At 35.6% G+C, this 72,089-nt stretch overlaps 1 protein-coding gene across 1 annotated transcript; it reads right to left on the reverse strand.

Annotated features, from left to right (window-relative positions):
* Positions 1 to 16,235: 16,235 nt before the first annotated feature.
* Positions 16,236 to 38,351, reverse strand: LOC136037831 (uncharacterized). The gene is made up of 3 exons (XM_065720673.1): positions 38,280 to 38,351; positions 20,747 to 21,072; positions 16,236 to 18,508 (listed from the first exon to the last, which is right to left on the reverse strand). Exons 2-3 carry the CDS (start codon positions 20,978 to 20,980, stop codon positions 18,425 to 18,427), a joined length of 318 nt encoding a protein of 105 aa, XP_065576745.1. The 5' UTR covers positions 20,981 to 21,072; positions 38,280 to 38,351; the 3' UTR covers positions 16,236 to 18,424.
* Between the last annotated feature and the right edge of the window lie 33,738 nt (positions 38,352 to 72,089).

Here is a 72,089-nt window from a genome sequence, read left to right on the forward strand (position 1 = left end):
CACTGTAAAAACTTTAGCGTAAAGAGCGGGGCGTTGAGGAGGGAACAGCCCCTTTCATATACTGGGTAATTTCTGTTCGTTTTAAGTTTTAATGTTACTCCTTCCTTTCATTTAAAAAAAATCGTTTTTTATTTAATTTCTGAACGTTTTTTAAGTTAATCCATGTTTTGATTTCGGCTCTGCGCAGATGAATAATTAAAACGAAATTTGAATTTTATTTTTTTGGCTAAACGGCTTTCTCATAATTTTGATCGAACGATTTTGAGAAAAATGAGCGGGGAAGGAGGCCCAGCTGCTCTCCAATTTTTTGCTACTTAAAAAGGCAACTAGAGCTTTTAGTTTTTTACGATGGTTTTCATTAGTAAAAATATACGTAACTTACGAATTAGCTTACCTAACGAACTTCTATATTCGCAGGTATCTATTACGTATATAAGGGGGGCTCACCCACTTGTCAATACCTCGCTCATTACACTAAAGCTTAAATTTTGTCCTAAATCCTTAAGAATGACCCCTGAATCACAAAGGCCGTAGAATAAATAATTGAAATTACTAAAAAATACTTTAGCGTAAAGAGTGAGAGATTAGGAGGAAATGAACCCCTTATATGTGTAATATTTTTTGTTCTTTTTAAGTTTTATCGCTGGTCCTTACTTTCAGTTGAAAACACTTTTTCATGTTTATTTTTTCATTGTTTTTTTAAATCATGCTAGAAAATCCTGCCCCCTCCCATTCATGGAAAATTTTCCTCCCCATGACAAATTCCTCCATGGAAAGTTACCCCTCCTTCCAACCAAAAAATCCCACTGAAAACGTCTGTACACTTCCCAATAATCATTACTATGTGCAAACACTGGTCAAAGTTTTTAACTTGCAGCTTCTCCCATGGGGACTTTGGGGGAGTAAGTCGTCCTGAAAGACATAGTTATAAGGTTTTTCAACTATGCTGAATAAAATGGCTATATCAGGATTTTGATGGCGCTAGAACTTTTCATTTCCATTTTAATGAGCCCTCTCGCAAAATTTTAAGACCACTGGGTCGGTACAATCACCCTTGGAAAAAAGAATTAAATAAATAAACACGCATCTGGGATTTGTGTTTTGGCAAAATATACAAAATTCTACATTCTTGTAGATAGGAGCTTGAAACTTGTACAATAAGGTTCTGTGATACGCTGAATCTGATGGTGTTACTTTCTTTAAGATTAAATGACTTTTAGGGGGGTTCCCTCATTTTCGAAAATAAGGTAAATTTTCTCAGGCTCGTAACTTTTGATGGGTAAGACTAAACTTGATGATGAAACTCACATATTTAAAATCGGCATAACACTGCGATTCTTGAGATGTAACTCTTGATATCAAAATTCTGTTTTTTAGAGCTTTGGTTACTATTGAGCCGGGTCGCTCCTTACTACAGTTCGCTTTATGTTGGAAAAAAAATGATAAAAAGAAGTTTTTTAACTGAAAGTAAGGAGCAAAATTAACGAACAGTAATTACTCCGTATATCAAAGGGGCTTTTCCTCCCTCAACACCTTGCTCTTTACGCTAAAGTTTGACTCTTTTTCTTAAGTTTACTTTTTAAAACAGTAAAAAAACTTTAGCGTAAGGAGCAGAGAGTTGAGAAGGGAGAAAACCTTTTAATATACAGAGTAATTTCTGCTTGTTTTAAGTTTTAATGTCGCTCCTTACTGTCAGTTCAAAAACTTGTTTTTTTTTCATTTTATTTCTGAACGTTTTTGGATTAATACATTTTTTTTGTGTTTTTTTTTCTGTTTCTCTGTTTGCCATTCTGGCATGTCCAATGAATTGTGGGACAGAATAGAGGCAGTTCAAAAAACGTGTCTAAGAATTATTTTCAAACAGGGTAAAGGGCCTTACATTTCCCTTCTTCGGAGAGCAAATCTAGTCACCCTTAAGGAAATGAGAGTACAAATTTCCTTATTATTTTGCCAACAATATCGTGCATAACCCTTGTACTACTTCTCCTTTCCCTAGTGAATATTTACCCACCCGCCGCGTCAGGGGCGGATCTAGGATTTTTTTTTGGGGGGGGGGGTGTACAAGAAAGGTTACTCCGATAAACTTGTGGACAAGGAAATACCAACAATTTAAAGGGAACTGCAACAATTTCTAAGTCGTGGGTAGGTAGTGGACATGGACTTTAATTTAATATAAAATCTGATGAGTTCTATTGAAATTAAAGTCAATTAGAAATATTGATACAAAAAAAGTAAGTTTATAAGAACCACCTCGCCATAAAACACAATTAAAAGGTTGTTCACCCTCTACAAAAAAATAATATATTAAATCTTTTCTGCATAATTTTTAGCATTTGCACTTCTGGCGACTATAGCGAGTTACTTAAACTTTGTATTGTCAAAAAAAAAATTAGTACCATATTTTGGTATCATACATTCTTTGGAACTAATTGTTGATTAAACATTAAGTAATAGTTCGTTTGATGGTGTAGCAGGAAAAATAGAACAAAGAAATAGAAATATAATGCTTTCTTATTGTTGCTATTAGCAGCGGATTAAGTCAGAATTTTAAATCTCCCCTTCTTACGAATGAAAATTTTCGCCTCCCAGTTGGCATTTGTGGTAATACGGACAGATTCCCTTGATAAACTTGAATTTAATTAAATACTTTTTGGGGACATGTGTCATTAATAAAAATCTAATAGAGACTGCAAAAAGTAACTGAAACCTTGTTTCAAACTTGTTTGCAAATGAAACAGCCTTAATAACTAAAAACTTACTAAAAACTCGACTATTAAAAACCAAATATAAGAAAATTCGTCCCTAAAAGAACCAGAGCAAGCGGTCCCAACCACAAATCTACTACTATGTCAGGGGGAGGGTGCCCCCTGCATTCGCCACTGCCCCACGTTCTAATTCAACAAAAATCCCGCTTCTTGCCCAAATAAGAGTTTCCACTGAAAGATATAGAAGAACGTTCATCCTTCACATATTTGAAATTTTAAATTACTAACCCTTCGCTCTTATCGCTCCACTTTTAACTTATAGTTTTAATGCTTATTTTGCAACTGCAAACTTTACAATTCTTGCAAGGTAAACTAAATTGTCATTTTGTTTAAATTTGTTTTCCCGGTTTTAATTTACGACTTTTTATGGTTTGACTTTTTTACTGATTGCATTTTTATGAGTTTAAACTGGTTCGATATTTAATACTGATTGGCATTCACCATTTTTTAAAATTTTTTATTGAGACTAAAATGTGAATTTGGCCCTTTTGGGCTTGTGATAGCCGTTTTGTAGAAATAAATCTTGTCTAGTCTAAACCGTAATTTGAAAATAATGTGATAGATAACCCGTGAAATATGACAAGAGAAGAGCCAGAACTTGAGTACGAAGATGAGATTGCTAAAGAAATAGCGAAACAACTGGCGACTATTCTATATAAGCTTTAAATTGTTGGTAAAACCAACAATAGTGAAATTAAACTAACCTAAGTAGATACCGTCTGAGCGTTCTGTTGTTTTGGGATGAAAATATCTTTAAAAGAATCGAACATTCTTTCTCTATAGCAGAAAAGACAATTATCAAGAATTAATAAGGTACAAGTTGTATTAATTGCAACCCAGAATAATTCCCCATCCTAATAATTTTGATAGCAGTAAATCAATGACGTAAAATGAAAGACAAAGAAAAAACTTACATGTGGCGAATCACGAGCTTTTCATAATTCTCAAAAAGGTAAGGCAGATCCACAATCCAGCGTGAGCCTTTTAGACGGTCTGACCCCAAATTTCTTCCAGAAGTGATAACTTTCAACACAAAAGGGGAATTTGTTCCAATTCCTTCGGAACTTGATTCGTCGTGAACCGAAGCATCCGTTAAGTCTTCTAACATATATTTTGGTAAACGCGGTCTGCCTCTAGCCCGATAATTTAATTTCAACTTTTCACGATGGGCCTGCACATTTGGCAAATGGAGCCCTCGTATATTTCTTTTTTTTCCCATGTTACTGTGGTCAATAACAAGAACTTTATTAGGGTTTTGACCATTTTTATCGGGGTTCACTTACTAAAGGGTTGAATTGTTTCTTGGAAAGGCCTTGGACTTGAGACTGGTCATTTGACTGCTTTAGTATGGGTAATTTTTATTGGGGTTTATTTACCAAGGGGTGGGATTGTTTCTCGGAAAGGCCTTGGACTTGAGACTGGTCATTGACTGCTTTTGTAGTTTGCTTTGGTAGTTCTACAGCAAGACTCGGGTTTTGCTATAACAAATTTAAATATTCTGGGGACATTTTGTTTCGTTCATTAGTTATTTTGTTTCATTCATTAGTTATTAATTAGCTTGTTTTATATATTTTTAATTCTTATTTCAGTACGAAGATTATGCAAAATTGTACTTATACTACAATACATAAATTTTGTCCTGAATTATTTTAATTAAACCAAAACGATAGATCAATCTTTTTAAAATAAAACCATTGCTTCTTATTCGGCCCTTGTGCTGTGTTCAATTTATCTCTAGGATTAGACGCAGCTTATCCTTAATTATTTATACAATACAATTTTCTTATATATTCATTAACCGGCAGTTTGGTGTCTGCACCTTACTTCTTCTCTAGACTCTGTTTAAACAGGTTAGAACTAAATAATGCTTGACTGAATCGCTCCTGAACAATCCGAGTGGTTAGCCCCTTGGTGTAATTTTTGCATTCTTAAATGCTCCGATTACAGCTCAATCTAACCTTTTGAGGGGAAATTTTGATTTCGGAACACAAATATGTAAAGTATTTGAAGGGACTGCAGCCAGGAGGTATATATTATAGAAAAAAGCTTCTGATTGATGAATAGAAAATTTTTTGCTCTATTTTTTGATACCCCACAACAACAATGTCAAGCATAGCAATCTAGAATGCAAACCCAAAACAGGTTTTATAATTATTTTGGAATTATAAAAAAAATAATTGTCGGCTTTAAGATTTGATTATGCAAAAATATTCACCAGATTTTTTTACTTCTATTGACATAAAAACCGCCAAAATCACTAATTCAGGAACGTCAGGCAAACTCCAAATGTTTAACATGGGAGGTATAGGAAGATTCTTTGCGAGTCCGTCCAGCCTTAAATAGTAACCTAAACTCAAAAAAAAGAAATTCTGATACAAATAGATACACCAATGGAATGGCCTTCTCATTTTGATATGAAATAAAATAAGATTCATTAAGTTTAGTGTCAAATATCAAAAGCTACGAGCCTGAAAAAATTTGCCTGATTTTCCAAAAAGAGGAACCCTCCTCCCCCCTAGAAGTCAACGAATCTAAATGAAATTCATTATCATATTTGGAATTTTATATTTTGTATGAAGATCACGGATATGTGTTTATTTGTTTGTTGTTTTAGGGTTGATCGCATCAATCCAGTACTCCTAAAATATCAAGAAAGCACTCATTTGAACGGAAATTAAAGTTCTAGTGTCCTTTTTAAGGGACCGAAAAGATTAGAGGGCAACTACACCTCTCCCCACCCCTTTTCCCAAAAAGCATCCAGTCAAAACTTTTGAGATAGCCATTCTGTTAATCATAGTTGAAAGGCCAAATAAATATGCCTTTGGATAAAACATGACCCCCCCAGCCCCAGGGGAAAAGTCTAAGTTAAAAAATTTGTCCACTGTTTACGCATAGTATTTGTTATTCGGAAGCACGAATACATTTTTGGGTGGGAGGATGGACAAATTTTCTGTTGGGGGTTTTATCACGGGGAAACTTTCTAAGGGAAGAGAAATTTCCAGATGATGGGCTTATCAGAGGAATTTTCACACTGGGGGAATTTGCTAGGAATCTATGCAATATTTTTGTTCGTAAATGTTTACTTTTGTTCCAAGTGCTCTAAAGTGCGTATTACTGCATATAGCAAGATTCTGATGATCGCTTATTGTTTCTTTGTCATTATTAGAGAATCGCATCCATTTCTGGTTACCCCTCCTCCTCCATGTGGTAAACTAAAAATGCGTAATGTGGGCTTGCTTACAGGTAACATTACCTATAGAGCGAAGCGTATTAGTCCATGAGCCCCGCAGGCAGCGGGGCGAGATCTATATTCTATATTTATTTAATATACCTCATTTGAGTTTTTATTTTAGTTTTATCACTCTTTGTTGAGTAAATATAAAATGCAGACCTCGCCCCACTGCTCGCGGGGCTTGTGGACGCTTCGCTCTATAAATAATGTTATGGTAAAACTCTAATTAATTGACTTCTTACTATCTCGGAAAGAGTTTAGGTTAGGAAAATGAAACTTTCAGGGATGGGTCTACAGGCTAAGGTATATCCCAGGAAGGTATTTTGAAGTATCCACCTCCACTCCTTCTCCCTCTTGAGAGCCCTGAAATTTGCCTACATGAAACATTTATACCTATTGAAATTTTGACAAAACAACATTTTACCTTAATTTTCAGTAACTAGTTGTTTTTTCTCTGCCTTTAGTTCTGAAAATACAATTCCTGTTATTTGAGTAGAATTTGAGCCATATCAAGGTTTTTTTCGAAATTTAGGAAATGCATTTGCATATCTTTAAAACCTTATAAAATGGGATTGAGCAAAGTTATGAAGCTGAACACAATTTTGTTGTACTTCAATTAAGCAGAAGATCTGTTTTGCACGGTTTGACATTTATAAGACACATATTTTCAAAGGTCATCAAAGTTCAGGGCCCTCTAGAGGGAGAAGGAGTGGAGGTAGGTACTTCAAAATACCTTCCTGGGACATACTTTAGCCTGTAGACCCATCCCTGAAAGTTTCATTTTCCTAACCTAAACCCTTTCCAAGATAGCAAGAAGTCAATTAATTAGAATTTTACCCAACAAATCAAATTACTCGTATATAGCCTAGGGCTTCATATAGGCCAAACATCCCAATATAGCCGAGACTATTCCTCAAGTTCTTGAAATTAGTTTCAAGACTATGGATTATCATTCTTTGACTTTTTCTCGACTTAGCTGAACCACTTTCCAATATAGTCGAAAACTCATCGACACTTTTAGTTGAAAGTCTTTTTGGATTTAAAATCTTCTTATTTTGAAATATTTGATCATAACCTTCTATCAAATAATCAAGCTACATATTTAAATTTCAATTATTTTCAATAATACTGTGCTTCAGCTAAAATGCAAAGCCATTCGACATTAAAGCGGAATTTACATTCACTTACTTTTTTCCCAAAACTTTAATGCGGACTGTCCAGTCTAACAACTGCAAAACGACTGAAGAAAATTTTTCTATCCCCGATGTTCAAAACATCAAAACTTACAACCAAACGAAATGAATCTTATCTGTTGTGAAGGGGGACATGGTCACTGAATAAATAGGATAGATTGACATATCACGTTTTCAATCGTTCTTCAATTAACAAAGAGCATTGCACTACGTACCTATTCACAGGGAGTATGGATGTAAAACGAGATAGCGGCTGAGAATGACAGAAGTCAGGGGTATCATTTGAGGGGCAATAGAAAGACAGTTCTCAGAAGAGAAATAAACAAAAAATAATAAGCCAATATCATGGAAATGCATCGAAATGGGATCTTTAGAAACAGTCTTGTTCCAAGGGACATGTTGAGATTTCAAGTAACTGTCCGTAGTAAAGACACTTAATCCTTCAATGTATTAAGTATTTATTTATAGATCTTTTTGTACTTCTTGGTCATTCTGGCAAAACACCCAAGAATTGAAGCTAGGTAAATCTTAATGAAAAATAACAGAACATGGTGATAAAATAATACTTAAGAAACAAAATTGTGGACACCTAACCCAATCTAACGTAACCTAGGCTAACCCCACCCCCACCCATTATATGCAAAAAACCTCTAGGTTTTCTTTATATTAGCGAAAAACATTATTTAGATTGCAACTGAACCCTTCGTGTAAGTGGTACCCTTTCTACTGAGCCCTCGTGCATCTGACCCAAGGTGCAACTGTGCCTCCGTGTACCTGATCACCAATCCAACTGATCTCTCCTGTAGCTGAACCCTCATGCAGCTGAACCCCTTTACAAATGAACCTTCATACAATTCAACATCCATTCGACTGAACCTGTTTAACTCAACCTTCATAGAGCTGAACCTCCGTTTAAGTGAAACATCGTACAATTGCACCCCCGTGTAACTGGACCCTCATGCAGTTGAACTCCAGTTTGATAGAGCCCTCGTGCAACTTAACCCCATAAAACTTAATCTCGTGCAACTCAACCCCCCTTCAACAGAATATCGGTGCAACTCAACCATATTCAGCTCATCCCTCATTCAACTTAACCTCCGTGTATATCACTCCTTGAACAAATCAATCCCCATTTGTTTCAACTTCCTATCTACTCACCTTCTCTGCAGTTTAACCCTCATTTAACTCAATCCTCATTATACTCAACCCCTGTTTACCCCAAACCTGTCTGCCTTAACCCGATTCAAATCAACCAAATTCAGCTCAACCCTCCTCAAATCAACAATATAACTATAAAATGTGATTAAACTCGTTTGGTAGTAAGTGACAAAAGCTAACTCGAATGAAATGGCCAAAATTGCTTGGTTAATTCCTGTGTCTTTTCTTTTATTCCGCTTTGATTTAAAAATATTTACCCCATTTGAAAAACAACGACTTATCCATCTGTCCCATATATTAGAAAATTAGCAGAATTTTTCATGCCTAAGGCCTGAAAGGTCATGAAAGACACAAACACTTGAAGGTCGTGATTGTTGCAATAGCTGTACTCCAGTGCAGAGAAAGCCCATAGGGGCCATTATCTTAGATACGCTAAAAAAAAAAAAAACTTATCTAATAAGAAAAAATGCCGTTAATGCTGATTCAGGAATGATAGCTATTATTTAAATTAAAAGTAAAAGCTTTTACGGAAAAAAAATCCAGGAACTTTTAAAAAGAGTCGGAAACACTGATAAGTCTCCCTTTTTCGGTTTTGTTTCTCCAGAATTAGCAGGGCACTGAAATATCGTAGAGAGCTATTTAATGTTATTTGAAATCTAATATTCACATTGACACTCTTTTTATGATTTCCTCACGACAGCACCATCATATTGGGTGCACCAAAATTCAATTTTATTGTCATTTATGGAGTGTAATTTTTCTCACTCTTTCACCCCAGCACTAGCCGATCACCGGAACCTCTTAGGGGTACTGGAATGGATAACCTTCTGAAATTGTAGAAATTCTTAATTTATTCCCCCCCCCCACATAAATATGTGCATTAACTGGTGACTTTTTATTACTATATTCGTAAAGAGCACAAAAAAGGCATCGAGTGGTATGTTCACTTTATTGAGTAAGTCAATAATATGAACTGTGCTATATTTAACCAAATTTGTGAAGCTGAAAATAGCCTGCTTTTCTTGCCTGTCATTTAGGCAGAAGATCTGTTTTGCAAGGTTTTACTTTGAAACAAAAAGAATTTTAAAGGTAATCAAAGGTCAATGCCCTCTAGAAGGAGAAGGAGTCGAGGTACTTCAAAAACCTTCCTGGGACATCATATTCAAGATTGACTCTTTCTCTTAACTCTATTTTTAAAACAGTAAGAAACTTTAGCGTAAAGAGAGGGGCGTTGAGGAGGAAATGCCTCTGTCATACATGGAGTAATTTCTGTTCGTTTCAAGTTTTAATGCTGCTCCTTACTTTCATTTAGGAAAAAACTTGTTTTTTTATTTAATTTCTGGACGTTTTTGAATTAATGTATGTTTTGATCTTGGCCCTCCACACATAAATAATTAAAACGAAGTTTTCATATTAATTAATTGCAGTTAATCGGAATATTTTCAGCAAAAGGAGCGAGGGAGGAGGCCTAGTTGCCCTCCAATTTTTGGATTATTAAAAAAAGCAAACAGAGCCTTTAATTTTTTACAAACGTTTTTATTGGTAAAAAATATACGTAACTAACGAATTAACTTATGTAACGAACTTCTACATTCGTATGTTTTTATTTCGTTTATGAGGGGGTTCAACCAGAGGCGCCAGTTGGGGGGGCAGGGGTGGGCAAATGCCCACCCCAGATTTTCTAGAGGGCCCAAGCTTCCACCAAAAAGGGTCCTTTGCCGGCCATAATAATTACACTATTTGCTATTAACCATTGTAGACTTTGAAAGCAGGTTAGATACATAATCTAATTTTCAAGTTCTGTCAAATGCCCGTTTCCTAGATGATCATATTAATATTATAAATTCTGAATATTTGCAGTAATTCCTCTAAGTTGATAGACTAAAATAGGTCAGTTTCTGGACTATCATTTCTTGATGGAATCGTTCCTTGTTATCTTCCAATTGCACTACATAAAAGCAATTACGCGAGTGACAAAATCGCTGTCTCAGCAACTCCATGCCGTCGTCGTCGACTTGGTAATTTCTTGATCACGCACCCTAATTCAGGCCACAAGACGCAAACTCACCGACCTGCGTTCAGATGCTTCATTTGTATCGCTTTTCAAGAAGGCTAAAGAGTTTGCAGCAGAACTCGAAATTGAAGTACCTGCTGTGAATGGACCCGCGACTAGACCCTCCTCTGTCGGTCAGAAAGGACAACCTTGAAGAATTCAAAAGATCACCAAGCATCGGAAGCAATTTATGACAGCTTTGAAGCTAGGAAAGAATTTCATCGAATCTGGAAATTGGACTACTACTTTGGCGGATGAAATGAAGCAAGAATACTTTAATACTTTTGACCGTCTACTAGTCAAATTTGACAGAAGGCTCACAGATAACTTGCCAGTGCTGAGTACGCTCAAAGCCTTTGATCCAAGCTCAACCAAGTTTATGGACACAGAGCTGCTCAGGCTTTTCTCTTCTCTTTACGGCGAGCTGGATATCAACAGCATTCTTCTCGAATCTCAAGCTGGTATTGCAAAGTGTTTCTTGCTCAATGAGGAGAAAAAGCCGGAAAACTTTCTAAACATCGTCGACCATCTTCAGACATTACCAGTGGCTTAGTCTGAAGTAATTTAAGTACTTCGTATTGCTGCCACACTTCCTGAGACAACAGCGAGCAATGAGCGTTTGTTTTCTAGCCTAGAAATACTGAAAAACTACCTGCGATCTACAACAGGAGATGATTGTCTCAGTCATCTCCTTTTGATATTTGCAGAGAAGGATTTAGTAAAAAATTTGGACTACAACCAGCTTGTTGACGATTTTGCAAAGATGAAAGTTTGGCGGTTCCCCTTGTTACCTTGAATGTTGTTATATTTTTTTCATGTTATGTTTTTCCTTTTTGTAAACATATTTGATCTGGAAGATTTCTGCTGAAGGGACACTGAGATTTTAGTTACAACCCTCAGCATAACAATGAATGTTACTTTCACCGACGTATTGTTTACTTAAATAAAAAAATTTTTTGCTGAGGAATGCCAGCCTGTAGTCTGGCTGAATTTTCCCCTTTCAGTTTAATCACTTAACCTCGTTGATCGTATTCCTCGTTGTTATAATTAATCTTAGAGGTCAGTGTGGCTGAGTTCCAAATTTGGTTGCAGTACATTTCCATGCAACACACGGGTGCTGAAAATGCATTTTTACTTAGAATATTTGATCTATGGGCTGCCAAAACCCGGATTTTTCTTACGCGACACAAAGTGAATCGGGGGGGGGGGGAGCAGATGGTGTTCATGCCCACCCCAAAATTTGGCCCAAATGGCGCCTCTGGGTTCAACCGTCGTCGATATCTTGCTCTTTACACTAAAGCTGAAATCTTTTCCCAATTCCTTAAGAATGACCTATTCTTATCCTTAAAATTGAAATTACTAAAAATACTTGAACGTAAAGAGTGAGGTATAACGAGGAGGTAAACCCTTCATATGCGTAATAATTTTTGTTCGTTTCAAGTTTTAATGCTGCTCTTTACTTTCAGTAGAAAAAATATTTCATATTTTTTTCCTTGTTTTTTCAAATAATGCAAGAAAATCCTGTCCCCCCTTCATTGAAATTCTCTTCCCCCATGAGAAGTTTCTCCATGGAAATATCTTCCCACGTAACCCCTTGCATCAACTCTCCCCCTAAACCAAAAAGTTCCCTTGAAAACGTCTGTACATTTCCCATTAATCATTGCTATATGTAAACACAGGTCAAAGTTTGTAACTTGCGGCCCCTCCCACGGCGACTGCAGGGGAGTAAGTCGTCCCAGGGGATAAAGACATAGTTACTAGGTTTTTCGACAATGGTGAATAAAATGACTATCTCAGAATTTTGATCTGGTGACTTTTGGGAAAAATGAGCGGGGGAAGGGGCCTATGTACCCTCCAATTTTTTCGGTCACTTAAAAAGGGCACTAGAACTTTTAATTTCCGTTAGAATGAGCCCTTTTGCGACATTCTAGGACCAATCAGTCAATACGATCACCCCTGGGAAAAAAAACAAACAAACAAAAAAACAAATAAACACGCAACCGTGATCTTCTGGCAAAAATTGCGAAATTCCACATTTTTGTAGATAGGAGCTTGAAACTTCTACAATAAGGTTCTCTGATACGCTGAATCTGATGGTGTGATTTAAGTTAAGATTGTATGACTTTTAGGGGGTGTATCCCCCTATTTTCTAAAATAAGGCAAATTTTCTCAGGCTCGTAACTTTTGATAGGTATAACTGATCTTGATGAAACTTATATATTTAAAATCAACATTAAAATGCGATTCTTTTGGTGTAATTATTGGTATCAAAATTCCATTTATTAGAGTTTCGGTTACTATTGTAGCCGGGTCGCTCCTTACTACAGTTCGTTACCACGAAGTGTTTGATAACAGAGCAGGGTAGTAAAAGAATACTTTAGAAACAAAATTATGGAAACCTAACCCAACCTAACGTAACCTAGGCTAGCCCTAACCCCAAACTTAATATGCAAATATATACCCTAAATTACACAAGTCCATTTCGTTGTATCATCCATCACTTGTTTTTGTAGCTATGAAACCAGTTTTCTGAAAGGTAACCTAAGCGTAATTCCCAAATTTTTCCAATAGCCCAGAAGTACCGTTTTTTTTGGTCACTTTATTCTGAATGGGTGGCCGAAGAAACTATTTTACAGTTCCATGTCTTAAGATATAACTAACAAAGCAAGACATGGCCTTCGGGAAAAGGTAGGGAATGAAAGAAGGATATTTTCTTGGAAACATTTTACTGGGTCCTATTTTATATTGTAGATCCCCTCCTTAAAATCATATTTACCTAGACCAGTAGTTCCTAGCCAATTTTGGGCCATTTCCCATCAAAATATTTCTACAATCCTGAGGCCTCCTTCGTGGTGTTTAAATTTTGCTATTCGAAGTTTCACGTGTATTTGCCTGTAGGAAGCTTCAAAGGCCATTAACCCAATATTTATTTTTAGGTCATCTTCTAAGTTTTCTGTATATAAGCGAAAAACATTAGTTGGATTGCAACTGAATCCTCGTGTAAGCAAACCCCTTTCTACTGAACCCTCGTGCATCTGACCCAAGGTGCATCTGAACCCCAATCCAACTGATCCCTCGTGTAGCCAAATCCTCAAGAGGCTTAACCCCCTTACAACTGAACCCTCATACAACTCAACCTCCATGCAACTGGACTCTTTTAACTGAAGCTTCTTAGACCTCAACCCCTGTTTAAATGAACCTTCGTGCAATTGAACCCCGTGCAACTGGACCCTTATGCGACTCGACTCCAATTTAATGGAGCCCTCGTGCAACTGAACCCCGTAAAACTTAATACTGTGCAACTCAACCCCCTTCAACTGAACAACCATGTAACTCAACCATATTCAGCCTATCCCTCAATCAACTCAACCTCCGTGTATATCAATCCTTGGACAAATCAATCCCCATTTGTTTCAACCCTCATTTAACTCAATCCTCATTAAACTCAACCCCTGTTTACCCCAAACCTGGCTGCCTTAACCCAATTCAAATCAACCAAATTCAGCTCAACCCTCCTCAAATCAACAATATAACAATAAAATGTGATTAAACTCGTTTGGTAGTAAGTGACAAAAGCTAACTCGAATGAAATGGCCTTTATTGCTTGGTTAATTTCTGTGTCTTTTCTTTTATTCCGCTTTGATGTAAAAATATTTACCCCGTCTAAAAAACAACGACTTATCCATCTGTCCCATATATTAGAAAATTAGCAGAATTTTTCATGCCCAAGGCCTGAAAGGTCATGAATGACACAAACACATGAAGGTCATGATTGCAGCAACAGCTGCACCCCAGTGCAGAAAAGGCCCATACAACCATAATCTTAGATACGCTAAAAAAAAAACTTATCTAATAAGAAAAAATACCGTTAATGCTGATTCAGGAATGATAGCTATTATTCAAATTAAAAGTAACAACTTTTATGGAAAAAAAATCCAGGAACTTTTAAAAGAGCCGGAAACACTGATAAGTCTCCCTTTTCCGGTTTTGTTTCTCCAGAATTGGCAGGGCACTGGAATATCGTAGAGAGCTATTTGATGTTATTTAAAATCTAATATTCACACTGACACGCTTTTTATGATTTCCTCATGACAACATCATCATATTGGGTGCGCCAAAATTCAATTTTAGCGTCATTTCTGGAGTGTAATTTTTCCTACTCTTTCACCCCAGCACTAGCCGATCACCGGAACCTCTTAGGGGTACTGGAATGGATAACCCTCTGAAGTTGTAGAAATTCGTAATTTATTCCCCCCCCCCCACATAAATATGTGCATTAACTGGTGACTGATTTGATATTACATAACATACTTCACCCGAAATTTCTAAATAAAAAGATGATTGATTCTCTTTTCAAACAAGTTTAATAACAGCTGAAGTTACAAACATTCTTCTAAAAAAATTTTCCGTCAAAATTTTTGAGCCTTTAAACCTTTGGTTTCTTCCCAATGCCTCTCAATTTTTCTCCAAATTCTTTTTAACTTTTGTGTATTCCTAGACTACAGGCTACGTCATATTGAATTTTAAGTCCGACCAGAGTAAAAGCTAGCTCTTTCTAATCTTAGAGCTGAGGCCCGAACTCAACGACCCTCCTTCCTCCCAATTCACGCATTAAAAAAATCATAATATTTGCCCAAAAATGAGGAAAGAAATCAAAATCTGGTCATTTGGATGGAAACTGGATAAATTCCTATTTGAATGGAGCCTTTAACAACTTTTCCAGGCATAAAAATATACACGCAAGCAATATCCTGACAAGAGAAGCATTTTCGTTGGCTGCCAGATACAGAAATTAGTTGCAATCGCGACTCAGACGGTACTTTGGTCCAAATTAGTTTAGCTTTAACTTGGCCAAATGGGTACTATAAGTTAGAAATTCAGAACGAAACAAGAAGTATATTTTGAGCTTCTAATCAGTAATAACTCAAAGTTATTCTTGGGATTTGGGTTGATTCAAACAAGCTTAATTTAAATATGATTGAGTTACATAAGGGTTAAGTCAAAAGAGAATGAGTTAAACGGGGGTCTTGTTAAACAAGGGCTTAGTTTAATGGGGTTGATTTAGACTCGGGCTTAGTTGCACGAGGCCCAGTTTTAAGGGGGCTGAGTTGCACAACGGCTCAGTCAAATAGGGTGGATCTAAACGGGGACTGAGTTGCACAGGGGTCTAGTTGCGCGACAGTTCAGATAAATAGGATTGAGGTACCTACCTCAACACCTTATCCCTCTAGAGGCCCCTGACCTTCGATGACTTTCAAAAATATGTGTGTTACAAAAATGAAATTTTGCAAAATAGATCTTCTGCTTGAATGAAGTAAGGTTTTTATAAGGTTTTAAAGATATGCAAATACATTATCTAAATTTTGAAAAAAAAACATTGATATGGCTCAGAATTTTACTCAAATAACAGGAATTCTATTTTTGGAACTAAAGGCAGCGAAAGGGCAACTGGTAACTGAAAATTAAGGTAAAATGTTGTTTTGTCAAAATTTCAACAGGTATAGACATGTCATGTATATTTCAGGGCCCTCTAGAGGGAGAGGGAGTGGAGGTGGGTACTTCAAAATACTTTCACGGGACATACTTTAGCCTTTAGACTCATCCCTGAGTTTCATTTTCCTAACCTAACCCCTTTCCAAGATAGCCAAAAGTCAATCAACTAGAATTTTACCAAATATTTATATATAGAGACGGTTAGGTTACGTTATGTTATGTATTTGATATAATGCATCCCGCGCCTAATGTGAAAATATATAGCCCAAACTTTTGATAATGCTAATGAAATAAAACAAAATATGATGAAAATACAATACTTTATTAGGAAAATTGTAAAATTAACATAGAAATGGTATTCTACTGTCAGAAAACCACGAACTTACACACAAATTGACTTTTTTCAAACATGGCCTATTGTCACACTTCCAAAATGTACCTTCTCGTAAGAGTATAAAGTCATGTTGTGTCCATTGACGCACTGTTTTGTTGTGAGCAACAACCCCTTATCCTGGAAAAATATAATTGCCTCTTTTTCAGTCTTTGGCAAATCCCAAATTTTCATTTGAAAATCCATGTTCATACAGTATCCTCTATCACTATGCTTAGCAAACTAAATTGAGTTTTTTCTTTGTGGCTATGAAACCGGATTTTCTCAGCAAAATTGATATATTGAGTTTTTGTCTTTGTGGTTATGAAACCGGATTTTCTCAGCAAAATTCTTGAGTGTTTCGAATAACAAACAAGTACCAAATATTAAATTAAAATGTACCTGCATCGTAGTTTGTTTCACGAAAGAGCCTAACTTCACTTATTGAGTTTGTTCTGAATAGCACACAAGTACCCTAAAATATCAAAATGCAAGAGGGCCTACTCAAAATAGCAGTGAAATAAGACTGTCCTGGCTTCTGCTATGAGGTTGTATAAAATCTAAAGACAAAACTAGTTTAATAAGTCTTTAATGCCTTTCGATTTTGTTTATTAAGTCCCTCTCGGCTAGAGAACAGCTAAAAATTAGCTTATATTCACTCAGATACGAACACAACAAGATGGGCTAAGGAACCACGCAGGCTCTGTAACACTTCCATTACGAATATGTACCGTCCCCTCCTCCAAACTGAAATCTGTCCACCTGCCTATAATTAGTAAAATCTCTCTATAGTTTAAACTTCTCCCACCATAAACAAATTCACTTACTGTGGCTTAAATATATCTTTTTTGTCCAATGGCTATAACTCAACCAACAAAAATTTATTAGACCATAAAAGAATATAAAAGAATAAAGATATGCTGAGGACTAAACCAAGCTAGTTGTTTATTGAAAGTACATCAAACTTGCAGTAGAGTGAAATGATACGTATAATTGTGTTGCTACAGCATCACTTGGTTTTGTCCTGTTTTTTTTTTTTGGGGGGGGGGGGGGTAGGGATGATTGAGAGGCAAAACGAGACGAACAAAAACCAATATGCACCAGCTGCTCAAAAATTACGATAATTTTGTATTTTGCATTCAAGTGCTTGAAAATATAGTTAACAGTCGTCGGGGTATCCAGAATTAAATAAGCTTTCACCAATATTGAATCGATTTCGGGGAGAGGGCCCCTTTTTATGGAATTACGCAAGTCTAATTATGCTAATGAGTTTTCCCGAGTACAGTTGAATGATTCACTTTATGTAAATTGATTCACTTTGATGTAAACTCCATACTATTCTGAAGCTATTGTTTTTTTAGTTTCGACAATTACTACCATGGGTCGCTAATTGTTGCAAACTACATACAAAGTCAGATACTTTTTTCTTTGTCAGCTTGAATCATCCGCACTGTGGTTCTTGGATATGTGGACTTTCACAATGTGCAGCACATAATAGTAGAAAGTGGCACTTTCCTGAAAATGGTAAAAAACAGGAAGATGATACATGTTGAAATCCCTTTCGTGTTTTAAAAACGACTCTATGTATTAAAATCTATTTTGAATTACCCTTTGGTGCCATTATATATACCACTGGTTTGGTTAAATCACCCCAGTCAGATACGTTTTTCTTTGTCAGCTTGAATCATCCGCACTGTGGTTCTTGGATATGTGGACTTTCACAATGTGCAGCACATAATAGTAGAAATTGGCACTTTCCTGAAAATGGTAAAAAACAGGAAGATGATACATGTTGAAATCCCTTTCGTGTTTTAAAAACGACTCTATGTATTAAAATCTATTTTGAATTACCCTTTGGTGACATTATATATACCACTGGTTTGGTTAAATCACCCCAGTCAGATACTTTTTTCTTTGTCAGCTTGAATCATCCGCACTGTGGTTCTTCGATATGTGGACTTACACAATGTGCAGCACATAATAGTAGAAATTGGCACTTTCCTGAAAATGGTAAAAAACAGGAAGATTATACATGTTGAAATCCCTTTCGTGTTTTAAAAACAACTCTATGTATTAAAATCTATTTTGAATTACCCTTTGGTGACATTATATATACCACTGGTTTGGTTAAATCACCCCAGTCAGATACTTTTTTCTTTGTCAGCTTGAATCATCCGCACTGTGGTTCTTGGATATGTGGACTTTCACAATGTGCAGCACATAATAGTAGAAATTGGCACTTTCCTGAAAATGGTAAAAAACAGGAAGATTATACATGTTGAAATCCCTTTTGTGTTTTAAAAACGACTCTATGTATTAAAATCTATTTTGAATTACCCTTTGGTAACATTATATATACCACTGGTTTGGTTAAATCACCCCGTAGAAAATGATAAAACGAGGGAAAAAGCTAAAAAATTTTATCCCAATGAGTTGGAAGCATAATTTATATTTTGGAACGAGTGCATCGGCCTATGGGAATCCACTTATACCGGCGTGGTCAGGATTATATTCTTGGGGAGGGGGGTAGTATTAAATAATCTATAAGTGTCTTTTCTTAGGCCTAAATTAATTAATTTTCTTACTTGTCAGATGAGTCAATTTTGAGCTCACAAAAAGGTGGGAAGAAAAGGGACATGCTGATATTTTCCCCAATGTATTCTTCTCTTACTCCCAGTTTCTCTCAAATTTGTTTTTTCTTGTATCATTCGGGTTTCCGGTTTTATTTTCATATGATTCACCGATTAACTCTAGGACTTTTGGAGGAATATGGCTTCACATTTTAAGCTTTTTGACCAAATATCAATGAAAACGAGATAAAGTTAAATACGAAAAAATACCGCTCTTTCATGAGAAACTTGAGAGGAAAGTAAATTCCTGTATATAACGAATTAAATCTACCCTATATGCTAGGAAAGTTACTATTCTGAACAAGCCAAAACTGTCACATAAACCATCATTACACACACCTTTTGTACGCTCTTAATTATGGGGATATGTTGTTCCATTAATATTTTGAATTTTTGCGTAAATGTTATGCATATAAAGGAGTACTTGGATAGACAATTTATGAAAAAGAGAGCAATGAAAATCAAAGCTTATTCCCTTTTGCCGATAACGAAGCTAATTCCTTTAAGATAATATGTACAGAACCAAATTTTCCCCCTTAGGTTTAGCTAAAACAAATCTTGATGTTAAAATAAGACATACAATCATTGCAGGGACGTCAAACAGTTTGTAATAATGAGCTGTAAGTAAGGTGTGACTTGTACAAATAGATATTGAAAATCTAAAAAAAAAATAAATAGATAAATGAAAAATGAAATGAAATAAATAAATAAAAAAAAAAAAAATGCCGTATTATCCTGAATAGATCAAAATAATTTTTTGAATAGAAGTTTTTCAAAGGAATCTAAAAATTCAAATCAGACTTTGAGACCAGCAAAAAGAAAGTCCTATAATAAGTCAATGTCAGTATCCATTTTATTTCAATTGAATTAAATTCAATTGTTTTTATTTACTCTTCATTATTCAAAAATATAAACAACTCTCCCTTGAAGGGCACAACCGTGTCCTCTGCGGGAGCGAATGACATTTATTATACAAATCATCAATAATGATACAGCTCCCTACCCAACCGCCCTACCCCACCCCTATCAACTAATAATAATAACCTATAAATATTTATTAAAATGCTAGGAGAGATATTCAAACTTTACCCAATTTTCAAAAAATAAAATTTCAATCTATTTTAAACAAAAACTGGTTCTCCGACTCCCTGATTCTCTCCGAAAGACGATTCCACACCTTCACGCCCGACTTTTGCACACAAAACACACCTCTAAACGATTCTCCAATATCGTTGACTCATACTCATAGGATTTCTCGTCTCATACTCATGGTAATAGGCATGAAAAAAATAAAAATTTCTAAAATATGAAAGGCTCAGCTAATTTAAACCCTTATAAACAAATACACCGATCTAGTGTTCACATATCTTTTTTACCTGAAAAATACATAGTGACTTAAAACAACCGACCGTATTACTACAATTAAGACATTCCCCTAAAATACGAGGTGCTTTATTTTGCATAACCTGCACTTTCTTAAAATTTGACTCAAAGTTACATGCATAAATAGAACATCCATATGTTATATAAGAATGGATTAAAGCATAATAAATATTTTCCAAAGCACTTAGAGGTAAAAATTGTTTTAATATCCTCAGAATTCCAACACCTCTTGCAATTTTCGATGACAAAGTTTCACAATTCCGCTTAAAATTCAATTTTACATCCAAATGAAAACCAAGATATTTGTAGTCAAAAACTTGTATCACTTCCAAACCATCAAACATCAATTTGAAAGGATTATTTACAATTCGACATATCCTACAAAAATTAATTATTTTGTTTTACTTTTATTTACAGACAAAAAGCATGCAGATTTAAGCATTAGTAGTTGAGCAACTGCCTGGCTTACCTTTTCCCCCAGCTCTTCAAGAGATTTCGCAGTGATGGTAAGTGCTGTATCATCGGCAAACATGGTTAAATCTGCTTCCGATAAATAAAACGTAAAGTATCTACATAACGAAGTAGCATAACGAAGTGCTGTTTTCCCACGATAGTCGCTAGAGTTAACTCTGGCACCATGTTTTAGCAACAGTTTTACAAGGTTCACGTGATTACCATAAAATTCCTTACTACTGATGAGCATGATGAGTGGAGTTTTCCCCTCTTTATTTCGGGCATTTATATCAGCTTCATTGCTTGTCAATAAATCAGCAAATGTTTCTTGTTTATTTATAACTGCAATATGTAAGTTAACATTACTTCCATGCTTTAGAAGTAATTTGGTCATTTCATCGTTAAAATCATAGTTATCTTGCATCGCTACTTCACTCCTTTTCAACAATCTTTGGGGTTGTAGTGGTTAGAACTTATGCCCTTTTAATTAGCAGGGCTGCAAAATTTTTCCTAAGGACTCTGTCATATTTTTTCTGAAAACGTGCTTTTTTTTGTCATCTCAGATTCCATAATGTTTACACAATGTGTCATATTTTTTTGCTACAAGTGGTATCATATTTCATTGTCAAATCTTTATTTAGTGTTTTGAACATATAATCTTTTCCAAATCAGTTAAAATAGGAGTAGGCTTAACCTTATCCTGATATCTTGGGATTGTGAGGTTTTTATGACGTCTTGAAAGAAATAGGAACATTCGATTAAATTAATGTTATACACTATGGATTTGTGTCTGGGCGGCCAACGAGGCAAGTTTACATTTATAAAAGTTTTGTGGACAATCAGTTCCGACAGTAAATTGAAAATAGACTTCTCGTATGACGTCATGAAGTTACGTAATCGGCTAAGCTTTAGTTGACACCTTCGAAAACGGAAAAATACAAGACCACAATAGGTGCGTTTGAGCTTTTTAGTTTTGCGAACAAATGACTTGTCCGAGACCTGGATTCAGTCGAGAAGAAATTCGTAAAAATGAAGTATAACGGCTGATCACACTTCTTTTCATTTTAAAATACTTTGTGCCTTTTTTTTTCTTTTGCACAGTATGTCACTTTGACTCGGTAATTGGAACTTAGTTCCCAGACAAGACAGTTCCAACTATCTGTCTACCAACTTGTCTGAGGTACCCTCATTGAAACTTAGTTTGAGCCAACAATACTACTATCTTCCTAAAATACTTCCTGTCTTAATAGTTACAATCGTACTTTTAATTGACCTAGAGGCAGAAGAAAATGTTAGCCAAAACCAATCGCATATTTGTAATAAAAATTACAGATTAATATTAGATATATAGGTAATAAACAACTTGGTAACCTCTTACACACACACCCTCCTCCCCAGAACTTCAAGAATATTCGACCCTCGTTATATCTAGGGCCCATTTGTTTCTTCTTCTTTCTCCTTGTACCAGGTCAAAAAATTATGCCGTATATCGGAAGAAATTTCCCAGTCATGCACGGTTCCTGCAGCAAGATAGATCAGCTGCTTTACATGCATCAGAGAGTATCGTGTCGAGAAGTAGACTGCTCCTGTGTTTCGTTATTATATTTGATAGAACTGAAAATTGACGTTCTGCAGCTACGCTAAAATGCGGGAGCGCAAACAGATTTAGCATGAAAATTGACAGCTCTTGGAACTGTGGCTTGCTTTGAGCATCTTTTGTATTCAATAACATCGCCCAAAAGATCGAAGGAGACTTTTCAGTTTCCACGGTTCTGATAATCTCATCCCTGTGCTCACTCACCAAGATCCACTGAATCTCTATTACATTCCTTGACCTTTCTACTTCACCTTCATGTTTCCTAAGTAACCTGCTGAACCAACTAGTCAGTCCCACTAGAGTGTCTGCTCTTCTACGAAAGGCAGTCACTCGGTCCAAACAAGCCAGAGCTTTTAACGTGGGATAGGAATGATCAATTCTTTTCCTCATTCGTGTGACAACTTCTACAAGGAAGTTCAGGCAGTTCGATCCAAATTGTTTGAGATCATTCGAGGGCATTACATCCTTGTATTTCAGCAAGTGTATTTCGACATTTCGACCACAAGAAATCTCGGAGATTTCTTTGAAACAGCCTGAGATCATGGGTATGATAAATACATCGTCATTCTCTATGATGTCAATTTTGACCAACGACTTCATGATAGACTTCATGGTTGCCCTTTGAGCTGGATAAGAGTTTGTGAATGCAAGTGTCACTACTTTGGAAACCCAAATTCAAGCAATTGATCTTCTTGAGCGTAAATGCAAGGAAATGAAAGTATGCCTTAGTCAAGGGCTCCTACATGTGAGACATGATTTTTGCAGCTGTATCTTGTGAACTCTTGTCTCCAGCTCTATCTCCAAGACCGTGATTGGTACAAATATCACAAGGGCAGCTGATTGCTCAAGAACATAAAAAATTGATTTTTCCATCGAAAGCCACTGAGTGTTTGATATTTGAAGTATCCGGTATACCCTCAGTTCTGCAAATTGTTGAATTCTTTTAGCTCAACAATACGTTTGGGGCTGTTGGCAGCATAGTTGATCAAATCTCTCAGCATAGGCTCAAGGTCTTTTGGCAGTCGCTTGCTTGCATAACTAGCAACTAGGGCAAGATAATGACTGGTAAATCAAAAAACAAATTAGCTCAGGTAGTGCATCATCAACCATCCCCCCCCCCCAGACTTCCAGTCATAAGCAGTGCCCCAAATCTAGCTCGAGCTCCCTTGTTACAGAAGCATTGTCAAAGCCAATACCGATCATCCACTGGTATGCCAAGCTTTTTTAAATAGTTCATTATTAAAGTTTTCTGTCCATGGCTGCTTGCATCTTCAACCTCCAGAATTCCTAAGAATTCTTCTTTGACAGCTTGAGTATCGGAGTGCTTGTATTTCACAATAATCACTAAATATTTGACAATTCCTCAAGCTGTTGTTTCATCAATGACCAAGGAGTAAAAGGTTTTGCCCAAGTCACGAGAAAGTCTACTCTGTTCATTATGGGGCAAGAACATTCTTAACAGTCCCTGTGATCTTCGTCTGTTTGATCTGGACACTCTTAAGCACTGCAGGATCTGGTGCATATGCATTCAAAAAAGGGATAATTGTGTTGGCTTTAATGAAAGGAACGTCTTCTGAGACAAACCATGCTGATAAGTGAATTTCTACATCAATGTCCTTCTGCCTAACAAACATCAGTATACCAGGTGTAGATACAGCTCCTGCTTCTTTTTACCTGTCAAAATGACTGTTCAATTTTGTATGCCTCAAAATATTCTTTTTTGACCCCTTCGAAACCAATGGCAGAACTGGCACCACGTCGGGTCTTCAATGTTGGGGGCTCTGGTTAAAAATGACTTAGCTCCTTGTCCTCCTCCTAAGCTTTAACAAAACCTTGTTTTTGTTATTTCTTGGTTTTCTTTCTGTTTTCCTGACTTGTACTGTTTCTGTCTCGCTATCACTGCTTCCACTGTCACTCACACATTATTAGCCGGTTCCTTATGACCAACTTGCACAATCTTCATTTTGCTTTTTCTACTAGCCGTACATGAGCTTACGATGGCTACATCTTCACAACTTTCCATACAATTCACATTCTGAGCAGTCCTCAGTTCTAGATTGTCGGTAGCCATCTTTTTCTTTTTCTTGGTTTTCTGTTCTGTGCTCAGACCTCTACTTTTTTCAGGCTTACCGTCGGTACCACTGCTCAGTTGATATGTACGCCTGGACTTATTTTTGCTTCCTGTCATGTTTTGCAGGACCACTAAAAAGAACGTCGTTTTCAAACAGAACTGTCTCTTGCTTTCTTAGACTAGTTTCAATAGCACTATGCTCACCAGCCATTTTGTCTGAAGTGATAGAAACATCAATGAAAACTCTCTTGTCACTTGGCAGCCACTTGGTTTCATCACTTGTTCTTCCCTGTCTTTCAGAGAAATCTATTCCTTCTTTTTATTTTTTTGAAAAAAGTCCAGTATCTGAACTCTGAGCCCATTTTTTCGGTAAATTCTTGGCTTCTTCTATACTAGAAGTGAGTCAATTTCAATTTTCAGAGAATATATATGCAGGGTAAACAAGAATCTTTAATACCCTTCTATTGCAGTATCAATGCTTTCAGACTTTAGATAGCTTGATTAGTATCTTCTATAATCTACTAGTTGAGCAACCACAGACAAACAAACTATTAAGATAGATCATACAGAGGCTGTAAAAATCATCATCAATTCCCTTCCCATGTTTCATTTTAGGGAAGCAAATCATATTATAATCACAACTAGGTCCATGTCCCTAAGTTTTAGATTATTTTAGAACATGCTTGAACATTAATACTCAGCCTAACCTCAAATAGGCATTTGTACCATTTTTTTGGAGTAGAAACAGCACCAAAAATCAAGACTATGCCTTAAAATCCTGATGAAAGATTTTATTGCCTAAACTCATTGACTGGCTCTCACGAACACTCAGAAATACTATGATTTTTACAACAATTTAGTAGAAACAGCGCCAGAAAATCAATACTATACATTAGAATGAAGAAGAAATACTGCATTGCCTAAACTCATTGCTTGGCTTTCACAGATAATACTGAGTTGGTTTTTGCAGTTTCTAGTCCTTATCTTACTTATGTAAAAGTAACCAATTTACATGTAACACTGTAATTCCTGGGAGAGTATCAGATCATCAAGCTCTGAGTTTTGAGAAGCAGGACTTCTCCTCTTTGATTTAATAAAGTAGAAGTTTGTTTGCTATGTAAACATTTGTTGACAGTAAACTTTTCCATTTTCTAGCACTTGCTATATCTAAATCGAACTACCAGTTAGGCAAAGCAGGTTAATTAATCAAAAATTAGTAAGAGTGCCATCTAGCCTTTATGTCTCAAGGAAGCATTCCTAGTTTGGTTGATTCGTCCTTTCAAAAGTTTCAAAAAACTGTTTTAGGGCGGTCAGTTTTTTTCTGGCACCCTTGCTCTTTGTTGTAATCTTTGACCGGCCGTTGTGGTGGAAGTCCAAGATGGTTATTACTGCAGAAGGGCCTGGAAGTAGCGTTACAAAAATTCCACAAAAATTTTTAAGAGTGCTATCTAGGCTTCATGTCTCAAGGAAGAATTCCTAGTTTGGTTGATCGTTCCATTTCAATTGAAAAACTAATTTAGGTAGGTCAATTTTTTCTGGAATCCTTGACCTTTAATGTAACCTTTGACCAGCCATTCTGGTGAAAATCCATGGAGATTATTGCCACAGAAGGACCTAAAAAAAACGTTGCAAAAATATTTGTTAGAATAGGGAAATTCTACACTCTCATGAGCTTTGTTAGTGCCATTGGATCTTTGACAGATGGATCTGGACTGTAAAAAAGCTTTTAAATGATGTAAACTTCCGATACTGTTCCTTATCTTCTACTTGATAAGGCTATTACTCGAGCACTGCAAGCCCATGCCATTGTAGACGCAGAACTTCACTTGATTCTAATAATGGAACTTGTAGACGAGGTTTCAGATGCAGATTTTGAATTAAATACAGAACTTGCAATGAATACGGTTGAGCTTAGCGAAATCAAAGATCTATATGAGAAAGTATTGGATGGACAAGATTCTCTTGAACCTATTTCCCATCTTCAAGTCTCATGAAAGTTAAGACCTCTCTGTCAACTCTTTAATCAGAGCGAAAGTCACAAGACTCGGACAGGGCTAACTTTGGATACAGTGCATGGATATGGTTACCATTCTTCAAAATTCCTCAGATTTTTGTCAACAGTTTCCAGCATGATTTCTTACCTCGGAGCAGCTGGTCCCAGCAACTAGATGAAGTTGGTGAGGCTGTACTTTCAGTAGATGAAAAGACTTGAACGTACAAGCTCAACACTTTTCAAGTCTTTTGAAAAAGATGTATACTTTGTGAGAAAATCAGACATATTTTGGGCTAGATTATCTACGGATTTGGTCACAGAATAAGAACTGATGAGATTTCTGAAAACTGCAACCGGATTGAATAGATGTAGAGGAATGACGGAAGTAGAGAGACTTCAGTAGGTAATGTGACGTTCCACCTATGCTCATGTTAACCTTTTGATGCAAGAACCGACGGATGTTTCGTATCATCCAAGTGACCAAAACAAAGAGTCTGGTATTTCAAGGCAGCAAAGGGACTGCAAAGACACACAAATAGTATTTGACTTTGTCGAGCAGTTGTCTTCTTTCGAGGGTGATCCGCTATCGCTACAAAGCCTTGCTGTTGGAATGACTGCTGCAGAAAACGTGAAAGCCGACAGAGCAGTAGAAGTCAGAAAGAAGATTATTGACGGAATGATAGTAAAATTGCTGAAGAAACATTCGTTCAAACATAAAGATCAAGCAGTCCTTATGACAATGGGGAAGACATCCACTGCTTATACCCTTCATTACTATTTCATCTTCTTATAACTTTATACAAAACACTGAATATGGACGAAGTGTCTTCATTTGAATATGAACTTTGCTCCTATCCTGAGTCGCTTTTGATGATTCTGGCACGTTCCAAAACCAAATAAACCAGAGCTAACAAAAGTTATCAGGTGACTTTCAGAAAATGATATTATTGGGGAAAATCAAAGTCTGACTTGCGCCTATGTCATAGACTGGGGCAATTTGCCTCACAGGATTCCCTGGACAAAGAAAGAAATCTTATTTGAAGATCTAAGACCGATACTGGAACTACGTTTTGGCCAAATATCCACACAGCACAATTTTCTTTGATGGCTGCTCCAACAAACGATATGACCCATCTTAAGCGAAACCATGTCACTGGACGGGAAGTACTATTTAGTTTATAAATGGGACTGACCACCAAAGGGAAGATTTCATGCAAATTTCATTTTGAATTTCATGCAAAAAGAACAAATCCCATTTCGTCAATGCACTTTCTGATTATATACGAGGCAAAGGTCTGAGAACGGGTCAAGCTAAAGCTGATGCTGACTTACTTATTGTGCTTGCAGCGGATGAATGTCCGAAGTCTTTTGATAGTGTATTTATCGGTGACGATATCGATTTGTTGGTGCTGTTACTTTATCATTGATGCCTGAGAGCTACAAGGTCTTCCTGTAAAGTGAGCCTAGTGCAACCACTTAAGGTGCAACTTAAGATATCTTAACCGTTGTTAAGACGATTGGGACTAAAAACTGTAAGCTGCTTGATCTTGCTCACACAATTCTTGACGGCGACACGACTTCCTGTCTACATCAACTTAGCAATGGGATTGTGCTTAGGCGGTTGAGACACAACAAAAAGCTAAGAGAGAATGCTTCCATTTTCTTGATGTTATGCTTCGAAGGAAGGAATTGAAGCAGTAGGAGAGACTGCACTTTCTATAGTTTATAGTAGAAAATCTACTGACAATACTGACAGTTGACAACACCGAGCCTTTAAACAGAAAGTAGCAACATCTACAACTTTTTTTTCCATTCCCGAGATCTATCTTCTTCTTCAGCAGCAGTGAAATTTCACTATTTCCGAACCTATCTTCAAGTACAAGATTGGATTACACTTGAAGAGCCCTGCCCCTGATCCTGAAAATCGGGGATTGAGACTCCAGGACGGCATATTATACCCTATCCTCACAAATCTTCCAACGACACCAAGAAAAACTCTCACTGTCGTAAAGGGTGGCTGTAAGGGATCCTGTGAAAGTGACCGGTAGAGCTGTCATCAAAATGGCATTGAATGTGACATTGCTTGCAAATTCTGCAAACGAACTAGTTGCTTTAATGCTCAGGTCCGAATCAAAGACGAAGAAGACACGTGATTAATTAATTAAATGTGGTGAACTTCCAATCCGTTTGCCATTTCACTTCATCTGTGTTTTTTTTTTTGTTCAAATTAAAATCAATGATTTAGCTAGTTATGAGAAGTTACTTAATTAAGCCAATGTGATGGACTTCCAATCCGTTTGCCATTTTGTTTCATCTATGTGTGTGTGTGTTTTTTTGTTTTTTTTAATTAAAATCAATGATTTGGCTATTTACGAGAAGTTGTTTATTGGATTCTAAGAATTTGGGTGGTCACGTTTAGGGTAGAGGGTGGGTTAACTGACATGGATACGACGTCCTGTTTGCATTAGCAGTCCGATTTCTTTCTCTATGAATTCAACTTCTCGTAATGTTGCTCTCAGACCTATATCGACGCTTGATTTATGGATGGCAGGGGGAGGGGCTGAAAGTGAGTGTTCAAAGAAAAAAGTACATATTCGTTAACTACGCACAAGATTTGCCTATTAGCGACCGTTGGTGTTCTACCCCTGCTTCCTTTCTTTTCCAGATGAATAGCCTGTTTATATACGAGCAAATTAAGTTGTTTTTAAAGTCACTATCTTAGAAGAAAATACAAAAATATCAATGGAACCTGTGATAGTGACCGGTGCAGATGGCATCGAATGCGACATTGCTTGCAAATCCTGCTAACGAACTAGTTACTTAAACGCTCAGGTCCAAATCAAAGACGAAGAAGACACGTGAATAAATAAAAAAATGTGATGAACTTCCAATCCGTTTGCCATTTCAATTCATCTATGTGTTTTTTTTGTTCTTTTTTATCAAAATAAAATCAATGATTTACCTAGCCACGAAAAGTTGCATATTGGATTCTAAGAATTTCGGTGGTTACATTTAGGGTAGAGGGTAGTGGGGTGTGGGTTAATTGACATGGACACGATGTCTTTTCTGTATTAGCAGTCTGATTTCTTTCTCTATGAATTCAACTTCTCGTAACATTGCAGTCAGACCTATATCAACACTTGATTTATGGATGACAGGGGGAGAGGGTTGAAAATGAGTGTTTAAAATAAAAAAGTGCATATTCGTTATGTACGCACCAAATTTGCCTATTTCCGACTGTTGGTGTTCCACCCCTGTTGCCTTTCTTTTCCAGATAAATGACCTGTTTATATACGAGTAAATTAAGTTGTTTTTAAAATCATCATCTTAGAAGAAAAGACGAAAATGATCAATGTTATAAACAATTTTTTCCGGTTTAAAGGGTACCAAAATCAAAGCTGTTGCAATTCCTTTGAGGTTAACCCTTAGATTGACTGTACAAAATGAATACATACAATGATTGATCTTCAGTAATTATTTTAAATGCCTAGAACTCACTAGGCTTTACACGAACAAAAATAATTTGGAAGATATATTCGGGGTCTCTTTGTGACAACCTTATTGTTATTATCAATGTGCATAATTATTTTGTCTGTTACAAAATTAAAAAACTGAACCTCAGGTGTAAAACAAAAATTTAAAATTTGAACTTCAGTTGTAAACAAATTGCAAACAACATTTTAAATAAACCAAAAAGGCATACAAAAACATGAAATTCTAGTATTGTTTTCAAATCTAATAATAAAAATTGATAACCAATAACTGTAGAAGGTGTTTTTTACGCCCGCAAGAGCTAAGAGCCACTTAATTGTTTTAGTCAATGTATTAAGCTTTAGCATTGCTTCTAAAGATGGGAGTTTCTCACGGTATTCGGTTTTGGTTTTTTATGGTATGGTTGGCTGAAAAATATAGAACACTAACTTAAACAGCTCTTAACAGTCTTTCACTGGCAACAACATCGATAAATTTTTGAAAAAAATTATAATTCTCTAAGAATCTCAAGCAAACTTAGTCTAACAGATCGTGGTAACGAATTGTAAGTGAGGAGTGACGCGGCTCAATAGTAACAAAAGCTCTATTAAAAGGAAACTAGCCCCCTCCAGCTCCCATTTTTTCTCACATACATCTGATAAAATTTTGAGACAGCCGTTTTGTTCAGCATAGTTGAAAAGTCCGGTAACTATACCTCTGGAATAACACGGCCTCCCTCACCCCCACGGCCAATGGGGAAAGGTAAGTCATGTAAGTAATGAAATTGGCGCATTGTTTACATGCATTAATTGTTTTTAGAAAGCATACAAACCCTTTTTGAGGTAGGGAGTGGTGAATTTTCCAATCTTATTAATGTCCACAGGGAGAATTTGCATGATAAGGGAAATTTCCAAGGGGGTTAACTTTCCAGGAGAAGTTTTACGCCATTTGCTAGAATTCCTATGCGAAATTCTTTTAAATGTCTTACTTTCTCTCTGCCAACTCATTTTTACATGTGTAGATGTTAAGGGGAATTGTTAGGGGGGGTAGCAGGTTGGAATCGTCTAGAGTATCTTTCCATACGGGGTAGGGATTTGCACGGGGTAAATCCTCCAGAGGGATTTTTCTGCAAAAACAACTTTCTTATGGAGGGTGACGGAGAGGGGATATTTGAGGGGAGAATCTTTTACAGAGTGGGGGTACATTTGACATATTTTTTAAAACAATCTTCAGCCGGAATCGTCCGCAAGAAATTTTGTGGGGGGAATTTTCAGCTTGAATGGAATTGTTTCAGGGGTATTTTAAGTGGGAAGAACTTTTCTTTGTGGGATTGTTCGTGGGGGAAAGAATTCTCCGTGGAGAAGGAGATAGATTTCCAGGCATTATTTAAAAACGATCAGAAATTAGATAAAACAAAGTTTTGACACTGTAAATAAAGAGCAACATTAAAACTTAAACAAACCTAAATTACTAGGTATAAGACGGGTTTTGCCCCTCCTCAATACCTCACACCAAAAAGCTTATTGCACTGAAATTCTTGTCCTTAGAAATTTTAAAAAATCTTTTTATTCTAATTAAACGGCCCTTCTATATCAGGAGTCGTTCTTAAGGAATTGGGACAAAAAGTCAAACTTTAGCGTAATAAAGAGCGAGGCATTAAGGAGGGGGCAATCCCCCTCATCAATGCAATAATTTCTGTTAGTTTCCAGTTTTGACGTTTCTCCTTACTTGCAGTTGAAAAAGTTTTTTTTTAACTTAATATTCAGTAAAACGCTACCTTTTGATTTTTTGTTTTTCAAGACGGGAAGCTCAAAACCTCCGACTGAGAGATTTACACCGATTGGTAATAGATTGATAATCTTAGAATTTGCTTACTCTGTATAACAACCCTCTTTGAGCATAAGTTCATGCTTCGTTGCAAAAAGTTGCCAAAAACGCCATTTTTCTGTCGCATGACCTCTTTTGATGCTTGAAAAGGCCATTATCTCCTGATGGTTCATCTACAACCTTTGCAAAAAAAAATACAGCAATCATTTCTCTATCATCTGACGATTTATGAATAGACATGGCATTTACGGCAGCATTTACTTCATACCGCCTAGCTTGCTCAAACGACTGTAAGGCCATCCTTCAAAGTAGATGACTTTCACTTAGAAATTGAAAGTTATACTGGCTTTTTAAGAGTCAAAATGATTTGAGGGCAAACAACCCTGCTCCATGCCCCTTCTATCTGCCCTCTCTCCAAAAGAAACACGATGAAAATTGTTATATAACCATTTTGTTCAAAATGGTCGAAAGGTCGAATAATCTTGTCTCCTGGGATTAAATACTCCCAATAGTTCTATGGGCCAGGGCTCTAATTTATATAAGTTTCCCATTATTAACATATTTTTTTTTTATTTGGAAAAGGAAACATCTTTGAACTTGGACTTTCGAAAAGGCTAAGGGTATTAAGATTAAATTATAGATAATGTTGAGGTGCATATTGAACTAAATGAGAACCATGACGTAGAAGCACACTATCAGACGGGTGTATCAGCAATATCTTAGGAACGACTGAGAGTATTCAGTTGAAACCTGTGGGCTACAACCACCCCAGCAACTACTACTTCTAATACTACTACTTTGACGTAAATACGCTCTGAGACCATACTGGTTATGCATGACGTATGAAAACAAAGAAAAAAAAATAATGAATGAAAAGAGAAAAATCAAATAGGTGAAAAACGAGGATTTTTATCAGCCAGTAGCAAAATAGGAAAAACAAGCAAATATTTCGACAAGGGCCTCCGCCAAGTCGTCCTTAGTGCTCAACAAATAAGAAAGAGGAAAAAGAAAAAAAAACGAAACAAAGAAAAAACAACAACAAAATCTAACCTTCTTAAATGAACTGTACGAGAGAAAAAAAGACACTGAATCAGACAACAAAAACCGACTTAAAATGAATAAAAGAGAAGTTATCAATTAGATTGAATAAGTATCATTTGCCTTGCAACAGATTTCGTCTGTCTACAATTTCGGTTTTCATTAGATATGCGGACAGGTTGTCTTAAATTAGACTGGGTGAAAATATTCATCGAGTCTTTTAATATTAAATTGTTATAAATTGGGCTTAAGGAAATATCTCCTGTGTCTCTGTTTATAGCCAAATTTCTATTTATATGTTTTTTTTTATCTCAATTGCATCTTTAAAAGATTGTGGTAGGCAATTTACGGTAGATATTAAAGTTGCCTCTTCAAAAAGAAGTAAATGGTCAGGATAACCGTATATATTCTGGGCCAGAGCTGAATCAAAGCTGTCATTTTTTTCCAATGTCAGGGACTAATCTATTAAAATTTTGTGTTCATGCAATCGCTCCCCTAGTTGTTAATGGGTCCTGTCAATGTGAAATTTTTCACATGAACACGGGACTCTGTAGACACCACTACCTAGTATAGGGTCCGTTTTATCCTTTCCCGAGTTGAAAAAAAGTTTAACTTTTTGTTTAGTTTTGAAAGAATTAGAGAGATTATGTTTTTTTTTTTTTTAGAAAATTAAAAAAAACTTTTTTCAAATAAAACATTAAAAAAAAACATAATCTCTCTGTTTCTTTCAAAACTGAACAAAAAGTTGAACATTTTTTCAACTCGGGAAAGGATAAAACGGACTCAATACTAGGTAGTGGTGTCTGCAGAGTCCTGTGTTCTTGTGAAAATCTTACATTGGCAAGACCCATCATTAACTAGGGGAACGATTGCATGAACACAAAATTTCAATAGATAAGTCCCTGAGATTGGAAAATAAAAATGACAACTTTGATTCAGCTCTGGCCTAGCATGTATACAAAAATCCGGACCATTTAGTTCTTTTTGAAGAGGTAGCTTTAATATCTACCGTAAATGGCCTACCACAATCTTTTAAAGATGCAATTAAGATAAAAGAAACATATAAATAGAAATTTGGCTATAAATAGAGACACAGGAGATATTTCCTTAAGCCCAATTTATAACAATTTAATATTAAAAGACTCGATGAATATTTTCGCCCAGTCTAATTTAAGACAACCTGTCCGCATATCTAATGAAAACCGAGATTGTAGACAGGCGAAATCTGTTGCAAGGCAAAGGATAATTATTCAATCTAATTGGTAACTTCTCTTTCATTGATTTCAAGTTGGTTTTTGTTGTTAGATTCAGTGTCTTTTTTCCTCTCGTACAGTTCACTCAAGAGGGTCAGATTTTGTTGTTGTTTCTTCTTTGTTTTTTTTCTTTTTCCTCTTTCTTATTTTTTTTTAGCACTGAGGACGACTTGGCGGAGATCCTTGACGAAATATTTGCTTATTTTTCATAATTTGCTATTGGCTGATAAAATCCTCGTTTTTTACCTATTTGATTTTTCTGTTTTCATTTATCATTTCCTTTCTTTGTATTCATACTACTACTTTTGATCTAAAACAAGAGTTGAATTGCATCAACATTGTCACAATTCCATAGATATAGCACCTCAGTAACATAATAGGGTATTAAGTTCGAACTTCCAGAGAATGTCAAGGGGAATGTAAAACTAAATCAAGAGACACCATGTGCTTGTTGATTTTTGAAAGGGTATCAACCACATCTCAGGAACGGCTGAGAGTCTTAACTTGGAATTGGTAGGGGAAGTTAAGGGGGATGTAAAAGGAAATTAAAAGGTACTAGTGGATCCAGATCGTGAAAAAGGTATCTCAGGAAAAGCTAAGGGTATTATGCTGGAAATTTTGGGGCAAGCTGTTGGGGATATTAAAGGAAATCAAAGAACTTAATGTGAATCCAAGGTTGTCGAAAGGGTTTATCTGAGACTTCCCTTGAACAGTTAAGGGAATTAAGTGGAAACTTCATGGGGATGTAGAGGTGAATGATTTACTCGATTGAGGTGAAGGGTATTAAGTTTAAACTTCCAGAGAATGTCAAGGGGAATGTAAAACTAAATCAAGAGACACCATAGGGTATAAAAATTTTTCAGTGTATTTAACATATGTTTACACTGTGTTTAAACATGAATGAACCCTATTGCAGAATCCACAATGACTTCAGCCATGTAGAAGATTAAAAGTCACGCAGAATTTCTAACCATACTAACAATAATTACCCTTTCTATCCATCGGAAACAAATTGGATAAGTTTTTGAAAACAATTATAATTCTCTAAAAAATCTCAAGCAAGCTTAGTCTATCAGTTCGTGGTAACGAATTATAAGTGAGGAGCGACGCGGCTCAATAGTAACAAAAGCTCTATTACAAGACAAGTAGCCCCTTCCAGCCCCATTTTTCCTCAAATTCATCCGACAAAATTTTGAGAAAGTCGTTTTGTTCAGCATAGTTGAAAAGTCAATGGGCCAAAAAATTGGCCCATTGTTTACATGCATTACTTGTTTTTAGAAAGCATACAGACCCTTTTTGAGGGAGGGAGGGGTGAATTTTCCACTTGAATTAATTTCCACAGAGAGAATTTGCATGATAAGGGAAATTTCCAGGGGGGTTAACTTTCCAGGAGAAGTTTTACGTAATTTGCTAGAATTCCTGTGTGAAATTCTTTTAAATGTCTTACTTTCTCTCTGCCCACTCATTTTTACATGTAGAGATGTTAAGGGGAATTGTATAGGGGGTGGGTAGCAGGTTGGAATTGTCTAGAGTATCTATCTATACGGGGGTAGGGATTTACATGGGGTAAATCCTCCAGAGGGAGTTTTCTACGGATACAAGTTTCTTAGGGGGGGGTGTGTTTGAGGAGGATATCTGAGAGAAGAATATTTTTAAAGAGTGGGGGTACTTTGACATATTTTTTAAAACAATCATAAATTAAGCTCCTTCAAATTAAAGCGTAATTAAGAAACCTCTTTCAGCCAGAATCGTCTGCAAGAAATTTTGTGGAGGAATTTTCAGCTTGAATGGAATTGTTTCAGGGGTATTTTAAGTGGGAAGAGCTTTTCTTTGTGAGATTGCTCGCGGGGGAAAGAATTTTCCGTGTAGGAGGAGATAGATTTCCTGGCATTATTTAAAAACGATCAGAAATTAGACAAAAAAAGTTTTGACACTGAAAGTAAAGAGCAACATCAAAACTTAAAACGAACATAAATTACTACGTGTAGGACGGGTTTTGCCCCTCCTCAATACCTAACTACAAAAAAGCTTATTACGCTTAATAAGCTTATAAGCTTATTAAGTTCTTAAGAAATTGGGACAAAAAGTTAAACTTTAGCGTAAAGAGCGAGGCATTAAGGAGAAGGAAAATCCCCCTCATCAATGTAATAATTTCTGTTAGTTTCAAGTTTTGATGTTTCTCCTTAGTTTCAGTTGAAAAAGTTTTTTATATTTAATATTCAGTAAAACGCTACCTTTTGATTTTTTTTTTTTTTCAAGATGGGAAGCTCAAAACCTCCGACTGAGAGATTTACACCGATTGGTAATAGATTGATAATCTTAGAATTTGCTTACTCTGTATTACGACCCTCTTTGAGCATAAGTTCATGCTTCGTTGCGAAAAGTTACCGAAAACACCATTTTTCTGTCGCATGACCTCTTTTGATGCTTGAAAAGGCCATTATCTCCTGATGGTTCATCTACAACCTTTGCAAAAAAAATACAGTAATCATTTCTCTATTAGCTGACGATTTATGAATAGACATGGCATTCACGGCAGCATTTACTTTATACCGCCTGGCTTGCTCAAACGACTGTAAGGCCATCCTTCAAAGCAGGTGACTTTCACTTGGAAATTGAAAGTTATTAAGTATATTGGAATTGAAAGTATAGTTATTAAATTGAAAGTTATTAAGAGTCAAAATGATTTGAAGGCAAACCACCCTGTTCCATGCCCCTTCTATCTGCCCTCTCTCCAAAAGAAACACGATGAAAATTGTTATATAACCATTTTGTTCAAAATTGTCAAAAGGTCTAATAACCATGTTTCCTGGGATTACATACTCCCAATAGTTCTATGGGCCAGGGCTCTAATTTATATAAACTTCCCATTATTTACATATTTAATTATTTTTTTGGAAACGGAAACATCTTTGAACTTGGACTTTGGAAAAGGCTAAGGGTATTAAGATTAAATTTTAGATAATGTTAAGGTGTATATTGAACTAAATGAGAACCATGACGTAGAAGCACACTGTCAGAAGGGCGTATCAGCAATATCTTAGGAACGACTGAGAGTATTCAGTTGAAACCTGTGGGCTACAACAACCCCAACAACTACTACTGCTAATACTACTACTTTTGATCTAAAACAAGAGTTGAATTGTATCAACATTGTCAAAATTCCATAGATATAACACCTCAGTAACATAATAGGGTATTAAGTTCAAACTTCCAGAGAATGTCAAGGGGAATGTAAAACTAAATCAAGAGACACCATGTACTTGCTGATTTTCGAAAGGGTATCAACCACATCTCAGGAACGGCTGAGAGTCTTAACTTGGAACTTGTAGGGGAAGTTAAGGGGGATGTAAAAATAAATTAAAAGGTACTAATGGATCCAGATCGTGAAAAAGGTATCTCAGGAAAAGCTTAAGGGTATTATGCTAGAAATTTTGGGGCAAGCTGTTGGGTATATTAAAGGATATCAAATAACACAATGTGCATCCAAGGTTATCGAAAGGGTTTATCTGAGACTTCCCTTGAACGGTTAGGGGAATTAAGCTGAAACCTCGAGGGGATGTAGAAGGAATGATTACTTTCCCGCACAGAAAATTCCTCGAAGGAAAGTTCCTCGCACGTAAAATACCCCCCGCCAGGAAAATTTCCCCCGGACAATGTAATTTTAGCTGAAAATTCCCCCAAAAATACGGTTCTGACTGAAATATTTTTCTTACCACAATTTTATTTCATAAAGACTAATTTCTGGTTGTTTTTAAATCATTTTGGAAATCCCCCCTCCGTAGAAAATTATTCCCGCAAATACCGATCGACTCCCTAGTAGAAAGTTGATCCTTTGAAGAATCCCCACTGGAAAGTTTATTCCGTAGAAAATTCTACCATAGAAAATTTATGCCATTGAAAATTCCCCTGAAGATGATACTCTGGACAATTCTGACTCAGTAAAAATTCCTTGAAACTTGAAACTTCTACAATAGGGTTCCCAGATACACTGAATCTGATAGTGGGATATCCATTAATGTCGAAAGTTTGTCTTTTAAAGTTTCGGTTACTATTAAGTGGCGCTACTCCTTACTTACAGTCGCTACCTATGAACTTTTTGAAAACTGAAAATAGAGCAACATTAAACCAAAGACAGCCCTTATAAAGCCAAAACGAACAAGAATTATTGAAAACAGGTACAGGACTGACTTTCCCTATACCTTCTAAAAATTCACTGTATTCTTCATGAAATGATGTCTAGTAATGAATAACTGCGAATCAGCTATTGTCTGGGAAATCAGCTATTGAATAACTTACGTATATTTAGCGAAATCCTTCTAAAATCACTTTCCTCAAAAGTGAATTCACTTACTCTGAATAAATATATGTTTTGTTTCCAACAGCTCTAACTCGACTAGTTTAAATTTCATTGCACCATAAAAGAATGCAAAAAACAAAAATGCTGAGACTAAACCAAGGTTATTGTTTATTGAAAGTTGAAAGCACATCAAAACTTGCACTAGATTTAAGTATGCGTATAATATTTCGTCTGTACTAGTGGTTCCCACTGGGCTATACAATTGATGTTCATCAGAAGCATGGACAAAAAACATGATTCATAAGTCTTGAGAGCAAGAGCAAGTTAGGGAGGGGGGTCTCTTTAATTGAAGCTACGAAAGTTTATTTATACTAATAAGTTTTGACGAGTACATTTACACTTAATACGTTTCGTTTCAAGTAAATTATATCATTTTGATGTAGGCTATATACTGTTCCTGAGCTTCCACTCATTATACTGTTCATTGGTTGCTCATTACCGCAAATTGTATAGAAAATCTGATGCATTTTCTCTTTATTAGCTAGAACCTTCTGCTTTAAATTGATTGGATATGTTTAATTTCAGGGTATAAAAAATTTTAATCGCAGCATTAGATTGGCACTTTCCTGCGGTATAGTCTAAAAACAAAACATAATATATATTTTCTTTCGATAGTCCTAAGAATTATCTAATAATTTTCAGTCGATAGTATCTCGGTCATTATCTTGCAAACTTTTAGTTCTGCGGTACAAATTGGCAGAATCGACACTTCTCTGCAAAAATTCCCTTTCGATTCTTAAGAAGAACTACAGTTAAATTTTAGTTCAAAAATGCTTCAGTGACATTACATAAACACTGGTTTGGTACAATCACCCCTGGAAAAGAAAAAAAAAAAAAAAAACTAAAACCCTACTTAGAAAGCTTCCTCAGAAAAAACGACAACAACAAAATATCGTGTTTACAAACAGTTCGTGGGAACAAACTGTAAGTATAGAATATCTCCTGAGAATATTTGCCTTATTTTCTAAAAATATGAAGAAATAGCCCCTAAGAACTTGGAAAATTACTGAAAATCACGCTATCAGATTCAGCGTATCAGAGAACCCTACTGTAGAGGTTTAAAGTTCCTATCTGCAAAAATGTGGGATTTTGTATTTTCTGCCAGAAGAAAGGTCACGGATGCGTGTTTATTTGTTGTTTTTTGTTTTCCCAGAGTTGATCGAAACGACCCAGTGGTCCTAGAATATCATGAAAAGACTTATTAGAACGGAAATTAATAGCTTTAGTGCCCTTTTTAAGTGACAAAAAATTGGAGGGCAACTAGGCCCCCTCCCATATTCATGTTTTCCCAAGTCACCCGATCAAAATTTTGAGATAGCCATTTTGTTCCGCATAGTTGGAAAATCTTACAAATATGTCTATGAGGATGACTTAATCCCCCACATCCCACGGGAGTTGTGAACTTTGCCATTGTTCACATATACTATTGGTTATTGGGAAGCACACAAACGTCTTCAGGGGATGATTTTTCTGGTAGTGGTGCGAGGGGGGAGGGTTCAGAGAAAGAATGTTAGGAGGAAGATCTTTCTATGAAGGAATTTTTCACCATGGAGGAGTTTTAACAAGTTCCACAGAACCTGACAGGGAATCAGACCAGGAAGAACTTAAAGATAAAGGGAAATCCAATCTCAGCAGCAGCACACGTAAAGGAAGTGAAAGTAAAAGGTCAAAAGTTCCTAAGAAAAAAATAAAAAAGGTTTGACCTAAAATCGTTAGTGAAACCTAAAATATATAAACCACAAGAAAATGAGGAAAAATTTACCACGAAGCCGGGTAGAATAGTTAAAAGACCTAATAACTGAAAATATGTTCAGTGAGTTCAAAAGTGCAGGCTCCCCATATCCTCAATTGACAACACATATACAAACATAAGTCATTCCAGATTCGATCGAAAGCAGAATCAGGTGCCTGCTTTCCGAGCACGATAAAAAAAATTGCCCGGCCAAACCTCCAATCAATAAGTTTGATTCCACCCTCCATCCCTCTATGCGCGAATAATAAAACCCTTCTAATGGATCCTCCCCACATCAGCCGTCTTGGCTGGTGTCCCAAAAGCCGTCTTGGCTGAGTGGTTGGCGCGCTGGTGAGGGAATTCTGTGTCCAAGGGGCACGGGTTCAATCCCAGTTGTGACCAGTTATTTAGTTTATGACGGGGGTCAGTGGCGTGACTCTGTAAGCTCAGCCAGAGTCGACCCAGCTCTAAATGGGTACCTGGAGAAATCTGGGGAAGGTAAGCAGGAAGGGTGTGTGAAAACACATGATGGTTGGCCCCCAGCCCCCCATTGCACTTCCTTGCTGAAGGGCCATGAAACGGAGATCAGCACCGCCAGTTTGGACCTTAAGGATCTAGTGCCGTCTTACTTACTTACTTACTTAATCCCAACACCAGAGCGTGATCAACCATTTAGTGATAAAGTGAATTTAAAAATTGAAGTCAAACAAACGCCCCTGTCATGGGAAAATTGTGATCGGGAGGTCGTGACCTGTAGTGTTTATTGTTTTGTTGGTCATAGCGGCCAAACCAAGTAACTCCCCTATGAAAAACAACTTGCTCTTTCACTGAAAGGGATATCAGTCAAATTATGAAACCGATATTAAAAATTGAGAGCTATTGCACCAATTTGGTAAGTGATCTATACAAACTACATTATCGCTTCAGTCACTAAATTGTCTTCATTGAAAAAATGTAGCTCCACATATAAATAGATACTATTATGATAAGACTGCATATTCGACGAATAATTATTTTAAGATCATGGCAACGGTAATCATCGATGCTGAATTTTTTCAATAAAGCATGCAAAAGAGAATGTTATATATGCAGTGGCTGTGTTGGTATGTGGCGAAAAGGTGAAGAGATATTTGCAGAAAACGGAGACGTTTCTTATAACCTTAAGGGATATACACCAAACTAAAAGTGGGACTAGAGCTCACCAATTCACCAAAATACCACCCGGCCAGAGAAGTGGTGGGAACTAGGCACCAAAAAAGAAGTACGAAACAACTTGGTTGTTTATAGCTAAAATAAGAAGATTGCTAAAACACCTCAAAACAAAATACTTTTATGCCAAGGAGCCAAATCAAACTGACCTCTTACTGTTAAATAAATGACATGCCCCCATTATGCATTATAAATTAGAAAAAAAAATCGGGAATGCATTAAATATCAAGGCAAGCACTACCCAATACTAGAAATTCGCCATTATAAATAATTCATATACGACCCAGAATAAAAAAAAATATGAAATCAAAGGATGTGAACTATTCCGGAGTTGCAAGAAAAGACACCAAAGAAAAGTGACGCTTATAAAAGTAAAATGACCAATTTCCACCAGTACTTACATTTTATCCTTAATTTCAATTATCAAGGCAACCCAACAAAATTCTTCTTGAATTTCTAGTATCCCAAGTAAAAGTTATTTTTGTAGTAAAACCAAAATGATGTTCCCCCAAAATATACCATCCATGAAAATCAAAATCAAGCCTTTACAGATACAGAAGTAGTCACCGACTACTGGCCCTGTGCAATGTCAAGAGAGGTAATTTGCATTGAGTAAGCTACTAACCTAGCCAAAGAAAAATAGTGACTTGTTAGTTTAGCTAAATTAATAAAACAATAATTCTTTTATATAATATTAAGAGAACAATGCCAAGATCTCGTAGCTAACCGCATCTAAATAAGCTAAACCTAAGAACCGAAGCCTCATGGGGGATGCAAAGATGCCATAGCGTATAAAGTATGAAAAATGTAAGTAAATCATTAAAAGAGATGCTTTTCAAAAATCTTCTAATTGAAACAGTAAAAGACCTTGACTACTACACACTAAATTTCCTCTTGGAAATTCCGAGGGAATCCTTGAAAGATAGAGTAATAGTAAGGACAATAGCATATCTGTTGTGTTGTAATTTTAGCCGACGCATACTGTCAGAATCAGTTGAATATATGATGCTATCTGCCAATTTGACGTTCAAACTTTTGAAAGAGAAAATCCCAACGACCAGTTATCCCTTGGTATCAGAATGCATTTCAGAAAACCTTTGGCATATGGATGATGACAATGGCTTTACTATAATTCTATACTTTGACTTTTTAACCGTCTTTTCATTTTTCTTTATTATTTTTCTATGATATAAAAAGCTTTCCCAATATTTTTTTTTGTTAGGTTGATCAAACTCAGCTTCGGACTTTTTTTCCCCTAGGACACTAAACTTTCTATGGTTTGAGTGCTCTAATTCTAAATTAAATAAAAAAAAAGTTTTTTAAATGAAAGTAATGAGCGACATTAAAACTTAAAATAAACAGAAATTACTCCGTATATGAAAGGGGCTTTTCCTTCTCAACGCCCCGCTCTTTACGCTATAGTTTGACTCTTTCTCTTAACTCTACATTTTAAAACAGTAAAAAACTTTAGTGTAAAGAGTGGGGCATTGAGAAGGAAAAGCCCCTTCCATATACGGAGTAATTTCTGTTCGTTTTAAGTTGTAATGTCGCTCCTTACTTTCATTTAAAAAACTTGTTTTTTTTTATTTAATTTCTGAACGTTTTTGAATCAACGCATGTTTTGATTTTGGCTCTCCGCAGAGGAATAATTAAAACAAAATTTGTATATTTATTTTTTTTGGCTAAATGGCTTCCTCATAATTTTGATCGAATGATTTTGAGAAAAAAGAGCGGGGGAAGAAGCCTAGTGTCCCTCCGATTTTCGGTTAATTAAAAAGGCAACTAGAACTTTTAATTTTTTACGAATCTTTTTATAAGTAAAAGATATACGTAACTTATAAATTAGCTTACGTAAAGAACTTTTGTATTCTCATGTTTCAATTACATATATGAGGGGGTTTGCCCCCTCGTCAGTACTTCGCTCTTTACACTAAAGCTTAAATTTTGTCCCAATTCATTAAGAATGACCCCTGAATCACAAAAGCCGCAGAATAAATAGTTGAAATTACTAAAAATACTTAGTGTAAAGAGTGAGGTATTAGGAGGAGTTGAGCCCCTCATATGGGTAATAATTTCTATTCGTTTTAAGTTTTAATGCCGCTGCTTACTTCCAGCTGAAAAAACTTATTCATAATTATTTTTTCATTGTTTTTTTTAAGTAATGCTAGTAAATCCTGCGCTCCCTTCATGGAAATTTTCTTCCCCCATGACAAATTCCTTGATGGAAAGCTCCCCCATCATATCCCCCTCTTCTCAATCCCTGCCTTCAACCAAAAAATCCTCCTGAAAACGCCTGTACACTTCCCAATAACAATTACTATATTTAAGCACTGGTCAAAGTTTTGAACTTGTAACCCCTCCCACGGAGACTGTGGGGGAGTAAGTTGTCCCCAAAGACATAGTTATAAGGTTTTTCGACAACGCTGAATAAAATGGCTATCTCAGAATTTTGATCTGTTGACTTTAGGAAAATAATTAGCGTGGGAGGGGGCCTAGGTGCCCTCCAATTTTTTTGGTTACTCAAAAAGGGGCACTAGAACTTTTCATGTCCGTTAGAATGAGCCTCTTGCAACATTCTAGGACAACTGGGTCGATACGATCACCCCTGGGAAAAAAAAACAAACAAAAAAACAAACAAATAAATAAACACGCATCCGTGATCTGCCTTCTGGCAAAAAATATAAAAGTTCCACTTTTTTGTAGATAGGAGCTTGAAACTTCTACAAAAGGGTTCTCTGATACGCTGAATCTGATGGTGTCATTTTGGTTAAGATTCTATGACTTTTAGGGGGTGTTTCCCCCTATTTTCTTAAATAACGCAAATTTTCTCAGGCTCGTAACTTTTGATGGGTACGACTAAACTTGATGATACTTATATATTTAAAATCAGTATTAAAATACGACTCTTTTGATGTAGCTATCGGTACCAAAATTCCATTTTTTAGAGTTTTGGTTACTATTGAGCCGGGTCGCACCACGAACTGTTTGTAAAGAAACCAAATCGCTCATTTCTGACGTTGGACAGAATTTTCTGTATCAGACTTTAATAAAAGTCCATAAAAATTCGCATTCATATCTTTGACTTTTGAAAAATACACATTCACCAGTTTTTTAACAATTCAAACCTGAAGAAAAAAAGTGTAGGTGATTAGTTTTGGTTTCTTATCACAAACATAATTATAGCACCATTTGTTCATGTTTTAAGGTCGTCACTTAAAAAAAATGAATGTTTCTAGCATTTTGGATATTTCGTATGAAATATTCGGCAATCAAAAATACTGGTTCGCTCAACATACTAGTAGTAGATACGCTAAGATGCCTTATAGCCATGATTTACCGACGTGGGCACAAATTCCACCGGCGGGGCATGGCAATATTTTGGTGGGTCATGGGCAGGACATGCACCTTTCGGTTTAGAGTATTCTAGAGCCTTAATTTAAAAAAAATCATGTAGACGACCTCACATTCATGTGCATTTCAAGAGCTAATATGGCAACGACATCATGCATTTTATGAAACGTTTTGTATATAGAGACAAAATTTTCATTTGCACAGGATACACCTTGAGGACGCCTCGAAAGAATATACCAAGTTAATGAACTTTTGACCCTCCCTGGTGTATAGGTGTAAAATTTTGGGTACCACAGTTTTAATATTCTGAGGGGGGTATCAAGGTTTTGGAAATGCCAGGTAGGGTATGGCCCAAAATCAGTCTGGAACCACTGTCTTAGAGTGATTACATAAAAAAACTAGTTTTTGTTAAACTGAAAGTAAGGAGCGACATTAAAGCTAAAAACAAGGAGAAATTACTCCGTGTACGAAAGGGGCTGTTCCCTTCTCGACACCCCGCTCTTTAAGCTAAAGTTTGACTCTTTCTCTCAATTCTACTTTATTAAACAGTAAAAAACTTTAGCGTAAAGAGCGGGGTGTTGAGAAGGAGACAGCCCCTTTCATGCACGGAGTAATTTCTGTGCGTTTTAAGTTTTAATATCGCTCCTTACTTTGAGTTTAAAAAAAACTAGTGTTTTATTAGTTAATATCTGAACCTTTTTGAATTAATGCATTTTTGATTTTGGCTCTCCGCACATAAATTATTAAAATGGCTAAATGGCTTTTTTTGGCTAAATGGCTTTCTCTTAGATTTGATCAGACGAATTTGAGAAAAAAAGGGTGGGGAAGGAGGTCTAGTTGCCCTCCAGTTTTTCGGTTACTTGAAAAGGCAACTAGAACTTTTAATTTTTAACGAACATATTTTTAGTAAAAAATATACGTAACTTAAGAATTAACTTACGTAACGAACTTCTATATTCTTATATTTTGTTATGTATATGAGGGGGTTTGTCCCCTCGTTAATACCTCATTCTTTACACTAAAGCTTAAATTTTGTCCCAACTCCTTAAGAGTGACCCCTGAATCATAAAGGCCGTAGAATAAATAGTTGAAACTACTAAAATACTTTAGCATAAAGAGCGCGGTATCTAGGAGGAGATGAACCTCTCATATGCGTAATAATCCATGTTCGTTTTAAGTTTTAACGCTTCTCCTTACTTTCAGTTGAAAAAACTTTTTCATATTTATTTTTTCATTGTTTTTTTTATATTAATGCTAGAAAATCCTGCGCCCCCTTCATTAAATTTCTCTTTTCCCATGACATATTCCTCCAAGGAAAGATCCTCCCACATAGACCCCTCCCCTCACCCCCCCCCCCCTCAACCAAAATAATGCCCCTCAAAAACATCTGTACACTTCCCAATAACCATTACCTTATGTAAACACTGGTCAAAGTTTGTAACTTGCAGCCCCTCCCTTGGGAACTCTGGGGGAGTAATTCAGCCCAAAGACATAGTTATTATGGTTTTCGACTATGTTGAACAAAATGGCTATCTCAAAATCTTGATCCGTTGTCTAGGGAAAAAATGAGTGCGAAGGGGGCCTAAGTGCCCCCCCCCCCCCATTTTTTTGGTCACTTAAAAAGGGCAATAGACATTTCCATTTCCGTTATAATTAGCCCTCTTGTGATATTCTAGGACCACTCGGTCGGTACGATGACCCCTGGGAAGAAAAAAAAAACAAAAACAAACAAATAAACAAGGACCCGTGATAGGTCTTCTAGCCAAAAATATGAAGTTCCACATTTTTGTAGATAGGAGCTTTAAACTTTTACAATAGGGTTTTATAATACGCTAAATGAAATGGTGTGATTTTCGTTAAGATTATATGACTTTTAGGGGGTGTTTCCCCCTTTTTTTCCAAAATACGGCAAATTTTCTCAGGTTCGTAACTTTTTATGACAAAAACTAAATTTGATGAAACTTATACATTTAAAATCAGAATAAAAATTCGATTCTTTTGATGTATCTTTTAGTGTCAAAATTCCGTTTTTTAGAGTTTCGTTTACTATTGAGCCGGGTCGCTCCTTACTACAGTTACTACAACTTACTACACCACGAACTGTTTGATGTATGACAGTTCCGAAAAGATCTTTGTTTAGAGTCCAGAAAATAAATGGGTCTCCAATTGGAAAATATAATATTTAAGTCTCTGATTAACTTTTCGTCAGGGTTGCCACTTGCCAAGGGTAGTACTTTTCTCTAAGGGTGACGCTTTTGAGAAAGCGTAGTAGTATAGTATAGCTTTTTATGCAAAAAAAAACTGTTTCTAATTAAAGGGTGAAAAATTTTCTGGGCACACAATCATGGTCATCCCTTTTGTTCTTTATGATTGTTTTATTCCGTTTTCCCGTTCCTTTTTCAAAAAATGCGCTATAATGTTTATACAGCCTCTATTCCAAACTTCCCAGAAATGCATACCAGTTATTAGAGACATATCAACAATAAAATGATTGTCGTCATCAATTTATGGAGCCAGCTCAAAATCAACAAAATTAGCCCTTTAATACGTCCTAACACGGCCCTATCGCTTTTGTACATGGAGCCATTTGTAGCTGGTAACCCCTCATATCCCCTAAACGAATACAAGCGGCCAGTACCCCCTAATGGTGACTTTTTGTTTTACTTGCGATTTTATCGTCTGTTATCACAGTATTTTTTATATAGATAGTAGTTCCGGCACGTATATATGATATGACTTATGATGTTGCTGCAGTGGCATGCCTGTCTTCTTGTTGTCTTCTTTTGAATGCAATTACCAGAAAGATGATAATATGATGAATTGATGGGTAACGTGTTACCAGCAGCATAAGTAAGAACTTTTCCTTTGTCATCAACTACTAGTTTTATGTTTCTATTCCTTTCGAGCACTTCCATCTATGGAGAGGTTACTCTCGTATATGCACCACTATGGAGTTTGAATTTTTTCGAACAATCTTTGAAACCGATCATTTACATTCAACCATTTTTCCGAAGCAACAAGAATTCATAAGATGATTTGTTTTTCCGCTTCATTCATTTGAAATCGACTCTCATACTGTTGATTCCGAACAAACTAACAAACACAAGATATTCTGTTCATCTTTAATCACCATTAAAAGAAAATCATGATGAGTATAGGTATACCATTTAATTTTCTTATACCAAAAACATCACAACCGATTTTATTCGTTACAAGCATATCCAATGTCACTTAATGACTTAAAAAAGTTGGAAAATTTCCAAGTCCAAAAAACTAAGCTAAAAAACTTGTAAAAATTAAGTAGGTAAAAAAACTAAGTCAAAAAGTAAGTAAAAAAAATCTTAGTTTAAAAATTAAGTAAAAAAGTTAAATTCAAAAAATTAGGTACCAAAAAGCTACATAAAAAAACCTCGGGTCTTACGTTTGATTTTACATCAGACGAATATTTCATAGATCCAATGGAAACTGCTTAGAAGCTATGGAAAAAAATCCAAAAAATTTCACTAAAGACTACATAATAATAAAAATATAATATCATTGTAACTTGTAATCACGTACAAATTAGACCTTTACATTTGCAGAAAACCATATCCTTAATAAGGTTGTTTGATGCAATAGATTTAAAATTTGCACATGTAAACATTATACCTCTAAATCTGGAAAAAGCACACCCAATACACGTGTGACTGAAAACAATAGATAGAAATTTTTATTCATAAACATTAGACCTTTAGATCTGCAAAAAAAGCTACATCATTGACGAGGTCTTGTGAAAGCAATAGATTTCAATTTCCATATGTAAACACAGGGACTTTAATTCCTGTACTAATTAATTCTGAACAAACCCAGTGATAACGATTGCACTATCCGGTAATTTCCTAAGACACTTCGAGAAGCAATGAATTAACCGATGATGACAATTTCACTACCCGGTTATTTTGTAATGCACTCCAGAGGATCAATGTACTCCTGCGGAAACCCAGATGATAATCTCGTTGAAAAATTCGGTTTGAAGGGTTGACAATTGCCTATGGTTGCAGTTGTACGTATTACAAGTGCTTTTAGAGACAAAAGGGGTTATCAACAAATGTCGTTGACCCTCAGAACCCACGTGTGAGTTAAAAACTCAAAATGGCTTAAATAGATATCAACGCTTGTGTCTCGGAAGCATTACAGGGCCAAAGGGCAGTCATAGGATCCACAATCCCAATACCACGGCCATTACTTGGATTTCAAGCTTTTAAATATTAGCTAAAAGAAGAAATTCCATAGAAACGCTTTAAAAGAATGTTTTCCTTAGGGACTCTTCGGAACATCATTGGTTCTAGGTTTTCACTGACCAGAAATTAAAATTGTGTCTTTTTCTGGGCCATAATTGTGAAAAGTAATGGATAGAAGAAGATGATAACAAGCAGAGACATACAAGATGCAACTACGTTAGCTGTGCGTGTTTTTTTCCACTAGGTCACAAGACTGAGACTAGGTTCAGTCCTGAAAATTAGAAATTAGTTGTCGACATCGGCAGCATAAGACGGAGATGTCATATTTCTTACAATTTTGTATTCAACAGTTTATGATGGTCAGTTTCGAAATTTCAAAGTTTTTTAACCTTACCTTTAAGCCACAGTCATATTTTCCACACTGTTACATCTTTATTATGATAATTGAACTTGATTTTTTCTATATTTACTTTGTCAATAATCTAGAACTGTTTAATAGTATTGTTTTCAGTTTGAAATCCTTTTTCTTTCAGTGGCCTTGTTATCGCTTTTGAAAATAATTTTTGCATATATCTTATCTCTGTTTTTTTTTAATGTTTCTCGCTATGCTTCAGAAGCTCCACTATGTTACTTTTCTTCGTTTTTTTATCCTATTAGCTTGATAACTCACAACCATTACTGTGCAACAATGATAATACTAAAAAAATATCACGCATAATTATAACTGCTCATAACAAAAGTTTTCTTGAAAACTCAATTTTTTTCCAAAAAATTAGCTAAAATTATAATCCATTTGCCATTTTTGTAAAACAATGTATTTTTCCGCCAACAGAAGTCTTATTCTTTTTTGGCAGATTGATTTTTAGAAGAGGTGCAGATAATTGAAATTAGGAAAAGTTAAGAACTCCATCAAACCAAACATGAGCATAAATAAAGTCAAACAGTGTTCCAAGCGTAAAATTAACACAAATCACCTTTAATAAATAAATTAAATTCAAAACAAACAGAAATAACAATACAGGACCGAGTCAAACCCAAAGGGAGTAAAAATTAATATTAGTAGGGGTGACAAAGCCTATACATTCTCAAAACCAGAACATATTAAAAAGGGCACTAGAACATTATTTCTGAAACAATGTCATTGATAAAAGCACCATGCACTCCCATTGTGTAAGGTATCCCAGACAAATATTTTTATGCAAAAGAATGACCGACCAAGTCATATTCATTAGATGAAGTGAGCTGACTCTAACAAGATATCTAAACGGAATCTTACCAAGGACTCTAATATACAAAAGGTTTGTGATTTATATGTTATTGCTGTATGCTTAGTAGATGAGGACTGCTTCTTATTCAATTTCAATTTATCAAATGGCTTTTATAGTTCCCTTTAATTACTGAATTGTATGTATACCATCTATAGTTTTAAAGACACCCCTCCTTACTATCTATTCTTGTGCTATTGAATTCAGTTCATGGAATAATTTGAACCTGGACCTTCAGGAGACAGTAAAGAGCATTATCAAATCTAAAAAAGAGTATTTAATTATTTTTATGTGTTTTTAAATCATACATAATCATTAGTTTAAAAAAGCCCTCCTTAGTTGTTTTTCTTAAAATTTTGAATTCAGTTAATATAGTTAATATAATATAGTTATTATAGTTATAGAGACAAATTCAAGTATATTACGGGGATAACTATTTATTTTGCTAAAAGTTAAAACTTAAAATTTTATTAGAAGGTCTGGAAGAAGAATTGAATGCACAGTTTTGGATGCACATTAGCTCTCGAATGGACTTTAGCAATTGTGACGGGTTCATTTACCCGAAGCTAGTGAAGCACCAGGCCCCAAACAAATTACTGTTATTAGAATCAGAGACGGAAGTGACTTGATTTCTTATGCTGTACTTGTAGGTCCGAAGGATTATATGTAAAAACACACAATAAGAAAAATAAAAAAAAGTCTACAAAGGGGTGCTTCGATACTGTTTGAAAGAGAATTTTGAGATGAGTTTTTAATAGAAACTGTTTGCAAATGACCTAGAAAATGTCATGGCAATTTGTTCTTTAAAACTTTGAAACTCCACACAGTGTGGACGGTGTGAAGGTGCTACAACATGGACATTATGTAACATCGGACCAAGATGTACGTTTAGAATACAGAAGTCGTTTTGGTCTAAAAAAAATTCAATAGATGCTGGGAGGGATCCATTTTTTTTGTATCTGAAGCTGGAAGGGGGAATTTTTTCTTATCTTAGCAGTGTTTTTTTCTATATTATTTTGCAAGGTATAGTTGTTGTTTGTGTTTTTGCTTCAGAAAAATTCTTTAAAAATGGTTTTTGATTCTTTATTTGGCCTCGTGCCCGTGGCCAGCCCAGGGGGATCCAACCTTTGGTCGGCCACTGCAAGCAGCAGATGAGCCCTTCCGGGGGTCTCTTTCTAAGTAAAAAAATTTTGTAGTGCCTTTTATTGTAAAGTAAAAAATGTATTACTATTTAAATAAAGTTTTTTAGTGTCTTTTATTTGTAAATAAAAAACATTTATTATTCTTAAAATTTATTGTTCTTCTGTTCTTGAAAATAGAGAATTATAATTATCTATTCAATGGACAGATGCATTCTATCGTTAGTTGTATTTTGACATTGAGGGAAAGTAGTATGTACCAATTTAAAATTCCAGTCAGATCCTTTCTTTGCGAACCATCAATATCTGGTAAAAAGGATGCTTTTAACAAAAATAATTGAAAATCGTAATAAAAGGTTTTTCTAAAATCCAAAGGACATATACTATTGCTTTAGTGTCCGGCAAGAATCCTACAATAATATAAAGACTATTGCACCAGACACGAAATTCATTATGGTACTTGTTTTTTTTAAGATAATCGAACCCAACTCTTGCTTGATTACTAATGATTTAGCTGAATCCATTGAGGAATGGTTCCAGGAGGTGTTACAATTGTTCACTGTCTGATCAGATCATTAACAGATTTCCGTAACCCTAGTTCTACACAATCTCTTTCATCAGAGCATATGTGTGAGGACTCTTGATTTGAATTCTACCTTCTGTTTCATCTACAGGGTTGTTCATGATTCAAGTTCCCTCATAACTTTAAACAAGTAAATATATCCGTGTGTATCAAAATGTCTACTTTCGACATACAATCAGGCTACGAATAAACCTTATTGTTTTATTATGCTAGACCTCAATCAGAACACATTTGAGGATTTAAAATTAAATAATTTTTAAATAAAATTACCGTATATCTGCCAGTGATCATTAAAAAAGGTCGTTAGTTGCCATCATGACACTGAAGAAACTACATGAACACCGAAATTTATTAAACATCCTAAGTATAAGTTTTATTGAACATCTAAGTCGAAACCGCTGCTTAGGAAGGTCATACTCAAACATGGTGCTGAAAGAAAATTTATTATTCTCATATCAAAGCTTCGTTAAAATTTAACTGAAGGCAAAGTTCAACTGCCAGAATTAGTTATGCAGCAGATAAAGCAACATCGTTCACTTATACGTGCCCTAGCAACAATTTAAAAAAAAGAGTTTTTCAAGTGGTTGGGAACTCCTTTACAATTTTACTGCCGATAATTGAAGGGCTATTAAACAGTTTTTTTATGTAGCTAAACAAAACAAATTGACTCCAACTGAACTTACTCTTTCTCCAAAGGAGCATTTCGGGGAAAATCTCAATAAATTCATTAACTATGAGACAATTGCTGATGATGAAAATTAATTTTGCTTCAAAAGACACTTCGACGAGTCGACAAACTTAAACCTTACCATGAGAGACTACTTAGTGTAAATGGTATTGATCACCAAAAGGAAATTACTTAAACTTCAACGCCACCATCATTACCACCGCTGCCACGACAACCAAATGAAAAGATTTGTCTAAATATTAGACGAGTGTTTCAGACCTAATGCCTCATTCCTATTGTGAGCAGTGTAAAGGGCTCTTTACTAGTCTCATTGAAAGTGAAAATGTTCAAATTGAACGTAGTTGGAATCAAGTTTTAATCTATGGCAAAAACTATATTCTACTTGATTTGTTGTCAGATTTGATAAGAAATCGTAAGAGACTTGTTTCATTTGACAGTCATTTGCATATATTTTTAAACTTGTAAAACTTCCCAAAAATTATTATTGGCAATAGCCTTTTTTAAAATGATTAAAGAAAATTAATCAAATATCAAAAGATGTTTTTAAATCATTTTCAGAAAACACTAGCACACCAAGTGACAATGATCTGACGAGAGTTTAGGGACTCAAGCGAAGGCGTCTTAATATTCTTGCATCACCCTCACCTGTTAGTATGCAAAAGGGCAGTGGAAACTTCACTACGTGTTTATGTTCAAGATAGTTGAAGGTTTTAAACATGTTTATGAGAGTATTGGTTCAGTAAGAAGTTTGAGTTCGCCCACCACACTTTCTCAATCCACTGGACTTGAAAAGAAGCTGGCGGAAAATCATTTACAGAATTAACCAAGTTACAACTTACATCACAATCATAGAGTTTGTGGTAGTCACTATGAAAAAACAAAACCTGTTTCTAATTGCAAATATTATAACCATATCTTTTGACTCTAAATGAGTTTCAGCAGTGTCACAATGAGCCATACAAGTATAATCTACCTGCAATCAGTTTGTAAGTCACTATGCATATGCCAACTACGGTCAAAGAGAGGTGATGGTTGCTAAAGCTCTTGAAACCATCCTTGAACAGGATTGTTCTAAGAAGATCCAAACGGATCGTAGTGGTGAATTTGGGAATCCAAATGTAAAGAAGGTTCTATTGAAATGTAATACAATGCCCTATCATAGTCATAGTACAATAAAACCAGCATTGCCTGAGCGATTGATAAGAACTGTTCGATAGTTAATTCCAAGATACTCTACATTTAAAAATACTGCTGCTTTTATTCATGATTTGGATAAAATTATGGTGATTTATGATCAACGTCCTCATTGATCCCTGTCCAACTCTAGCCCTATGTAAGTTTATCGAGGAGATGGCAATACACTTGACACATTTCTTAAACAATATTTGAATGAAGGGGTAGGGGAATGAAAAAGAAGAAATTCGATGCTGATGATACTGTTCGAATCAGTCAAACAACTAATTTTCTAAAAAAGGGGTAGTACTTATGGTTTAATGAACTTTTTTAACTGTCCAATATCTTATATACTACCCCCATAACATTAAGTCTACGTGAAATGAAAAATTGTGAAACTCTTGGCGGTTCTATGAAAATGAATTTAAAAAGAGTTTATAACACTAGAATACATCAGATTGAAAATATATTTAAAACTCATACTCATATGGGCAAGAGATTATTGCTTTTTTGGCTAGAATACAGCTCAGCTTTTGATTCTTGAATATCTGCTGAAGAAGTACAAAATACCCTATAATTTCTATGTGACGTTTATTGGTAATGTGTCTGATCCCCTTTACGCTGATTTGAATAAAACAAGTGATTTTTGGACAAAATTCTCACTCGCCATCAAGTTAGGAGATGGGGAGTATAAAGTTGTTCTTGTCAATTTTATTATCAAAAACAAACATGATGTTATAAGAACTGGGACGCTCTATGAGATTAAAGTAAGACCCTTTGACTTCTCTGATGAAGGGTGACAAATTTTGCACTCTAATGAATACCCCTATGCCACCAAATCCTACAATGAGTAAACCAAAATGCATGAGCTGTTTTGATTTATCAACATAAAAATTCGAATAAAGGTGGCATTCATTAGGTGGAATTCACATTCCACTTTTCAACAGAATAGAGGAGAACTTACATTACCAATCCATTTGAGAACGAAATAATTTTCATCAATGAGGATTTACGTGAGGTTCTTGATTTTAAAAATCGTAATATTTAAGCAAAACATTTCACTGACAAGGATCATGCTATCTATGAAGACAATGCACCTAGTTTCTCCTTGGAGAATTGTATAATTTTGTACACTTCATTTGTAGAGCCGTGGCCACTTCTTAACTCAAATGTCCCCCACTTACGTATTCGTAAACGAAAAACCACTCATAAACACATTCATCATTATAACATAAACCATCATCAGTATGTTCCTTTAAATACCTTTTAATTGGAAGTAAGGAGATCCATTAGCAGTAATAAAAGTTTTGCTATGATTACATGTCATTTTCGACTTATTCAATAAAGAAATGGCTATTAGAAAGAATATAGTTGTTTTTCTGATAGTGATTGCTAAAAAACTGCTTTCAGACAACAACAGTTGGGTCATGGAATGGAGTATTACAAAGGTTGTTCGTCAATATTGGGTTATGGCCTTGGTAGTTAACTTGTTAAGATGTTTTGTTCTGCTCTACCCCTGATAAAAAGTATATTTCTCCGATCGCCATGGATTTGGCATCTTCGATTTTAAAGAAATTGTGTCATAAAATCTCAGGTCCAGTGCACGATCCCTTGGTAAGCGACTGAAATCACGACAAATTGGAAAAATGCTTAAAAGGTTGAAAAATACCTCATCACTCATCAGTCTCTATTCAGATCAGAAACGATCGACCATTACTCATTTCAAAGAAGAAAAAAACTAGGAAAAAATTGCTAGACCAAAAAAGGACTAAAATAATATATCTACCCCACAAGGAATGTCATCCCAGAGTCACTACATCTCTAAATTTTTCAATGCAAAAAGCGTAGATGTCAGTGAAGAGTATGGATAGTATGAACAATTCTATCCACAACTACTGCTCTCTGAAAGCATACATTTTCAAATTTATTCCATTGAAGACTACTTTATAAATTCACTATCCACGTTTTTTATTTTAAAGTTTTGGTGAGGAAAAAATCTGATAATCAAACTCTTATCGCTACCGACGGATTATCCTATGAAAATTCTGTACTACACAATTTGTTTAGAGAAATATGTGTCTAAATGAAACATTGTTGAGCACTAGCAACAATCTATCAATTTATCGAAACTACATACAATTTATATTGATGACTCCAAAATTCTATAGGAAATTGAGTCCTATAAGAGATTGAGTCTTATCCAATCACCAATCTGGTGATTGGATATGATTATTGATCAAATATTGATTCTGATGATGAACTCACTTGGGTGGTGATCAAGGGGTACCATTTAGCTGGTAGACTAAATCATGAATGTTTAATATACCTCAATTGATACCTCTCAATGTTAAGGCTGATACAAAGCTACAACACACTCCGTCCAATTTCATTCTGAGAAAAACACTTGATGCATCATCCGATGCAAATTTCAATCTCACCTCGGCAATACTTAATGTCTTGAACAACAAATTATGAGTTCCATTGCTTTGGCAATTGAAAAATTAGGAGCCTCTGAAAATAATATCAAAATGCTTGTTTCTCTCACAATCACCAATCAACAACATATCGCTACTGGTCCAAGTACCTATAATGAATCTTCATTTATCAATGTTGAAATTCCTTCAAAACTAGCTTTGGTATTTGTGAAAAGTGCCAGTATTTTAGGATCATGGACAAGTTCTCCACACGATTTGCTGTGGATATATATAAAGTAAATGGAATTACTCTCTACAATTTATTCTATAATAAATCCTTTAGGACCCTATATGAATTGACAATGCAATCTATGTATTGAGATTCACAACTATTTGAAAATGGTATGACCCATACAATGTTCGCAAAGAGTCAGGGTATCATTGTATTTGACTTGTCTGGTACTCAATATAAGAGGTGTCCGAAGGCGCACCGTAGGTTTAGAGTGTAGCTTTGAAAAACTGTTGACGAAGACTGAAGCATTAATCCCACTAAATCAATTTGAAACTTATAGGGAAATTACCCCCGACGGTAGTTTTCTATTAGACCTTGTGCCATGACCACAAATCAAATAATTGATGTATTTAACTTGGATCTATACTTGTCCAAATACAAATCCTATTGCAAACCCTTGGATTTCCTTGAATATATTCATAGTGCTAACAATGTCACTATCGTTGTTGACAGTAGCCCATCGACTGTGCTCATGGGGCATTGGTTATCCATCTGTCGAACAGCGAAGAATATAGAATTTTTCGATCCTCTAGGTCTATCCTGTGCATTTTACACACATCACGTCAAAAACTTCCTTGCAAGAAGTGGAAAATAAATTATTCAAAATTGGAAGCGAATATAAGACTTATCAGCCAAACGCTGTAGTTTTCATGCATTATCATATATTATTTTTCGATGTCAATACTTATGTAAAAAATCCTTGATTGAATGAAATCATAGTAGAAACACTGTCCTACGTGTATAATATTGATTTCAGTACCCTAAGAATAAAATGATTTAATAATGTATGTAAATTTGTTTATTAATAAAACATATAAGTACACTAAAAAAGTTTTTTGTTTTCATCTTTTAGATTTTTTTCTTCTTCTTCGTTATTAGGAGGTCGTCGTCAACAACACTTTATGGTAATATATCATTGGAATTCAATTAAGGAGTTGGAGTCATGTATAGGTTGCAACATTTTTTCCCTTGTGAAATATTAAGTTTGTTATATTTTTCCATAGTTTATTCTCATTTATTATATTGTCCTATTGTTTATCTGGCAACATTTAAAACATATCTTAAACCGTTACAAATTGTGCAAACCGAGCTCTGAGAATTTTACATAAGTATCTACCATCACCTTCGTCATACCCTGGTAAGACCATGATAAAAACTCTTTATTTGTTAATGCCTTTCCTTCCTATTTCTTGTCTATGTAATCTTTCTTCGTACTTTTTAAAATTAAGTGTGACCATCAACTGCTCCCAGTTTATTAACAGTCCATTGATATGCTTGGAAGTAAGGTCGAACTTCGTCGTTAAGAGACTTGGCATAAGGACCAGCGTAATTCTTCTCGATTTATAACGGAGCGATCAAGATTTTCACCAAGGAACATGGTAACAAGCACATGGAGAAAATTTCACGTTGTATATGACGGTAGTAAATCATTTAATAATAATTTATTTGTTACCCGCTTGTTTTGAAAAGTTAAGCGGAGTAAAAACATTAAGGAAAGAAAAACAAAATAACACAAACAATACAATTAATACAGTCTAATCAAAGGGTGGTAAGGGCCCAAGCGCTGACAGGCCTCAGCACCTAATCTAGCATAGAGTTTTTTTATAAACAAAAATAATATCAGTGGCACAAAACCTTCTGATAATCTTCTGATTTCTATAAGAACGCGGCAGATACAATAAATATTTACAATAACGAAAATACAGAACTCTTATACCCTGCAAATCTTTATTATTAAACAACGGGCGCAAACCGGAAAGAAACAATAAAGATTGATCGCAATACGTAGAATAAAGTCTGGATAAAGCCTTTCGTGAAAATCTGCCTCGGTTTGAGACAATTTTTGCGTACCCTTTTTTAAGTTTACTTTTAATATCATTTAGCCCACAAGATCTAAAAGCCGATAAAGAAGAACAAATACTAATACCAAGCCACCGAATCGAAGAAACGAGCTTAACTGAAAAATAACCACAACTAAGATCACTACTTTGATGCTTAGCATTAAAAACTAAATATCCACATTTTTCAGTATTAAGTTTGAGGCCGATTTCCTCAAAAGACTTAGAAACAAGCTGGGTCGACTTAATTAGGCTAGATTTTGTGTGGCTGATCGAAAGTAAATCATCTGCATATGCAATATACGAATGATTACTTAGGCCTAAAAAACATGATGGATTATTACGTGGCAAAACAGAATAAAGACAAACATTAAAAAGATAAGGGGATAAGACTCCTCTTTGCCTAAGACCAGAACGGATGGGGATATTACCAACGTAGGTGTCACCTGACTTGAGTCGAACATATGAATTAGCATACCAAAAATGAAGAGTTGATATAATAGACACATTTGCACCAAGTTGGAGTAAAGAATACCAAAGTTGGCTATGTCATATTGAATCAAAAGCTTTTGAAACATCGAGTGCACAAAAATGAACCTCAAAACCATTTTTATGCGCTTCAAGTTATAGCGAAACTATAGTACGATGAGCATGTTGGCATCCTATATACGGCTTGAAGCCAAACTGATTAGACATATAACCTACATTTGACAGGAGATCAGGGAGCAAAACATATTCAAATACTTTACTTAAAGTACAAGCAACCGTAATAGGCCTATACGAAGCGCAACTAGTTGGGTCCTTACCACGTTTCAAAATTGACGTAATGTTACCAACTAAAAAAGAATCAGGGACTAAAGAAGAGCATAAACACATCTGAAAAAGTAACTGCAAGTGATAAACTAATTCCTCCGAATCGGTGTTGAGGTGAAAAGCACTGATGCCGTCTATATAATAAGATTTCGATTTAAGTCTCCCTACACTTATTTTGACACAGTCAACACTAACGGGAGGTACATGACCTTGAATGATTTTCTTAGGCAACAGATTAGAACAGAGCTTGGCAAAACGAAAATGAACCGCATATATCACTGTATCGAAAATGTTACTATAATGATTGATCCATGATACATTAGGGATTCGGTCGGCCGTAGGCGATCTATCAAACTTCGCGACATTAATCACTTTTTTCCACTGGCTAGGAAACTTAGGAAATTCGGCACCATTGCACTTAATTTTTCGAAGATAGCGTTTAAAATCAAGCTTTGTTCCTCGTTTAATATCGAAAACATTACCCCTTAAAGGGCGGCCGCAAGCTGTCCAAATTTTTAGCCACAATTTAGCCCAATTTTTTATTGTTTTGAGCTCTGGGTCATTCTTCCAAATTGAACTTCTTGTTTGGGTTTCTAAAGCGACATAGGGGAACAGCTACCTCTTCAGACCTATTTAAGCACGATACAATGTGGCTATAATAAATATTAAGCTGAATTCTGGCTTGTGGGGACCCAACGCTTGTACACAACAGATTAAAAGGGACTTTAATCGTTGATAGAAGGCTAACAAGCGTAAAAAAATAAAGAGGCCAGTCAGCTTTGTTCCATTCTCTTTTAGAAATCCATTTTCTAGAATTAGGACGAAGGTTCTTCTCATCAGTAGCATTAAGGGTAACATTGAGGGATAGGGGGAGATGGTCGTAATCACGCTCATCCTGATCAACATGGACTTCGCCACAGGTGAGACCAGAAGAAACGATACAATGGTCAATGTCCTAAAGTGAGCCACTATTATGGATATAGGAATGGGAACCATCTTTCTTCAAAATTTTGTAACTATTCCGTAGGGAATCTAAAAGAAACTCAGTCCGCATTGATGAAGAGTTAATATTACAGTTCATATCACCAATTAATAACCAATCCAGTCCATAACTCTCAATGCCATTCAAAGACTTTTTATTAATCCGCAAGATTTTGTAAATTTAGTTAAACTTCGGAGGGATTTCTGGTCGCACGGGAGATAAACATTAATGAGGACAAAGTTGGCAAGACGAATAGCAATATAACAATCACTCTCGTGACAAAATAAAGGGGGTGGTGAAAACAGCGTCTTTTTTATTAAACCTGCTAGGCCACCTGATGGTCTGCCAGAGGTTTTGGTGCACTTTTAGAAAAAACTGAGTGTTCGTTACTTCTCTGTAGGGAGTTTAAGCTCACTAAAGGTAGGAGATGCTCCTGGAGGAATAAAACATCAAAATTTTCTAATTTCTGATCTAAAGAAACGTCTTTATCCTTAGTACCGTTAATATTGAACGAACATATAGTGAAGTTAGTCTTAGCACTCATTTTCTAGTATAGGACGATCGTTTCGACAGAAGTTCACGAAGAATTCGGCATTTCATTGAGAATGACACATGATTGCCTTGACAGTTGGCACATTTTGGTGTAGCCTGGCATGGAGAATTAGGCGAGGATTCTTGTTGCCCTGCGCAACGGGAGCAGTATTTTTCTTTGTCACAATTTGATTTTAAGTGATTTGGTGATTGGCAATTATAACAGCATTTGGGTGGGCGTTGGTATTCGTAAACTCGATATATCTCATACCCAATCTTTATACCAAGTCGAAGTGCATTAACGAGCGCAACAGCGTTTTCAAAAAACACTCTAACAGCCAAAGAATTGCCTATTCGTTTTGCATGAGTAATGTTGTTGCAATCAATTAACATTCCCTCATCAAAATAGGTCGGTATACCTTTAATGATTCCAATATATTTCGTTTCTTTTACTTTGACGTTACAATCTCTCATTACAGTCGGAACGGCATTGCAAAAGTTCCTTGCAGCAATCTTGTCAATTCGTACCACCAGCTTATCGCCAGAGGGCTTAATGCTATGAATACATTCATGACCTGGAATAGAGTCTATTATTTCGCGACGCTTGGCAGGATTATTTTATTCTGATGGGACTTTAGAAATAACAACGGTCGTCAGATCGGGATTCAATGATTGAGCGCCAGGGCTGCTAAGAGGGGGGAATTTAAGACCATACGACGAAATCTTCTCACGAATTTGCTTAAGTTCCGAATCAATGCTTACAAGTTTTGAGGCGAAGCTAGAATAAGCCACAGCAGGAATGACAGGAACCTCGGTAGGTAAAATAATCACGTATGTAGGCAAAGACAAATTTTCGCTGTCGAATTTCTGGAAGATTTCCATCATGTCCTTAATGTGACAGTAATTAACTTGATCGCCTTGGCGTCTTTGCACACGTTCACCCTCGTAAACATGAGACCAAAGTTCTATTTTAGCTGCCATAATAGACTTCTCATCGAAAAACCCAACAGCATGGTTAGCAATAACTTCATTAGCACTTACTCCTTTTTTAAGATTTGATTGCACGAAATTCAACACCGACGAATGTACATATTCCGTCATAATGGTATAACTGACAAATATGGACAATTAGCCAAAGTCCAAAATCAAATCAGTTTATTACTCACTGTCAAACAGCTAACATCCGATTAAATTAATTTCAAAATAATCCTTTTCAAAGTAACTGAATTCGTTATTTTCGTCACACTAAAGTAGACCGGTTTTACTCACAGCTCATAAATATCCAATTCAAACCAAATCCTTTTACTTTGAACTCCGAATCAATATAATCCAGTTATTTGAGATGTTCTCACTCTGAAAGCTAGGTCAGTACTTATAAAATTGACTGTGCCCTTTTTAAGACTCTAAAATGATCAAAAAGTAACAAGCCCCCCCCCACCCCTTGTGCCTTTTGCGTCAAATCCATCTTATAAAATTTTTGAAATTGTCGTTTTGTTCAAAATTGTCCTAAATGCAAATTGCTATGGCTTAGGGGTTGAAAAAATCCTCCATAGCCTCCATAGAAAGGTTTGACAATAATTTCTTGTCCTTTCTAGTTGTAACAGGTATTTGCATCTGATGATCTTAAGTTTTATATCTCCTTTACTTTATTTTGAAACATTTCTTTTTCAGCAGTTTTTTTAAATTAATAGATTTTAAAGTTCAGAATATTTTCGTTCTTTAAAAGAAGAACATCAAGAAAAGGAAGTTTCCCATTCTTTTCTAATTTAACTGTAAAAGTTTATATCCCTGCACCCCCCCCCCCGAAAAATTTAGACATTCCAAAAAACTTTCTGGTTCTTCCCGGCGCTTTACGTCTGGTTCTTGTACCGGTTCAATAAACGCATTTTTATTGTACATTATTTATGCGCGGCATCTTATAGTCCTACCTTGTAGACCATTTCGAACAAAATGGCGGTACTTATTTGTTATTAAATAAAAAAAACAAGTTTTTTAAACTGAAAGTAAGGAGCGACATTAAAACTTAAAACAAACAGAAATAACTCCGTAAATGAAAGGGACTTTTCCTCCTAAACGCCCCACTCTTTACGCTTAAGTTTGACTCTTTCTCTTAACTTTACTTTTTAAAACAGTAAAAAAATTTTGCGTAAAGAGCGGGGCGTTGAGGCGAAAAAGCCCCTTTCATATACGGAGTAATTTCTGTTTGTTTTAAGTTTTAATGTCGCTCCTTACTTTCACTTAAAAAAAAACTTTTTTTTTATTTCTGAACGTTTTTGAATTAATGCATGTTGTGATTTTGGCTCTCTGCACATAAATAATTAAAAACGAAATTTGCATATTAATTTTTTGGCTAAATGGCTTTCGCAGAGTTTTAATCGGAAGATTTTGAGGAGGAGGGGACCTAGTTGCCCTCCAGTTTTTGATTGCTTAAAAAGGCAACTAGAACTTTTAATTTTTCACAAAAGTTTTCATTAGTAAAAAATATACGTAACATACGAATTAACTTACGTAACGAACTTCTATAATCGTATGTTTTTATTACGTGTATGAGGGGGTTAACTCCCTCGTCAATACCTCGCTATTTACACTAAAGCCTAAATTTTGTCCCAATTCCTTAAGAATGACCCCTGAATCACAAAGGTCGCAGAATCAATAGTGAAATTACTAAAAATACTTTAGCGTAAAGAGCGAGGCATTACGAGGCGAACCCCTCATATACGTAATAAATTCTGTTCGTTTTAAGTTTTAATGCTGCTCCTAACTTTCAGTTGAATTAACTTTTAATATTTATTTTTCATAGTTTGTTTTAATTATTGCTAGAAAATCCTACACCTCCCTAATTGAAATTCTCTTCCCCCATGACAAATCCCTCCATGGAAAGATCCTCCCATGTAACCCGCCTCAACTTCTCCTCCCCCCAAACCAAAACAATCCCCCTGAAAATGTCTGTCCACTTCCCAATAACTATTACTATATGTAAACACTGGTCAAAGTTTGTAACTTGCAGCCCCTCCCACGGAGACTGTGGGGGAGTAAATCGTCCCCAAAGATATAGTTGGTAGGTTTTATGACTATGGTGAATAAAATGGCTGTCTCAGAATTTTGATCCGGTGACTTTGGGGGAAAATGAGCGTGGGAGGAGGCCTAAGTGCCCTCCAATTTTTCGGTCACGTAGAAAGGGCACTAGAACTTTTATTTTCTTCTAAAATGAGCCCTCTCGCGACATCCTCTAGGACCTCTTGAGTCGATAGGATCACCCCTGGGAAAAAAAACAACAACAGAAAACAAATAAACACGCATCCGTGATCTGTCTTCTGGTGAAAAATCCGAAATTCCACATTTTTGTAAATAAGAGCTTAGAACTTCTGCAATAGGGCTCTCTGATACGCTGAGTCTGATGGTGTGATTTTCGTTAAGATTGCATGTTTTTAGGGAGTGTTTCTCCCTACTTTCTAAAATAAGGTAAATTTTCTCAGGCTCGTAACTATTGATGGGTAAGACTAAACTTGGTGAAATTTATATATTTCTTTTGATGTAACAATTGGTATCAATGCCATTTTTAGAGTTTCGGTTACTATTGAGCTCGATCGCTCGTTACTACAGTTCGTTACCACGAACTGTTTTATAGTGCTGACACTCAAAAAGTGAATTTAGGTTAATCTTAATGAAATATACTTATGTGTGATGAAAATATAATACTTTTGAAGCAAATTTTGGCTATATATTTGTACATTAGGGGCTGGGAATAAATTATAGCGAGTGTGCATGCAAAACGTGTTAGGTACAATTATTCTGCATATTAAGCAGTAAGAATTGTTTTCTAAATTCACGCTGTCCAAATACTTTACTCCCAATCCCACTAATGTGCGAATACATTGCCCGGATTATATATTTTTCATCTATTCTGTCACTTGTCTTGGTCTTGTCTCACGCTAAGCTGAAAGAAACTAACGAAAGAAACTGGTTCTACAGTGTTTCAATGGATAAAAGACTCGAGGAAGTGCCTTTAAGAAAAAATAGATAAATACAAATTAATAAATTAAACACTTATGACTCTTATGGCAGCGCTCTAGCATTACATCTTACTTAAGCAGGAGAGTAGAACTTTCAATTCCCTTCCGATCCAGAATTATCCAGGGGAAATATGAGGGAGGGGGACTTCAGGGGGAATCCCACGTGAGTTTTCCATGAGGAGAGGAAGCACATAGACCCTGCCCTGGGGCCTCTTCCTTCATAATGGTGTGGATATGCCTTCTATAGGCCTTACGGTCTTCTGCTGGGCGAAGAAGGTCAGAAAGGCGATGAGGCGCGAAGTTTCTTTCCGCCTCTTGAGGGAATGACTATGAGGACGAGAACCCTAAAATTGGCCATCAAAGATGATTTTCAGGAGACGGAACGGACTCTTCCGTTTTAAGTGACTGAGCCACCCGAGCTGCTGGAGTTGGATTTTGGTGAGGATTGTTGATTGGATTTTAAGGCACTCTAATAGTAGAGCTCTAGTCGCGCCGAACAGAAAACTAGTTTTATGCTACTCCACCCAAGCTAACTGAAATCTTGTCATTGAAACTATTGCACCAAAATTTGAGGCTTTTCAAACTTAACCTGATTTCTGCTTCTTTTTTAAGATAACACCCCCCCCCTCTCTGAAGGAACCTTGAAAATGTGTCAAATTATTTATCAAATATTTATGATCATTTTTGGTTTAATGAAGCTTTTTATTTTTCGTGGAAAAACTTATTTTGTGGGAAAAAATTTTAAGATTACAAAAAGAATTTGTATTGTTATGACTGTTATTGTATTTAAATAATTGGATGTCTAGGCCTTTTATGAAAGGATTCCTATTGCGTTGTTTGTCAATAAAATTCGGATTAAGACTGTTTTCAAAATTAATTGGAAATTTTAAAATATTTTTTCTTTTATAAAAAGCCTTTAAATATCTTAACAACGAAAATAATTCCAGCCTAAGATACGATGTAAGATTAATTCATTACAAATAGAAATCTTACCTCCATTTGTAGCAAAAGCAAGTTTTTGCTTTTGCCTAAACCGAGTTTTGATAAAAAAATTTATTTATTGTAGCATATATCAATAAAGAAAAAAGGTTACTTAGGTTGAAAGAAATAGGTAGCGCCGAAGATGAATAACCCATTAAAGACTTATGACCCTTTACTACAGGCAATGCTAGAGCGTCTTCTAATAGGAATATTTGTAGTTCATTTTGATAGAAAAATATACCAAGAACTACAATTATTTTTACATCAACAATTAATTTCGATAAGCACTTTACTGTAACATGATGCAGACTTTCAGCAGGCCAAAGATCACAAGACTTCGCTTAATAATAATTTGCTCTCAAGTCTGCCCATATTTTCGATATCCTTAAATAAGTTGAGTTCTGCGAAGTGGTAGTCACTTATAAAATGTTCCAAATAAATCAAGAAACTTTAATGTGTCTTAGCCCCTTAGATCGAAAAATCACAAAGTTTCTTTTGAAAATTGAGTGGATTTGATAGAAGGAGAAGGGCGGGGCCTGAATCCACCCAAAAAAACCTTGAAACGATTTAAAAAGGCCACGGTTCTTCACTTTCAATGTATTTGGATCTGAATAAATTTAAAATTGGTTCAGCCTCTTTAGAAAAATATACATCAATTTTCATTATAATTATCAGAGTAAAAACTATTGCCTACCTCTAAGACAATCTTTTTTTCAAATACGGTCGTCTTTTATTAATAAAAAAAAAAAAACACTACAAATAAGTGCAGACAGTGGTACTAAAGCTATTCGGCTATGAAACAGATATATTTAGATATCAATATGAAATGAAATCGACTATGATCGAAATGAATTTATTTTCACTTAATTGGGAAGATCTGACAAACTGAAGAAGATCCTTCTATTTAGCTAGTGCTGTGGAAAATCTTTAAAAAAATCAAGTCTTCTTTTAATTTTGCTTGTAACAACATCCAAACTTTCAGCTGGATCTACCGTATCAGAAGGGTTTACAGAATAGTATTTGGCAATCTCTTCGTTATACCTACTGATTAAATATTGTCGATATTCTGAAACAAGTTGAGTCCTATCTGGTTGAAGCCAAGTGTCAAATTTCTTAGAATAATCGGCATACATCCATTTCTCATCGTTTTTTAGTATAAATTGATGACGTGGGGGCATTGTATTACATGCATTCTGAGACAATTTCCGGGTTTCTATGTACTTTGCACCTCTTAAACCCCTTGGCTGATGAAAACAATCATGACAACCATCATGAGAAATCTCAAGAATACAAAAGCTTCGACAGAGATGGCACTGTTCTACACATGACGTGCAAAAGGCTGCGGCAAAAAGACGATTGTCCTGAAGTTGTAGCAAAATAGAATTTATAACTTTTTCTTTATCCACGGAGAAAATAACAGCAGTAAATTTATTTATGATGCCATTGATATGTCTTGCTTCGAACTCTATGGACATTTGTTCTAATCCCGTCCATCCTAATGCATTCATTTCATTCTTAAGCTCATCAGCAATGTATTTGCTCGCAAAGATTTGAAAAGATTTCAAAAGCTGATTAAATTGGAAAGATCCAGACTCTACATTGACGGAAGTGCTATATGTGTTTTCCAAGCAACCTTCAAGTTTAGACCTGAAAGTATCCCATTTCAGATGTTCAAGAACTATTTCAATCTCGAAGCGAATCAGTCTCTTAGTGGTGAGTTCTTTCAAATAACGAGGTCTTTTTATCAGCGATATTACTTCGTCAATACCTTTTGGCTCTATTTCGTCAATTAGATATAAATCCATATGACCTTGCACATATTTTGGCGATTGAGGCCAACATTTTTTTCTCAAGTTGGTCATTACAGTTTCAACAATTTCACTTTCATATGCTTTCACTTTGTGTTTTGAAAAGAACTCTTCAAGGATTGACGCTATTAGATCTACTTCCTCCAAGCCCTTAGCAACGTTCAGACAATAGCGTTGCATAGCCATTTTCATTGACTTAAAACGCATGTAAACAGAATTCTCCTGCTCCCACTTAAGCTGAATATCTACGAAGATATTGGTTAGAAGATCATATGCCGCCCTGTGTATTTGTTTTCTTTCCCATTTGTTCATCTTTTTATTTTGCCTCCTTATAAAGGTTTCGATATCATTTATTGTATTATGCACAACTGCATCACAGTAGAATTTTCTTCCATTTGCCGCCCTAACAACCATGGGAATAACCATTTTTTCAATCGGATTTTTATCGGTTTGACCATGTGCCAACCATTCCACAACAGAATCGATTAGATTCTTGGCTTTATTTTTAGATCCATTCCAGAGTTTCCCCCATAAGGATGTTTTTTCATTGTCACACAAGAGATCAATTCCAAGACTCGCAATCGTTGAATTAGTTCTGTAGGCCTTCAAAACTGCATTTTGAACATCCATTGGAGGATTTTCTTCTTTAGCCCTTTTAACAATGTTATCAAAGATTCTATTGAACATTTCGATTAACTGTTCTTCAGTTTTTTCTTTCATATTCCCTGTTCTAAATTCTTCAGCTATTTCATCTCTCATTTCTCTTTCGTACTGTTTCACTTTTGCACCAAAAGTAAATTGATTTCACAAGAAAACCTCCATTTTATGACAGCATTGGATTGTTGTTGAGAAAATTGTGTCTTGAACTTTCCTTAAAAATTCTGTTTTCCACTTTTGGTTGTGTTTTTCTTCAAACATAAGGTTTGCATATTCCTCAAATTTTTCACTTTGCGGCTTCATTTTTACCTCAAGTTCTTCAACATTTGCATGAATTTCTGTGAATTTCATTGGTCTTCCCTCTTGTAAGGAATAATCTTCCTTATATTTGTCTTTGAGAAGATTAAACTGCTCCTCGTACTCTTCATAATATTTTTTTCTGACATTTTGATACTTATTTTCAAGTTAAGTGTAAGCATGTCTCTCAATGACAGTCTCGAAAGAAAGATCAAAGTCCGAGTTACTCAAGCAGTCCCAAACTAAACTTAAATATTGTTCAATGTTTCCAAATTCACGGGCATTCCATCCCAACTGGTTGACAACCTGATTGTGAATATACTCCCGGAATTCAACCATTTGCTGGCTAAAATCCGTATTTGGAACATCAAGCGGTGAGTCTTCTTTAGAATTGCACCCAAAAACCCATATATCTTGCTCATTAGTTAACAACTGTGGAAATTTAATTGATGTATGCACATCTAAATCACTAAGAGAATTTGTTTTCGCGAAAGATTCAACAAGGGTAGTCGATAGCTGGGAAAATATATTCTGAAGCTTTTTCTTGTTCTCCCCATCAGCCTTAACTTGATTGTAAGCTGCAAAAAATTTACAGCTAAAGTATGCCCTCTCTTTCTTCTGCTAGCTTAGATCCTTTATAGGCTAATGCAACAATTGGCAAAATATCTTTCAATGCGTTGTCATTTTCGCCTTTTATTACAAGGATTGTTGCATCTGACGGCAAAACAGAGAGGGTATCAATTTTGTTATCTCGTTTAATGCTGCCACAAAGACCTTTAGGTTCTGGTGACCGGAGACCTTCTGAGTCAAAAATCAAAACATAATCATACTCTTGTCGCTCTATTGTTTTAACAAGGGTTATTGTAAGACCTCTTGTACATTGTCCAACGCAAGCTGGAAGTCGAATACCAAACATAGTATTCAGCAATGTCGATTTTCCACTGCTTTGTTCTCCGAGAACAGACAATGCGAAGATTCGTTTTTGAGGTGGCAGAGATTCCAGGATTTTGAAAATAGTGGCAATCCATTCAACATTTAGCATATTTGCATCTCCATCATAGAGCTCTAAGGTTTCACCTGCTATTAAGTAAAAAGCTACCCTTTGTGGTAAATCTTCAAATTCTCCACTAGTTCCTAACGAATAGAACAATGAAATTTCCCTCCATAAGTGACAAAGTGAAAGAACAGCATTATTCCGATTCTCTTTTGCAACGGTCAGCTCTTTTCTGCTTAATTCTACCTGCTTCACATACTCAGGATCTGTTACAGACAGTTGTAGTCTTTGTGAAAACTTTGTTGTCTTGTCTCCCACGTCTTCGGCTAGTTGAGCCACAATTTTTGATTTCTTAATGCTATTTGCGATTGCATCATCAAGAACTTGAAGATGAAGCACCATTTCGTCAATATTACTCTTCCAAAGACCTTCCAAGAAATACATGATAAGAGGATCGGTTTTAGAACGTCAGACTGAAGCGAAACTCGTGTTCTTCAATTATTTTCTGTTGTATCTCATTACGTTCATTGTTCTCTCCGATAGATTTCACCTCATTTAATTGTTCTAGAAATGTACCTTCTTTTGCATAACTCTTCTGCAACAGAAGAAATTTTGTCCTGTATTCTTCCAAGCCATTCATCTGAGAAACTGTTAAGTACATTTCCCGTAAAATATCCATTTCCTTCCTTAAATGTCCATTAGAAGAAAAGAGCGAATGCACGAAAAGAGCTTCACGAAATATGGATAATAATTGACGACTCTGCTGAATTTAAACGAAATAGCTTAAGGAACCTTCAATAAGGCAAAACGGACGAACAATTGAAATATTCTTCATATTTGAAAAGTTTGGAATCCAAACTGTGATGAACTTTGGAAGGGATGTTTCACCAGAATATTTACGAATAAAAGGAGATAATTTACCAAACTGAGAAGAAATTTCATTCCCAATGAGTACGTAGTCAACAAGGTCAGATTCAGATTTATATTCATCCTCGACAATTAGGTAATCAACAAAATCCGTCAAGGAATTCCAATACCGTTCAAAATTCCCCCAAATATGTATTAAAATACAAGCTTCCTTTTTCTTGTTTCCTAGACAAACTAGGCCTTGACCAATCTCTATATTTGATGCATTACCGGTGTTAAATGAAGTCCTCAAATTAAAAAAACCTTCCATTACTTTTCCTGTATGACTCTCGAAGTTCTTCACTTGGCTGATTAGTGCAATACACGGAAGTTTTAGATCTTCCCCAAGGAACACATCATCTTCTATTCTTTGCGTGATCCTAAGCAACTCTATAATTTCTAAGTTCTTATCGGAATAGCATATCTTGATTCAAGCAAAAGCCTTAAAATGTTCATATTATCTCGAAGCGAATAGCTGCTAAGAAGTTGACAAACATTAATCTTTTTTGACTTGTTTGTCTCTTTCTCTACAGAAAAGAAGTCTTCCTCTTCAGCATCACAAGGATCACAAAAATCCAAATCTAGACGATGAAGAAGTCTATAGGGAATACTAGCTTTTGTAGGAGGACAGTCAAAGATGAACGAACTAACTAGGTTCTCCTCCTTGAATGTCTGATGAAGATTAATCCCTCTGTTCTCACCATCACATTTACCCAAATGGAGAAGTGGCCCTGATTGATCCACAGAGTTCCTATTAGTAGGATCTGTAATTGTAATTCCGCTTGCCTCTTTAAAATAGCCTCCATCCATTTTTGTTTGAAGACCTGCAAAAGAAGATGCGATATTTTATTTTGATATCATGAAATCTTTTTGTTACAATACGAAATAGCGTCAATCTAAGAAAAGTAGCAAACCTTGTGATCACGTGGTCTCTTTTTTTTACGTGGTCTTTATACAAAAACTGGTTTTACTAGTCTATATTTTCGGCAAGACACAAGTTTTGTCGACAATTATGACAATAGAATAACTTTGATAATGTGAGTTGAATTATAATTTAATTTTTAGAAATTCAGCGTTTTGAATTGTTTCATTATTGTTATGTGAATCCTGACTACACGTCTAACTTCTCTAATCACGAGAAAAACCATACCTCGGCTATTTCATGCCCCAAAAATTAAGTTTATTTTTTTAATAAACTTATTTTAAAAAAAAAATATTTTTAGAAACTGGTTACAAGGTTTTTCTTTATATGCAAAACATTCCTGGAAGCTTAGCTTCCAGGCCCACTAAATTAAGTATCTCTTAAATTATTTACAAGCAACGGATTAAATAATTGCATTGTTAAAATTGCACTGTATAAAATTGCATTGTATTAAAAACGTTCTTACAATTACTGGTCTCAAAATCTCTGTACTCAAACACGTCCAAGTAATAGCAAAACAAACCGTAAGAAGTCATGAGCTTTTGTTTTCTCTCTTTATGATGATTACTGCACAATAAACTAGACAATTTTTCCCCTTTCCAGTTGCTTTTGTTTTACGGAATTTGTCAATATTACATTATACAGTAATACATTAAAATAATATAAAGCAATCCTGATAGATTGAATATATATTTTTTACTTTAAATGTTTTACTGCTGATGATGAGCACTGTATATGTGTTCGAAATATCCAGTTAAAATTTTTATTTCTGTTCACTGTCGATTAAAAGGTTTCATCCCTATTTTGAACTAATTTACTTTCGTCATGGAAAGGCAATGTGGTCTTCGAAATTATCTATATAATAGTTTGGTTTTATTGCAAACTATGAGCGTTTATGGTAGATCTATCTTTTTCTTTGTTTTTGATTAGATTTATTGGCA

Source organism: Artemia franciscana, chromosome 17 (assembly GCF_032884065.1).
Source record: "Artemia franciscana chromosome 17, ASM3288406v1, whole genome shotgun sequence".
Classification (NCBI taxonomy): domain Eukaryota; kingdom Metazoa; phylum Arthropoda; class Branchiopoda; order Anostraca; family Artemiidae; genus Artemia; species Artemia franciscana.

Bases quoted from the DNA above. Each gene is read 5' to 3' on its own strand.
- LOC136037831 (XM_065720673.1), bottom strand. From the start codon at position 20,980: ATGCTCATCAGTAGTAAGGAATTTTATGGTAATCACGTGAACCTTGTA. The intron at 18,509-20,746 runs GTAAGCCAGGCA...TACCATTTTCAG, and splicing joins TTGAAGAGCTGGGGGAAAAG to GAAAGTGCCAATTTCTACTA.